This window comes from Micropterus salmoides, unplaced genomic scaffold (genome assembly GCF_014851395.1).
Source record: "Micropterus salmoides isolate LMB-PRFRI ecotype aquatic unplaced genomic scaffold, ASM1485139v1 Ms_hic_scaffold_15, whole genome shotgun sequence".
Lineage (NCBI taxonomy): Eukaryota > Metazoa > Chordata > Actinopteri > Centrarchiformes > Centrarchidae > Micropterus > Micropterus salmoides.
Window position 1 is genome coordinate 6,210,017 of NW_024040596.1, and position 71,441 is coordinate 6,281,457.

Here is a 71,441-nt window from a genome sequence, read left to right on the forward strand (position 1 = left end):
TTTGATCCATCACTCACTCCCCTTGCGTTGTCTCCACAGGGTCTATCCAATGCTGCGTTTTTTCATATAGCTTGGAATCAAAGTACTTGTGGATAACATCCAGATAAGCCCCTTTACCCTGCAACAGCAGAGGAAGCAAACTTGCTGGTGGATCAATGAACATGGCAACAGATTACACCTCTCCCTTGACAAGTATGTATTTTATTGGGAAGTCTGAATGAAAGGGGGGGAACTAACAAACTACTAAACACCAAAAAAGTAAAGGGACAAAGGTATTTTCAAGGACATAATAACAATCAAAACTGTGTTCCCAAAAAGTAAAACAAAAGCAGTGCCTTCATTAATTTCAAAACTGGTCTGCCAGGTTTTGTACTTTTTTGCGACTTGATGACAATACGCATTTTTTTTCTCCACAGCCACCTCTAACCACTGTAGAATATGTGTACTTCTTTAATGCTTCAAGTTTAATACTGAGGAAATAAATATTCCATAGCGTACTTCCAAGAACTATGGCAAACTGGTTTTCCGAGCTGTGACAATGTCTGTCCAGTAATACATTCCAAAACATGACTCTCTTGCATCACACAAGAGGCTGGTTTAATCTTTTTGTAGAGTTGATCTGCTGAGTCATCAGAGCTCAGTTGGTGCTGCACCTCAAAGCCCAGGGATGTGTGGTCATTATGCATTTGCTGGTCACAGTAAGAGAATACACATTAATTAAAATAGGTACAAAAAATTAAGAAAAAGAAACACTGCCATATGGAACATGGTATAGAACTGCACTGAGATAAGGTTGAGGCAGCCATATGAACCTTCAAAATTGTGTCTTTGTGCCCAAGCTGCATGATTTCAGTCTGGTGTGGTTCTAAGAGTCCAACACATGAATCATACACCTGATTGACATAAACATAATTATGAAAATTTATTCATGGATCTGCTTTGTGCACGGGGGTGTTGTCATGTTAAAATGGAAAAGGGCCTCCCGCAAAACGGTTTGTTTTGTCTAGAATATCATTCTATAATACAACATACATTTTCCCTTACTTGGAGAAAAAGGACCTCACAAACCACGCAACAGCCTCAACGTGTGTACAAAAGTACACTAAGTATGCATACATTACATTTCTTTGGTCGTATAGTGTAGCTTGATCTTGAATGTTTCAGCATGTGGAAAATATGGACACACCATTGCAACTCTCTGTCTGCTAAACTAAAGCAAGTTCACATTGGCATCAGTATACTGAAATGTTCCCAAAGTAACATCTTACACTTCCTTGCACAGGGGTGAAAAAGGGTATCCACACTGACAAGCATAGATTTACGCAGAGGTTCATGATTTTGTATGGAACTGTCAGAGTGACACCTTTTTATAGGCATAGAGGTTTACTTACAGGTAGGGTGCAACTGAATGCTGAATTCCCCAGCTACACATCATTCAGTTCACATGAACACTTCTTTTTTGACATATCTCACCATTCTGGCCCATCACACATGTATGCCATTTGCAACAAATTGTACGCTAGTAATGGATTTTGGTAGAATTTAGGAAAATTACATGTTTCAGCACTCCTGGTAAATAATGAATGGCCAAATGTAGGCACCACAATTATGTATATCACCAAACCATTATGTTCTAAAAGCAGTGTGTCAGTGTTGCCAGCTTCTTAGTGCTAAAACAAAAGTGAATGACATTTAATCATTTAAAGTATATGTTTGATAAGTCATCACTTTATGAATGCTCAAAATCGTTCACTAAGGTTGTATGCGTCAGCATTTGAATGTTGAAATGACCTGCCATAGACACATCACACACACAGGTGCACATAAAAAAATACCAGGATCCTAAAAATCACTTGTTTTAATCCAGTACATCTTTAGTGCTGTCTGAATCTGTTTAAGGCCAACAATGACACATAATTTATACAATCAGGGAATAACTGTTATAAACCCATCTGGGTGCTTTTGGTTAGTGACATTCTTATTCATTGTAACACACTGACATTGTTCTAATCTCCACATTAACAGCAAATAACCTGGTGTTTCGCAAGAGTGATTCGTTGTTAGTACATTATATGAGTGAGTTTCGGTGGCTGTATTACACAGAGTAAAGAAAAGAAGGTATTGATTTGTTGCAGTAATAACGAGTAGCTCGTGATCTGGAAAGTGCTACAGTGAGAACCTGCTAGGTGAATGAATGAATGAAGGTACAGTCCAGGATGAAAGTTGGGAAACACAGACAAGAGATGAAACAAAAGCTCTGTAGCACACACACACTGTCTTCTGCTAGAAGTGTGTCAATGTTCTCAGGATTTAAATGGACTCAGCCTGATGTCACATTTTACATTAAATGCAATTAAAACATACAATGCAGCAGAGATGAGGAGTAATTCATCACCATAGAAGATGACGGATGTTGCCGATGCTGCTTTTTGTGTTAAAATCACCTATCAAATCATGACATAAAGACACGAGAAACATAAAAAGCTATTATGGTGTGATGATGGTGAATAGCACCACACTAGGAGATTTTTCTCTACGGACTCCACACTTAACACATGGACAAATAATGTATACAATTAGGGATTTAACTGCAATAAGCCAGTTATCCAACCAGCAGTGTCTCATAATAATAAGAAAGAAGTAGGTCTATATGTATATAATTCACTATTATGAAGTTGTTTTCCTGGTTTTACAAGTAGTAGTAGCGTATTTAAGGACTCATTAAGAAACAATACATGTTACATTGAAAGAAATAGCAGAATCAATACAGTATGTGTAGTGCACTTCCTATTCTCCTCTCTCTTCTTTAATTGTCACGGCTCAGGAAATGCAGGATTGGACCAAAATACAGATGAAGCAGGCAGCAGGATGATTTATTAACCTGTTGGAAACAGACACCTACTTTCAGGAAAAAAAATCAGTAATAACTCCTCAACCATTAGGCCTAGATGCATAATTCTCCTTTGACAGGTCAGAAACTAAGGAATATGAATCAACTGTAAATTAACCTATTTATTTTTTTCTTTTTAAGAGTAAATGCAATTAAAATATGATATTTTCATCCTCGCCTGGTATAAAATCTATATTTTAATAGCAATATCACCATCAAAACCATCATCCTGTAGATTATATTGCAACAGAATATCGTACATTTGATGAAAAGAAACTAATATACAGTTATTACGCAATTTTTCAAAAATATACCAGGCAAATGTCCATGATTTGGCCATATTTACTGCTAGGAGTTTACTTCAAAACAGTATTTCTGTCCATACAACCACGTTCCAAATAACATAAAGCTTCCAAAACAGTGAATATTGATCTACATTCCTATGACCAAAAGCACTCCATGTTTTGCAGGGCCACAACTTGAGAACAGATCCTTCAGGACTGTAAGTGAGCTCTTGAGCAGACAAATCGTTTGATATACTGGATGTCTGTGTAGCTCCTACGGGTCGATCTGTAGACGAGGATAAAGACCGTCTGTTCCAAAGCAACTCCCTCCTTCATTTTGACGAGAGAAACGAAACAGAAAACAACCATTTTTGGACAGAAAACAGCAAAAACGGCAAAAGTAAGTCAGTAGTTGTAACTATAAATCTGTATTGGTGCGTTTGTTGTTATTATTATCTGGATAATTCTGTGATTTGAGTGACACAGTTGATCAGAGCTGGAGCTGAGCTTTCTTTAGAGTGGTCGGACTGTGGTGTAGGATGGGATGAGAGGTATCTGGATGGCAATAACTGCAGCCATGTACAGTGTTCACAGAGCGATTTATGTTGTGATATAAGCTCATTTAGATGCTTGGTGTTTGATGTGTGTTTGGTGTGGATAAAAATTGGTTTGAGTTTCTAGTTGAGCCTCCTAGCTTCACAGAGGTGTGTGACATGGATTGGGTGATGCAATAGTAGTTTCAGACATGAATTTTTCCATTTGCATTTTGCGTGAAAATCATGTGCTGCCCCTGCTACAGGGGGCGTCGGTGCTCATGCGTGCTCAACCCTGTGGTGTCGCATTTGGTAAGCATGCAGAGCTTACTGACGCCCCAACACAAGGCTTACTCTGTTATTTACCACTTTTGTAGATTTGTTCTGGACTCCCAAATCCCTTCACAATACACTGACTTCTCACCATTTTAGAACTGATGAATACAATCTTTGCTCTTTCCAACTGAGCTGAACAGGACCACAAATCACTGCCAATGTCACTAATCCCATGTGTGTCAATTATGTCCCTTTCCACTCCCTATCATGATCAGCATTCAGTTTGAAAACTCAAAACAGGAATTTAAAATCTGCTGCTTTTTTCAACATGAATGTCATTTACAATATGCAAGTGACATCATAACAATCACATTATGTAAGCAACTAATTAGCTCAAGGGACAATGAAAACTCAAACTAGAAGAATTCAGATTGTTGCAGGGTGAGTTCTCCGGTAAACAAAAGCAAACACTACTTTGGCAAAGACAGTCTGCAAAGGTTTTTTTTTACATGTGTGTTTTACACACACACACACACACGCGCGCGCGCACACAAATAATATGTAATCTTGCCTTTGCCTCAGTTTCCCAGCTACGGTGCCTGGAAGCACAGGACACCAGCACTCTATCTTTACACAACACAGAAACATAGAGTGGGCGGTCACACCAACACATACACACACTTTCTGATCTTTGTGCATTTCCAAAATTTAGCAATTTAGCATATAAGGTCTTCACTGGGCAGTGCTACTGAGTAGGCTAAGTGATATGAGAGCTTGAAACTAATTGGTTACCTCACTCAGTTACATCAGGATGGCTGGAGCAAAGGGACCCATGAACCCCATAATTGAGCAAGGATTAGTTGTCCACATCTCCTATCACAGGAGAACCAACAGACCACAACAAAAAACAAGTATATAATATTGATCAACAGAGTGCTTTGCATGGTCCAAGTGAAACACAAACATACAGTAAGCTGCTGAAGAACAAAAATAAGTTAAAGAATTGCTGAGGATCTCACACCACTCTCAAGATTGCTGTCATAGATATGACATGTTTTTACCTCTTTGCATCACATCAAAATATGTCGAGAAACTGGTATGTCTCAAAGTATGCTGACCATATGATTGAACAAACAACCACTATCAATGAAATTTGAATGATAGGTTGCTATGACAGTGATAAACAAATGTGTTAATTCCCCCTTAAAGTCAGGCAATCCATCCATGGGTGGCAGTGGGTGGTCCTCTTGATTTTCATCTGTCAAACACACAAACAACATCACTTTTGCTGGTTCAAAGATGCTCGATTCAGATGCAATGTTACATTAACCACCCATCAGTGTCGATGGTTGATGTAGAAGGTTCCATATTTGTCTCACACCACTGTCTAGCCTAGTGGACAGTAACAGTCAAAGAGCAGAGGTTGTACATTTCAAAGGACATTGTTATTTTGGAAACTTATGTCTGGGTAACATTAGCCTGCAACAATTTGAGAGACAAGATAAAACATTGCTGATTTTGGACTTTCAATTGGATTTGACAATGATTAGACAATGAGAAACATTATAAAAGAACAATGTCATCCATATTCCTTATTTTTAGTGTACATGTTACTTTAAGTTTTGTTGGCCCATCTGAATGCATCTCTAATTGCACTATTCTTTATCTACTGTATCATCATGGTAGAGTTTCTCTGGGTTAAAACTAGCCACTACTACTTTGATCGGGATTGCCGGATCTGACTTGTTGAACTTTCTTCACATCCTTCTCCAAGCGAGTCACTTGTTCCTGCAGTTGGAGTTTATCAGAACACATCTCCTTAATCATGTCATCCCTCATTTGTCCCTTCTCTTTCTCTGCCCTCCATTTTAATCTAAAGTGCCCGTAGTTCTTCTTTGTAGTCCTTCAAAGGAGGCGGGGGTGAGACTGAGAAAGAGAGTTTGGAGTGTTAATTTGACAAATGATTCTTCTCCTTTGAACATATTTTCAAGAGGCTTGCATTTGAAAAGAGCTTTTGAAGCGATCAGCAATGTCATATAATTACTACTGACAGAATATTCAGTTAGCAAATATTACGATAACATTTCCCTATTTTAATTAGATCTAATGCTACTTCACTGCACTTCAAATGTACTTTTAAATACAATAATTATATGATATTAACTGAGATATCCGACTCAAGTTTTATTTCATATTATAACGCAAACTTGAAAATGAAAATGTAACTCCAATAGCATTATAAATGTAAATGCTCCATATATGTATAGCGCCTTTCTAGTCTTTTCAACCACTCAAAGTGCTTTTACACTGCATCTGCATTCACCATTCACACACTGAGCCTAAGTGCTCAAACAGAAAGTAACATTCACAACATTCATACACTGATGGAACAGCTGCCAGGGGGTATTCAGGGTTCAGTTTCTTGCCCAAGGACACTTCGACATGCAGCCCGGAGGGATTGAAACGACAACCTTCCGATTAACAGGCAACCCGCTCGACCTCCTGAGCCACAGCCGCCCCACATGCATGTAACACATATGTATGTGTTATTTCAGTATACGTTTAAATGACAACGCAATACTCCAATTTTCATTTTCACATACTTGTGTGGGCATTCTAGGACCATATAAAAATGAAAATGAAACAGCATGTGACTTTTCATTTTCAAACACTTAACCTGCTCTAAAGTGGACATTATTCAAATGCAGTTAGCAAAACAGCTCCCACAGTCTATTGCATTTACATGTACATGTCACCATGAGAGCTGAGACAGAAGTGTGTGAGGCAGAATAAAACCCCAAAACATCTTGCCTGGAGAGTTTGCACAAAAACCGTCAGATGATTCCACAATGTTCAGGAGATCATCCACAAACTTGACAATGCTCTTCAGTATGTCTAGACCAAGAGGGAAAAGGGGAAGGTGAAACAGTGAGTTAAAGGAGAGGGAAGACAGACAGAGTTGAGCAGGTAAAGGAGAATTAAGAGAGAGAGAGCAGAGGCTGTGATATCTATTGATGAGGTATCTTAAAAAAAACAATACTTAAGGATGCTGTTCTGACTGCTTGGTTGAGAGCTTCATTTTCCACAAAAAGCAGAATGATGATATTACCACCTCACTTAGCGAAATTCAAAGCATTTTATCTACGATTACCTTAATCTCGCCCTCCTGTTTGCACCCCCAATGTCTTGTCACGTATAGCTCCCATTTAAATGTTGTTTTTTGGGCCGCCGTTTCAGTTACTAAATCAGATGTCCTTAATGCAACCCGTTCCCCTTCTTTTGTACAAAATTAAATTAAAAAGAAGAATGCTTAATCATTCTCTATTCAAATGAGCACCAGAACTTCCCTAGATCAGAAACATGTCTAACGCATTAGCTATTATTGCTGGCTGAGGATGAGAAAGTGTGTGGCTTGCTGAGATAATTTTTTTTACAATAAGGGACAAGAAATTTTTTAAGGCTACTATTCTTTCTGTATTTCCATTGAATCCTTCTGCTATTTCATATTTTTTGGCATGTGGTCAATTTGCATGTAAATATAATTTGCCACAGAGATGGACTGACTCATGTTGTCCTTATTCTATTACTGACATTAAACCCCATGGCCTTCATTCACATACTCTAAAATGTCTTACTTCACTTCTTGTGGTTTTTAACATTAACTTGTCCTTTTTTCAGCCTGTGGTTTTCAATTGACTGATGTGTAATATAAAAGAAAACACATGACATAATAGGAGTCTTTGCAGCTCTTCAGCCAATCATACGCAACATATCTGCTTTTATTGATTAACGATCTCACTGCTGACAAAGTTGGCGATGACCTAATTGGAATAACCTGTCATTACTATAGCTTCTCACTGTATGTCCATTTTCACCAAGTGTTTCATTTGCATTTCCCTCTGGCTAAACTCCCCTTTTCACACATTTTCCAGGTTGTATTACTGTCAATTGTGTCAGAAGTTGGTTACAAAATCATTTATCTTACTGGTTTGTAGCTTTTTATTCCATCTATTCATTGGCCCTGCATTCAAGGGAATAGCTGGTTTATTAAATGTCAAAATCTTTTAACTCACAGCACTTAAGATGCCACTGCTCTTTCCTGACTACACCAGGGGGACTGTTGCTCACTCTGATAACTGTGTGGCAGCTATAAAGCTGTTTGAATTCCTTTTATTTATTCATAAAACGCTCCTTCTAAACTACATGGTTTATATTTAAAATAAGTCTAGAAAAACAATAATTAATAATACAATGTAACATAATTAACATATGATTGATAATAAAAAGTTCAAAAATCCTGTAAGCAAAATGTTTATTTCTATTAACCCCAGCACGCTTTATTAAATTTTAGTGACTTCAGAATATCATGAAGGAACATAACAAACATATGAAGTTCAAACATAATGTGCAAATACAGCAAATACAGAATAAGGCAGGACAAAACCTTGCAAATCAGATGACCTGGTTAAAGAATCATGGTAGTAATACCCTGAAGTCCCTCAAGTTGGTATCTTAGACAAATGTAAAATGACCTGTTCTATTTTTGTACATACAAAGTTATTCAGATGGTTCGGTGAACCTGTTTCTTGGAACAGGCCCTTTATAAATACAGAAAAAACAATCACTGAGACAGACCAGCCTGTTTTCGTGTTCTGATAATAAAAGTCACCCTCTTTTGTTGTCCTTAAAAGCCTTTTACAAAGCACAGTGGCTGCAGGTGCCTGTGTTTGCTGCTGTTCACTCACACCCAGCCTGATGTAGATGCATTATTTTATCTCATAACATAAAGAAACACAATAAAAAGGGCTTTAGTCGTGCACATATAAGTATAGTGAAAAGTCAGTCAAGGACTGACAGAAGGATATAATAAATACACTGATAGTGACATCTTTAATGACTTTCATTTTGCTACTGTTGAGCAGTGCAGCAGAAAGACGATGATGATTGAAGAAAAAAGGTTTTGTAGCATGTCAAGCAAGCTGCATGGATAGACATGAAACAGCTTGATAAGGAGGTAAAAACAACAAAGAATAAAATGCCAACAGGTTGAAGAAATAAATGCAGAGTGATGTGTGGTTGCGTACCACACTTTACAAACTTCAGTTGTACTTTGGGTGTGATTGTGGGATGTGAAGACTTTAGTTTAGTAGATATCAAGACCTTTAGCAGATGGAGAGGCTGTGTAGATCCTTACTAGAAGCAGTAACTTCCTTGTGAATTATATTTAAGTAAAGCTCAAGTCAAACAACAACTAATTATTGCATCCCCCACACAAGGTTTACCAGCTGTTAACATGTTCTTTTTTTCTTTTTTATTTATTTTATTGCACACAATACATTTTGTAACTGTTGTAGAACTAACTTCAGAACTCATTCTTGTCGTACCTCTTGGATCGACAAGCAACAACGACATTGTAAATGGCTAAAGATTGAGGCCAGTACTCACCGCTATTTGTCATTTGGTTTAAATAAGACCCGCTGTGCAATCAATAGTACAATCAAACTGGGGCATCACTGCTTTTACTGCTCCAACAGAGCCAAGCTAGTTTTACACTGGACAAAGCCACAGGAGATATTTTCATTGACATATTCCTCTTTTTCTTGTCTTACACCGCACGCCAGGAAAACCCCCATCACTACTTTGTTCTGTGTTGAGGGAGCAAATTCAATTCATTCAGTTGTATGACGCAGGTATGTGTGCCGTGAGTCAGCTAAAGGATACTATATTTGGCCAAGTGTAATGTTACAGTGCGGAGACTGTACTTGCATGAAAAAAGCTGGTTATGAAATCTATATAAATTAATCTTACAAAACACTGTGTTGGGAGAGAGAGAGAGAGAGAGAGGATGACTATGTTTTGCTATTGTTCTATACTTACAAGAAAAGAAAAAGAAGAAATACTGATCTTTTCTTTTGGTTCTTTCACGTGTTGCAATTTGATGTAAGCTCACACAGTCACTTTGTTTGTTTCCCACTGACTTTGGTACAGGTAATTGCGGGCTCAAATCCTGGGCAGGGTATCCAGGTGGACCCTTAGGCAAGGTCCACGACAAATGGGCTACTGGAACAAGACATTAATGGACTAGAGCAGAAAATATGGATCTGATGTAGGGCTGGGCAATAAAACAATAATGATAATTATCCCAATATAATTTTCCTCATTATCAATATATGTTATATATATAATAAATATTTGGTTTAAGTAATTTGGAATCACGAACAAATTAGCACTTAATTTTTATATTAAAATATTTATTTTGTTGAGAAAAGGGGACTGAAAAAAGATTTACTAATCATATTTGTTTAAAAAAAAAATTTCATAATAGTTTTGAATGTTCTCTCTCAGATTTGTTCAGTGATCCACTGTTTGGCATCAAGTGTTTGTCACATTCTGACCATAAAAGAAAGTTGAACCACATAATTAACCAGCTGGTTTCTTCAATTTTCAGTCAGGAGCAAAAACCTTTAAACTCGAAAGAAATAATGATTTGACAATTATTGATATTGCATGATATGAAATTTTATTTTTATCATGATAACATTTTTGGCCATATTGTCCAGCCCTAATCTGATTTAGTGCTACTATACAAGCAATCCCAGTGAGAAAGGTTATATGCAGAGACTGTGGGATGCTTCGAAACCCATCATCAACACTGACAAAGAACAAATTCCTAGCTCAGTGTTATAACATCCGCAAACGGCAACTGCTATCACAACTAGAGATTGATGAAGTACAACAAATATGCTAAAAATATGATAAAAGGGGGAGCCAGGATGACAGGTCAGCGGATGTTATCATCATCATCCCCAGTAACAACAAGCCCTTACAGCACAGAATCAATCAACATAAGGGCGACTGATAACTAAGCTGCAGCCCAACTACAACCACCAAGATTGCCAAGGCTAAATGACAAAGTACCCTCACAAGCATACTATCCCTACTAAAGCCATAACCGAGACCAAGCGGGTGGTGATGGCGCATGGATAAGACGCCTGCCTTTGGTGTGAGAGCTCCAGAGGCTTTGGATAAATGCATCAGCTAAATAAATAAATTTAAATGTAATGTAATGTGTGTGTGTGTTTATAGACAACCATATCTCATCTGGTTGAAACCAATGTCCTAGATTTCCTTTGTTGCAGCCCTGTCTCTGTAAAAAGATAATGCATTCATTGCTTTTTGAGAGAGCCTGCCTGTTAGGTAAACAATGTTCCACTGAACAGAGGACAAGGTGTGTGAGAGAGGCTCATGTCAGACCCATTTAGAGTAAAAGCAGGACATCAGCAGGGTGTGTGTATGAGAACATTAGATCAACTTTATTTTTTTTCCACTGCACTAATAGCACAAAGAACGTGTAGAAAAGGGATGTGAGACCAACTTTTGATTTTTGAAGTGAAAACAGAAAGAATGTGCTGGACAATTGTACACCTGTTGATCCTGATGTCACTCGACGGTCTGTCCTGCGCTGCAGATAAGACGAAGCTTACTGTTTCCTGTCCAGAATATCAGAAGGCCCTTGGAGACTCCTGCTATGAGTTTGTGGGTCTCCAGCATACTTTTTTCAGTGCTCAGGCTTGGTGTGAGAAGCGTGGGGCACACCTTGCATTTGTCCCAGATGAAGAAACTCAACATTTCCTTCAAAGACACTTGGACAGCAAGAAGGACGTGTGGCTTGGACTAGCACCTTCTGCCGTTACAAGCCTGCAATATTCTCCAACTGTTGAAGGTAAGAAGGCCGAAATGTGGAACACAGACAGCTGCTGCGCTGCCATGCGGATTATTCTCACCTTAGACAGATGAGTTTAAATATACAGCAACAACAAAAAGCTCATGATCAAGTCTCAAGACGAACATGTAGTAAAATATCTTTGTCAATGTAATCATGTATTTAGTTGTAAAAATTAAAATTCTACCAAGGATAAGTTTTTACAGTACAGTGGTGCCACTATTACCTCCTTGCAGTTAATTATATATCTGGAAAGATAAGAAACCCAGGATCAAATATAGCACTTTAAAAAGAGACAGGGAATCAGGAGGTCTATAACCACAACCTTTTTTTGGTCTTTAACTTTAACTCTCTTACACATTTGATTCAATCCATCAAATGCTGCAACGCAGAACACCATTGAAGAGAATAGTTAAACACTGGTGATTAATAGAAAAAGTCTTTGATGCAATTGTGTGCAATGTGTTCTCACTTTGGTATATGTCTGGGAAAAAAAGTTCCTACTGAGATATCAATTTCACTTTCCTCTGTTCATTAATTACAGCCTTTTAACTGATGTAAAGCCTTTTCTCTCCCTCACTGGAGTGGGAAATCACTTCACACACTGCAGATATTTTTGAGTGAAAAACGTACATTACACAATTTAAAAATAGTCTGTACTTACCAGGTGTCTCTATTTACAACAAAGGTGTTCGCTTGGCAGATAAAATTACCCACTTCTCCAATGTTGGAACTGTAGAAGTAAAAAAGGATTTAGAAATTATTATACCCAAATTAATAGGTACATCTATTCCTTGCTTCTATCTGTTTTATGATGTAGCTCATATCTATTTGTTTATATATATTTTGTAAACAACAGAGATCGATCTATAGCAGAGGAATAAACTACTATACTTTGGTAACACAGGCAATCCTTCCATACATTATTGATGTTCTCATTATTTTATGAAATTTGTTGATAGTAAGAAAAAATATACCCCCGGTTTTGCACGTGATTGTGAAGTCCATATGTGTTACTGTTTGTTACTGCAGCCTCACAGGCACTGATGCCCAAGAAAAATTTCCCTTAGAGGAAAAAAAGTTGATCTTGATCTTTATCCTTTAAACCAATAAATGCTATTTCATTTTAATGTTAGCCTTTTTTGAGTAAATGTTGAAGAGTGAAGAATGGGTAGAGTGGCCCTTTAGGGTCGCTGAAAACTACAGAAAACTGTGAATTCAACCAAATGTACAGAAGCAAATATACATGAAACAATAAATGTAATGTTTTCTTTACACTATATTTAGGTCATTGTAGTTATAGGCACTTCAGCTCAACGTGATCATATGTTCAGCAGTGGTTTGTTCCATCCTCAGGTCCTCTCTCTTGGCTGGATGGTTCACAAATCACATATTCAAACTGGGTGAGCAGCCCACAGCCAGGAGCAGCATGTGGACTCATACTGGGAAACTCTAGCTTCCAATGGAAAGCCACAAGAGACTGCAACAAAGAACTGCATTTTATCTGCCAGTTTCGTATGTATTCTGACTCTAACCTTGAAAAAACAAAATCATACAGAATCATCCTGAATAAATGAATAACAACTTTGTGCTGCTTTTGTATGCTTTCCAGAGTCTGGGAGATCCACTGTGTGTGCAGGCCATAACACCACTCTGCAGTGTGGTTCTGGTCAAGTCTTAATGATAGATGACAGCTTCTACGGTCGTAAGAACATTTATTACTGTCGATCCACGCACTCCCAGTCCACATCAGCAACACCCACACAACATCAGTGCGGCTGGGTGGATGTTGCAGAATCATTAACAGGTAAAGCAAGGTCAAATAGTTTTTTTCTTTTGCAATAAAAACATTAATTATTTCAATATAATTCAGTTGTTGGTAATCCAGAGGTGGTAACTGATTTGATTTGCGCGATAACCACTCTCAGCTTTATAATAGTTCCTTGCATTAAATCTGTTGAACTCAATAAGAAACAAATCAGAATAGGAAAACAAATATATGCATGGATGAAAGCCATGATGAAATTCAATCCACTTTTTGAAGGAAGTGAGCCAGATTTTACAAAGCACATATTGTCTCACTACAGACTATTATCTGCAAAGAATGATAGCCTGGCAGGACACTAATGGAAGTAAAAACAAACAATATTTAATAATAGCTTAATAGCATTAAAGATACATCAGTGGCATCCATCCCTTTTAGAGTAAATATTAGCTCATGCATTTAACTAATGGCATAAGCAGACCATGCAAACATCCTTATCTCATTCTGGTTTGAGCATGCATTGGGTAAAAGGGAGGGTACTGTCGTGCAAATTGTGTATTGCTGGTGAGGGATTAAGCAAGTCATTGAGTAACAACAAACCATTGTCTTTGAAGAATTTATTAATAAAAGAGAATAAACAGAGAAGTACTGAATCACTTATACAGCTGGTCCAGAGACCTGCTGCCTGGGGCAGCTTTGGGCATCTGGCCCCAAGCAAAGGGATGCATAATCATTTACACAGTCTACATTTCTATGTTTTGAAGAACAGAGATCCTCTCCTCGAATGTTCATTCAAGGAGAGGAGAGGAACAACAAAAGAGGGAAAACATTAAACAATCTCCCAGCTCTGAACTAAACCCTAGTAAATGTGGATGGACTAACATAAGGAGCATAGAAGAAGGAAAGGTTAAGGATAAAAACACAATACATATATCTCTATAAGACATGACAATATTAGTAATAATAATAATAATAATAATAGTAAAAGATCTTGCATAAAAGATTAAATGCAAGAGGACACAATTTTTTGCCATAACAATCCTCCCTCTGGCCATATCAAGCCATCCTGGTATGAGGAAGCGGACAGTACAGGAGGAGAGGGCGAAGCAAAGGGCAAAAGTGGACAGAGAAGTTGTACAATTTTTAAAACAGACTGACAAGAAAAAAAAGAAAACAAATGGACTGAGCTGGAGGAGGCGGGACGGACGCTAGTGACAGGATCCAACCAAACACAATTTTCTGCCATAACAGTTACGCCCTGGCCACGTCAGAAGGCAATCAAAAATAATCAAATATTTGAACAATTTATAATTTTATATTCACCTGACCTTCATGTCATTAAACAGCCAGTAAACCCACACAGATGTAACAGGATTAGAATGATGATTAGAATGTTTTGCACTAAAACAGCACCCGTTTGTGTGAAAGGGGCTATTACTTGTGCTAATCATTTATGCTAATCATCAATGCTAACTGCTAAAATTCCAGCACATGCTTACATCCCAGCTTTGCATATAAACCAAAACAAATGCTTGAGGTATTTTACTACTATGCTACTAAAATACTGTTACAACCATAACAGTCGCTATACAGTACTCTTACATGTGCAAAACACATTTATGACTCTGAATAGTCAGCAACACTGTTCAATTTGGTGCTAGGTTAACTCAATATACATCAGCTCTGCTATTGCCCTTGACTTAAGGCGACCAGATTTGTGAAATGAAAGCCGGGTACATTTTTTGTTTGTTGGTCAGTATGTCATTAAAAATATAATGTTATTATATGAAATAAAAAAAGGGGACTATTTCGGTTTTATAATCTGTCAAATATAACTTCAAGAAACTGGGCGATACTGCTTTAACATGCTGCACGCGCTCCTGCGGACAGCAATCACTTTTCGGCGGACGATCACTTTTCGGCATGACACCTGTGTGCTCTGCTGTCCAGTCTTTCTGGCCACGTAAAATCTATGATTAATACACAGTTAAAAACTGGGACATTTCTAGGGACAGCTCCAGACGAGGACAGGCTACCAAAACCGGGGACTGTCCCCGGAAAACGGGGACGTCTGGTCACCCTACCATGACTGTATACTGTCTGTAAGCCCAGCATAAATCTAGCTTGCGGTGGGATTGATGCGCCATGGCTTTGCTAAACTTAGAACACCCTCTGCTGACCTTTAGCAGACACACATAAATTAGCACAAAGAATACATTAAAGTTAAAAATATTTTTTAATTTTGAAAGGGGAGGGGTTTCTCGTATGCATTTAGAGTTCAAAACCAGTCTTTACACTGTACCGTCATGTTCATCACATATGCACTGTGCAATTGGTTTATGTTCCCCTTATGGGCCACAGGGATAACATTATTGAGAAATCCACCAGCTGGTCTGCTGTGTTCAAAGCCAGGTCCATCCTGCTGAGTCACCATGCTGCCGTCAGTTGATGTTTAATTCAGAAAGTTCACATCAGGTGATGCTGATGGCATACACATGATACCTAGGCTATAGCACAAATTCCTTACACCATTTAGAGAAAAAGCATTTAGAAACACGGAGCCAGGTTTTAGAACGTGATGGCTGCAGCTCAGGTGGTCAAGCAGGTCGTCCAGTAGTTACTGGGTATGCAGTTCCCTTTGGATCCTCCTGTCTGCATATCTAGCATCCTCGAGCAAGAAACTGAACATGAGCTGTCCAGGGACTGTGTGAGCGTGTATGTGGGTGAATGTGAAGTGCTTTGTTCTGTGCTCATATTAGAAGTATCACAGAAGTGCAGTCTATTTATGATGATGATGAATGTTTTCTAGGGTCGTTAGTTGAGTAAAATGTTGATGTTAGCACAAACATTTCTCACTGGGACACTAGAACGGCTAAGTATGAAGTAGTAATGGGTAGAACTTCCCGTCATAATGTCATTAGCATTGCTGTTCGTTATCAGTGGCTGATATTTTTCTCCATGTGTTTCCCAGCCCACTGTCATGGCCGTCAGGTCTGCCAGATTTCTGAAGTTATGGACTCTTTTGGTGAACCCTGTCCCCAGCTGGGGAGCTACCTGTCTTTGGACTACCACTGCAAAGATGGTAGGTCACAGTAGTTAAATTTTAAACCTTTCAAATGGGAATCACACTTTACTTGCAGTAGAAGACACGCAGATCTGATTCTGATTCTGTTTCACATCCTACCTTTTATTATATCATCCATGTGCAAACTGCCATGTTCAAAAGCTGAAACCAATAAATGAACAAATAAAGAGGTAGTCTATGATATCTACAGACAGTAGATGCTGGCTCCAAAAAACACAGAGATTATTTACTTTATCATTACTGTTATTTACGTATTTATTTTTGTTTAAATGTCTGTTTATTTTCATTTTTTTTGTGCCTCTTGAAAATAAGATGCCTAATGTTATTCTGAAGCTCTGCGGTTTACAAGTGAGTTGTCTGAACTCTACTGTAGACTGGAGTCTATTAAACTAGGATAAACCGGTTGTGGGTCACAGCTCTCCCTCTTCCAGTGGTTTCGTTATTGTGTGTTTTAATGCTGTATGACTGTTTTCTTTAACGATTTACATTCATGATTAGGCTGCTGTCAGTGCATCTTGACCAATCCTGCCGTGGTGGGAGATTTAAAGAATTAATGAAGTTATGTTGCTGTGCCTCACGCATAAATGTGCACAGTGTCTCTCTTAATGGGGAGCATCTTATTATCGGAATGATGCACTCTTTAAATAGCAGGAAAATATTGAGCCACTGACTAAACACCACTACCAATGACACTTTGCACCGTTCTGCACGAGGTGTAAGATAGACCAGTCAGTTATGTCAGTTATTTTTTTACCACAAGACATTATGGTCTTAATAGCTAATAATTTCCAGTATGTATCTTGACTCAAAAGATATTAAGGCTTAATCAGAATATGTTTCGGATCTTGGTTTATTAGATTGACAGGAGTCAATCACTGATAGCCATGAGGGGCAGCTACCTTGTTTTCTCTTAGCTTTACTCAGGCTGCCGCCCGTGGGCCTTTTACACAGAAGACATTTTGACATGTCACAGCTGGAAAAGCACAGGTGTAAATAATACATTTAATGCTTCAGATTCAGGGTCCTAATATTATGCATTCTTGACACTGAATAGAACGGAGCCATTGTTAATGTTATTAGTAACACCTGTGCTTTTCCCACTATGACAAGTCCAAATGTCTGCTGTGAAAATGGCCTATTTTTGCTATTGTTTTTTTTTTTTCTGGACCCAGCAACTGTCAAGTTAGTTTCAAGCTGTAAACCAAAACCTTTAAAATGTCCTTTCAGAAATCCATGTGTGTTATGGTTCACAGACTCAGGTTCAGGCTGTGACCTCAATGTGTGTATCAAACCCATTAAACCCTAAAAGGCAAAATCCATCAACTACTCAAAAAAAAAATCAAACATTTAAATCTGACAAAGGGGATGTTGGTTAAAATGTATTTATTCAATCTGTCAATTTCATCATATCTCATGATTTCAATATCAGCAGAGCAGTTACTTGTAGAGAGCAAATGACAAACGCAAGAAGGAACTCTTCAAGCAGCAAAAGATACTGAGACAGAGCAAAACAGATGCATCACATTGATGGTCTCTTATTGGTGCCGTATTAAATATCCCTGTAGTATTTGTGCCTGTCTGCCAAGATGATGAGGATCTGTGTTTGTCTGTTTTTATGGAAGCCTTGTTGGTTACAGGCACTGGTCATTTTCTCCCGCCAGGGCTCACATTGTCAGCGATTGCTGTGGCTGCTGTTTTTGATGACATCACCATCACTGTAAAGTGGCTCTTAGATTTGCCCCGGGGAAATCTTAGCTGCAAGCTGAGTACAGGAGATGGCCATGTTATTTATCTGCACAGTCCAGAGGGGTGAGTAGCAACTGTTACAGAGTGACTGAGACTGACTATGTGGGTATAAAATAAGAATCGAAAAATGTATCCTGCACACACAGATTCTCCTCATGAAGGTCCGCTTACACTCAGTTGTATAATGTTTTTTGTGGATCTGGACTGAACTTTGTCAAGTTTGAGAAAATAAATGTGACGATGCAATGATTTGATTGAACATGTTACAATGTTTAGGGGTAGATGCTGAAAGACATTTAACAGTGAAGCAAGGCCTCACAAAAGACATTACTAAGAGGATTTATAGGAAATGTACTAGCCAGCATTTTGGAGGAAATTACTGTGATCACTAACTGTTTCTATTTGTGCTTTTTCTCAGGTTGGAGAGCATTGTGGTGTACAAATATATATATCCAAGTACATTTGTTGTGGCAGTTGAATGCACCAGCAGTGAGATGCACATTGTCGCTCAGAAAATAATTACCATTCAGGAGCCCATCACACAGTTTGGCATCATCAGATGCTGTGCTGGGAAACTGTGTTTTCATGCAACCAACTGCAAAGCCCTTTACGGAGAGCCATTTCAAACTCAAATGGAAGTAAAAGCAGGTAAGTGCCAAGATGTCCATAATATACCCTAATTCATACTGTGCAATTTGATATTGCTGCTTAAAAGCATGAGGTTCTATTCATTCAGTTTATTTTTTTGTGTATTGGTTGACTTTTTTTCTCTTTTCTTTCTGCAGGTACAAATGTGACCTACAGAATCCAGAGTGCTGAAATATTGTTGTCCGGTTTATCTGTTGTGAGGGGAAATGTTCCCCAGAACATCACAGTGACTCCAGAAATGGTGAAACAGCTTGGGCCCGGCTGCCACAAGCTGACCCTTTATGCATCTAACATGGTCACATTCCCTGATGTGTCTGCAGACCTGCAGGTAAATCAACATTAATCATGTGAAAATGATAATGAATCATCCCTTCGTGTTTTTGTTATGATTGTTATAGTAGGTGTATGAAATAGAAGATTTAACATTTTGATCATTTGATTAAGCAGCTGATTGAAGAGTTTAATCAAAAATTAAATGTAACCTTTGGTATTAGCATCCCATCACCTAATTAGTGGCGTATCTGTAAACACCAGAATACAGTGGATGCATACGGTCTGAAATTGTATAATCTGAAGTTAAATCAAAGATGGATTTGATGGTGAGCAATTCTGGTGAAATCAAATCCCATGAGAGTGAACAACAACATATCAAGTACTGTAACAAACGTTAGCTGAGTTGTGGGTCAGCTAACTGTTGCTACAGTTGCTACTGCTCCGCTAACATGCAGAGATGAGAAACAAAAACATGTTTCTGTGCATTTATGTTATTTGATCATAGAATAGAAATAGTTTTACAACCAAAACAGGATCTTCTTGGCACACTACCAGCTCCTGCCGATCATAGAATAGTGTGGGGCCATTGGCAAGAATGTTTATTGCGTCACTCGTGCACTTGGTCATGTGCGTCTGCATCCTTAAGCACATGCCTAGAACCAAGAAAACAGGGATCCACTCGTAAAAATGTTGCTCTATAGCACTACTAGTGGTCAAAAACTCCACAGCGTCCCTTTAACAAATTAATTATTAAGAAGCACCAATAGCACAATAAAAATGTATTCATATTTTACCATTTACTAAAAACAGGTTATTATGCATAGGTACAAATATATTTGGGGTTGCCAGGTTGTGAGCCTTTATCCTTTGCTACACTCCAGTGAAAAACCGTGCTTCCACTAAAAGTACCTGGGACTTTTAATCCCAGGATCTACTTTTCAATTAACTAATAGGTTCCTTCAGCCCATTGTTGTGTGTGTTTACTCCGTGGTCTGAAGACCTGCGAAGATTAGGCAAATTAACAAGCTGATGTATGTTATTACTATGAAGTAAACCATACAATGTGACGGACAGGCATCATTATTTAGTAACGTCACTGTCCATGAGCAAAAGTTATTATAAAAACCAGATTTACTTGACCACTAAAAATAGCTAATTTGTGTGTAAGCATAATAAACACACGCACGAGTCAAATTCATAACATATTCAATAACAAACTGCATAAAGCCTTCAAGTTCTTAAAAGACCTTCAGCACATAAAAACATTTTGACAGGTGTTGATATTGAATGGGGCACCTCAAACGCCGACTGACATTAAAGCATTTGAAGCCGACAAAAGGTTGGCTTGCTGACACCCACCGTCCGCTGAAGAGACACAATTGTCATGGAGAGGAGACAACCTCGGTGGTAATTCAGCTCCCGGGATAAACACCTGAAGGATCAACACTGAAGGACAAAACACCAGGAAACAAACTGAGCACCTAAACTGAGCTAACGTTAGCAGCAGCAGTTTGGCTTGCAGCACTCACTTCCTGTTTCTGCCTGAGAGTCGGAGGAACATGATTTTTAACGTGGTTTATTACATGTTATAATCAGCCTGTCCATTTGTTTTGGAGAGGAGGAGACCTATTTCGCCTCCTTGTAGAAACCCCCTGAACAATAAAAGCCTAAAACAATAACTCTGGACCCTGTATTAGCTTAACTCCATTAGCTGTTAGCTGTAAACACACCGCAGGCCTAGCTGCACACTGGCTGCTATTTCTGAGCTATAATTATAATACCAACGTACGATCTCAGGCCGACATCAGCAAGACTTGTATGTTCTATCTGGGTATTGATTGTGATTCATTGGTTTGAAAATGTCATTGGGCCAACAGTGGAAAAGAGATGAGCAGTAGTAGCAAAGTATATTTGAAACACCTGAAATGCTCAACTTAAAGCAAGTAGCAAATGTTCAGCACTGCAAGCCCCACCCTCCAAAATTCTGGTACTTAGGAAAGTACTACCCCACAAGCAAGGACTTTTTTTGGGGGGTTAAATAGCATGAGCAGCACATTAGTGAACAGTAGCTTCAGTGCTCCATGATGCATTCAAGCACTGTATTGAATTAAGGATCACCCACATTTTGGCAGCAGTCAGAACCCAATACACAATCACGAAAATAGACTTGAAGTGTAAAAAATACGCTTTGGGACACGTTTAAGAGCGTATAGTGCCAGTAAAATACAAACTATTAAACCGTCTGTGTGGACACGCTATTATACTTACCAAATCAGTATCTGTTGTGTTGTGTTTCTGTGATATGAAAGAGAAATTGGTTTTTCCGTTTTGTAATTCTTCATATATTGCAGATGTGTGTGTTGGAGAAAGTAGCCGGGCTTCAGGCCTCTGTGTTGACAGAGAGGGATGATTGTCTAGACTCTGCAGATATTACAGTTGGTGTTTCCCTTGAACGGGGAGCGCCTGTGCTACTCCTCTTTTCTCTGGCTGGAGACAACAGCTCATTCTCTGAGACCAGAGAAATGAATTCAAAGAAGGAAATTTTTCATATTGGCCACCCGATTCAAGGTATGGGAGGCATGAAAAATGGGGGCCACTTATGAGGCAAAATACCTCTGTAATGTAATTATTTGTAAAGCACTTTATCAACAACCATCTACAAAAATCTACATTTCTCATGTTTCAGCTGTGTATGTCCAGATTTTATTTACCAGGCTTGAATATTCATTATTTTCATAACTGAATATTTTGCTACAGAATGTGTACAAGTGAAACTCAGAGCATGGAACGACTTCTCTTCTTTGGAAGTGGATGTGGATATGTTTTCTTCCTGTGGCAAGGATACACTTGTTCAACTAAATGGTCATAATGACCATTTGTTAAGATTTAACAAGAGACAGGTAAAATGTTTTCCTTTTACATTCAACAGTATAGTCATATTTTATATTTAGGGGAACAATACTTACCCCCTCCAGCTCTTTTACTTTTGTTCACAATATTTAATGGTTTGTCTTTTCCCCTCATCTTAAAGTGTATCCTGCATTATTCAAGATTCCTTTTGTTCACTTTCATTTTCAGAGAAAGAAACATATTAGAGTGATCAGATCTGCAGTTAAAATAATTGCAACACCTTCAGCTTCAGTATCTTCCAAAGCTATAAGCATCACACTTTCAATAGATGACCCATCCAAACTACCTAACGGGAACATGCAATACCAGTGGTCTTGCAGTAAGAATCATGCTTTTTCTACTCTTTTTCAAATAAACATGAACACTTTTGTAAGCTTACAATTGCAAGTTTAATACTTATGTATAACAAGTTTTACCAGGTAACATATTTTGATCTATTGTTTATCTTTTGATTGTGTGAACAGCATACTAGGCTGTAACATTACATGTAAAGGAGTTTGCTAAGCTTAGTTAGTGTTGGTATGCTATCTTGAGTAACTTTAGCCAAACTCATCAAGGTCAACAACTTTTTTTAACGTAACTTGTAATCCCACAGATTAATATTAATAAAGTTGCTTTATGTTGCCTATACATTATCTGCTCCCCTGGTCATGAAAGTAATACTCTTACTACTAGGTAGTAAGGTATTTAGACAGATATGCTAAAGATTGTGGCCTACGTTCAAGCAGATAAACACATGTCTTTTGTGTTTTGGAAAGGTAATTAAAAAAACATACACAATCATCATTGGAAGAGTCTAGCAAATCTCCTGTGATTCCTTTGCTTAAAGTCCAAGATCTGCTGTTTTCAGATCATTAGTAAAAAATTAGATCTGTCAGTTACTGAGTAATTCCTCCAAAATATGCCAAAAAAAGCTGATATTTTTCATAGCCTGAAGAGACAAACTCATCCAGGCCAAAGACTGACAGAAATGAAGATCCCTTTTTTACAATATGGTTAAAGAAGCTGTGGTTGTTGACTATGTATCTGAACACGTTAACATGAGGGGTATGCCAGACCTTTCAAGTTTACCAAATAAGGAGTGATGTCTGTCTATCCCTCTCCAATGATCCAGTGCGGTACATATTTAGATACACAGTCCAAATCCGATACAAGATACATAGGGCTGCACGATTTGGAGAAAAAGTCATATTGCGATCATTGTAGACAATATTGCGATATGTGTATTATAATGGAACAAATGGTACAATGAGTCTACTTGCTTAATTACGGAAAATGCACAAAATGCTGACATTTTGAAATGTGTATTTCTCAACTTGAACAAAGTTAAACAATAAACAATATTTACAACACTAACTAGTAAAGCAGATGAAAAACAGATCAAGGGGAGCATATTGCTCTATGGAGGAGGCGGCTCAATGTACGTCTGTCTACTGCAGAGTCTCTATCCACAACTTGGAGGAGGAACTGTACATGAGTGTATTAAATAAAGAGTATAATGTTTAGTTAATAGCATACTGCTAGTATAACAATAATATTTAATAGCCTGCTACATTCATGAATTTCATATAATATTATACTTTTTACCACTAGTTGAATATTATATTCAGTTACAGGATTAACTGTTATAGTTATAGTTATAGTTTAATTTCTATAGGTCGTTTTTATTCATTATATCCTTGTGCAGGAATAAGGCTCTACATTGGTCTCTAATTTGTTAATGCTATGTACTAACTTGTCAATAATTATATTGTTCAACAAGTTTGCTGTAGCGCGTCAAACTTTTTTTAATGTCCCGCCCCACCCAGGCAGTGATTGGTCGGTGGACGAAAAGTGAAACTGACAAGCTCTTTGAAAAGTTGAACATGTTGAACAACAAAAGGCACAGATACAGCTAACGTTAATTGCCAAACCCAAAGCTTGGTTATCTTCTCCCAGTTTTCTCCTGTCTTACCACTTCAGCTGCTGCCGAAGTCTCTCTGCCTCTCTCACAGAGCGATCGGAGTATTGGTGGCGGTCCCACCATGTTTATCTTGTTGTCAATGTTGTCTTAAAGTTACTCGAACACTGCTCATAAATCATTTTTCTCATTGCTCGTAAGCTTATTTGTTTTTACGGGCACGTGTGAGAGCCCCGTGTGGGCGGAGATAATGAGCAGACTGCAGCGCACTCAGAGAAGAGAGCGTCACACACACTTTTTCTGTTTTATTAAATCGCACCCATTTTGCTCATATGTAATTGCACGACACCATCGCAATTGTGATTACATTAATCGTGCAGCCCTAAAGATACATAACACCCGTGATGTGTATACATAACTATAAACTGAACATGAACTGAACATAAACAACATTAAATGTTTTGCATCAGCATTTCAGTTGTTACTGCAGTAGAATAATGACTTTCCATGTTGATTCACAGGAAATCCATGTGTTTGTGAAGGGGGTTCCTCAGGACTGACTCACACCATTACACCAAACTGCCTACCAAATCCGTTTCAGTTTAATAATTACCATTTTAATGTGATAAACAATGGTAATAATGTGGGTGGTGGTGAATCCATATGCATCACCTTTACCCCATCTCAGAACATGCCAAATTGGTTAAGGTACTTAATGTTTTTGAACTGATCCGCTCTGATCACTAAGCGCACTGAACCTGAAAATATTTCCTGTTTAACTGTGTTTTTCGTACAGTGGAAATCTGCCACTTAACATTTATGACACTATTGAAGTTATTAAAAGAAATGAAACTGCTTCACAGAGGAAGCAGAACGAAAATTGTTTTTTAAAGACATTTTGACCTATCATAAATTTCCAAACAAATTAAATTGTTCATCAGTCATGGAGAAAAGTGTAAATAGGTTGTGTTTTTACATTTTACCCTCATATGGTTTTATTGGACAGCATTTTTGAAATGTAAATGTTCCAGTTGAGTGTTAACCAAATTATCTTTGTTGTACCATAGTTTTAATTGTACTGAAGGCTGTTACCCAGTAACAGAAAACAAGGATGCAAAAATTGAAATGAAATGTAAAACCCAGTGTCCACATGTTGTGTGGAACATTGAGGACCCAGGAAACAGCAACGGTTGGCCAGTAAGTCTGATAAATTAATCTCCAACATTGTTAAATGTTGTAAAAAAAAAAAATAAATTCCATTGACTTAATGACTTTACATGTTAATTTATTTACAGGCTGAGACAAAGGACTGCTACAATAAAGCAAATCAAAGACCACTTATAAATATACAGAATGGTGGGAATGAATACACTGTGAAGTATTCCTTTCTAGCACAGGCAAAGTCTAAAAATCGGGATGTCACTGTAGTGATGACTTCTGGTATGTGCACATTTCTAAAATTATGTTAAAGCTGCTCTGTGAATTATCTTGCCATTGTCTATTAATCAATTTAAGGTTCCAGACCAATTATTAATTTGTCCAATGTTGCAAAAATTTATAAGTAGTAAGTAAGCATTAATAATGAGAGTAGTTTTGTCTGGTACATCCTTGGTTAACTGAAGGCTAAAGTTTGATATATGCTAGGGAATTAACTACACACGGTTTATTTAAAGGATTGATTTTAATGTTGTAGGTCTTTCACTGTTTATTATTTAGTCAAGTTTAACAAATCAGTTTTTCCCAAAATGTCACCTTTATTGTTTTGGAAATAATACACATTACACATTGTTCTTTTTCTTTTATACAAAACAGATGTCGTAGCTCTTTGCAATAAATTCACCATAGAGACATCATCATCATCATCATCATCACCTACAACGAAACCAGCTTCTACCACGACATTGCATGGCACTATTAGTGCCACCACTATCTCCTCTACCACTGCTGGTTCTGCCACGACATCGCATGGCACTATTAGTGCCACCACTATCTCCTCTACCGCTGCTGGTTCTGCCACGACATCGCATGGCACTATTAGTGCCACCACTACCGCTGCTGGTTCTGCCACGACATCGCATGGCACTATTAGTGCCACCACTATCTCCTCTACCGCTGCTGGTTCTGCCACGACATTGCATAGCACTATTAGTGCCACCACTACCGCTGCTGGTTCTGCCACGACATTGCATGGCACTATTAGTGCCACCACTACCGCTGCTGGTTCTGCCACGACATTGCATGGCACTATTAGTGCCACCACTACCGCTGCTGGTTCTGCCACGACATCGCATGGCACTATTAGTGCCACCACTATTGCTACTGTTACTACCTCCCCTGCTCTCAGTGCTAGCACTGGTGTTACATCATCAGCAACCACCACCAAGAATGGTGCTTTTTCCACAATGGCCTCCAGCTCTTCAGTAGATGATCTTACGGCTTCAGTGGAGAATGCTGTGGCTCAGCTAAAGAAACAAGGTCTACTGTCAGGAGCAAATCTGGGACAAATCATCTATTCTGTGTCCACTACACTAAACGGTCAATCTGATAAGTCAACAAAAGCAGATAGGCAAAAGGTAAAAATACTCTGATTATAGATATAAATTACTAAAATTTATGCAAACATCAATTGGACTGTGAAAATGTCAGTGCATCTGAGCAAGTAGTGCCTCAGTGGTTTAGATCCATCCAAGAATCTTCACAACTTCACTCGCAAACATCCCTTAACCAGATTGTAAAATGTTTGGAGGAAATCCATTTGCACTTTTCACACTTACAAGTTAATTTCTAGAGAGTTCTGTAAAAAAAAATTGACCGAATTCCCCCCGCCATTATACTAAACAACAGTTGGGTGTCGTCACAAGTACACCAAACCACACCTAACCACTATGATCCTGCGTGGGGTCAGAGGTTCCACAGGCCAGTACTGCAAAGCAAAGGATTTTGTGTAGAGTTACTCCTGATACTAGCCCTAACACCACATAAGTACACTGGGGAAGAATAGTAAACAGTGTTGGGCAGTGAAAAATTGCCACAGAAATATTACTGTAGTGTAAGTACTAAAGCGGCGTATTGAATTTGAAATCCAGAAACCAAATTGCACTTACTGATTACAGTAATTTGATTTTAATGCTTCAAGAGTTAAGCTAGCTTTTGATTGTCAGTAAATACGTACTTAAATCATAATGTCTTGTTATGTACTTATTCACATGCCATTTAGAAGATGTGACTTGTTGACATGGAGAACTGTACCTTGGATAGAGCTGAGTTGAGTAATGCAAATACCATAACAAAAAATATATCTACATTTGCAATTGAGTAACTAATAAAGTAATGCAATGCCTTTTTATGGAGTAATAGGTAAAGGGTGGTGGATTACATTATCACTTAACCTGCCCAACACTGATTGTAAAGGCATGTATGATAAGCTTCTGTGTTCCTCCCCTTGATGTTTGATGTCTTTGTAACCTTCCGTCACTGCGGCCGACACAAATGTTCAAGACTCAGTTAAGTCGGTCCATGCCCTAAGTACAACCTACAGAGAGACAGTGTGTCGTGACATCAGAAACAGAAATCATCTGTGTGCAAAATATATTGTACTACTAAATACTAAACTAAATAACAAAATCATGAATACTTAATGCTTTTGTCTGTTGAAGCTTCGTGAGCAGATGCTGGGGATTATGACTGACACAATTAGCAAAATCCCCCCAAACACTCCAGCGGATGTTCAGGCGATTACCAAAGGAGTTTCTGCTCTCGTCCAGAAAGGCACTGAACTCAGCTCCTCTGCTCAGGTACGACCAGTGAGTAAAAAGTGACTTTATAGGAGGGAGGAATAAATCAGTCATGTTAATGAATAGCCATTGGGAGGACAAGGCTGTCTTAGTTCAGGCTTGTAATTTTTGTATATTTGATGTGTTTGAATGTCCATGAATATCCTAAAAATGTCCGTGATTGTCAGAATCTATTCCCACCTTCAGGTAGAGGCTTCATTATTGTTTGCAAACCTCAGCTCATCTCTCCTCCACATGAATTTGAACAAAAGTGAAGAAAGCAAGAATGAAATATTCTCTGCAACCAGCACCATTGTGGAAGGAGCAAGCAATATCCTGGACTATTCTTCCAATGTGAGTCGTTTAACGTTTAAAGCCCATGCTGACGTGATTTACCTCACTATGTAAGGTTGGATGATTTAAATATTACAAATGCTGATCAGTGACTGTAACCCATCAAGAGCACATATAGTATATTTGCAACTTTGCTCCTACCAGGAACATTAGTTCTGAAACACCCTATTTAAGCGCTCTACTATAGCACATGGTCTGATGTGCATGGCCTAGGTACATTTAGGGCATGTCCAGCTCCACTTTGCTAGTTAAATGTTCAAGACCAAGACTTTTAGGGGCTGAGACTAAGTCGAGACCAAGACCGAGGGAGGGCGAGACCGAGTCAAGGACAAGACCGGTTCCCCACATTACATGACACACAATTACTACTTCTCAAAGTGATCTGAAAGATCCACATTCCCATTAAAGCACCCACATACAGTCTGAACACTAAGAGCTGAAATCAACGTAAGCATCTTTATTCAACACTACTTTTATGTGCTTACTATTGCGGGTAGCTGTGACAGTCGTTAACGGGAACAACACATTTTTAAGTAGGGTTATTGTTTGTATTTGAAGCAAAATGTTTTACATCAAATCAAAGTTAGGATGTTAACAAATAAATGAGATAAAAGCAATTTTTTTGATATTCCCAAAGTTATGGTCTTGACTTGCCGAGACAAGACCGAGATCAAATGCGGTCGAGTCCGAAACGAGACCAAGACCATCAGAAAGTGGTCTTAGGACCGATCTCGGGACCAAGACTGGTCTCGAGTACTACAACACTACTGTGTGCCTTTTTGCCTGTGTTTTTTAGCAGGCCCACTGGTCCTCCCTTTAATGTCCAAATCATCAGTCAGCAGAGTTTGCAGCTGAAACCGGTGCTTCTCAGTTTGAGGACGGCAAACAAACTATATTCCTGAGGAATATGTTTGTCTATTATCAACCACTTAGGCAAAAATGTTGTCAGGAACAATAAGTTTAGTGACCAGGAGCATGGCCAGTGATTTATAACCCATCTTCCCTGAAATATCCATCTTGAATGTCTAAATTTGCAGGTGACTGACATTTTATTCCAAACCTCTTCATTGTTTTAAATGCCTTGTGTTATCCTTTGCAGGAAAACGTATCTGGTGCCCTTCTTCTTGCAATGACCAACACACAGAATGCATTGTTAATGTTTAAAGATGCTAATGAGGCGCCAACTATTATCCAACAAGCTCATATTGGTGTGTTTGTTAAAAGGTAAGTTCCTCTTCAGCCAGAAGTTGTGACTCAATTAGACTTAAAGAAATAATCCAAAATTTGGGAAATACGCTTAATTTTTGGTGGAGAGAGAGAGAGAGAGAGAGAGAAATGAGACAATTGATACCACTGTAGTCTGTATGGTATATATCAGGCTACAGCCAGCAGCTGGTTAGCATATCTTAGCATACAGACTGGAAATGGGAAAGAGTGTGGTGTTGATTTTCTCATCAAACTCTAGGCAAGAATGTCAATTATAACATTTCCATGTACTGGGAGATGAAAAACATTTAGAATTATGGGGTGCTCCTGCTTTGCATGTACTTTATTTCTGCTTTTACCAAAAATAAATATAGTGCCATCCATGAGTGTCTGTATTTTTATATGGCTAATGTTATTAACCTAACATTTATTGTGTGTAGTTAATTTAAACCTGTTAAAATATTGTTCATTTTGTTTTAAATATCTTATAAGTAACTGAAAGAATATCAAAAATTCCAAATCAGTGGCACACACTCATACTGAAGATTAATACTCCTCTCCTGCAAAACCACTTCTGAAATCATTTGGGTCTGTGCTCAAAACATTTAGGGGCAAGATGCCCAGACTGAGTTGAACACACCAGCAAACCTAGTGAAGAACACTAACAAACTAAAATTCAAAACGCATAACTGACTAATAACCAGTTAACTAATATGAGTAACTTAAAATCTTTTCCCTCAGAGTGACACCAGGAAGTTTGCACACAGAGTCTATAAATATTCCCAACAGTTCCAGCCCCACATTTTCTCTCCCAGTGCTACCTTCTCATACATTTCCATCAGATGAACCAGTGGATATACGAGTAAGTCAGTAGGAGTGCCGGCATGTTTATGTGTGTGCATGTTTTGTGTGCTACGGCTGTCCCCAAATCAGGATTTTCAGGAGTCTGCACACCAAACCGATGAATCAGCTCTAATGCTACTATATTAATTTGTCTGTTTTTATAAACACGCAGCTAAATGATGTTGCTAAAAAGAAAGTGCAGCGATTCGAATGACAGAATGCAAGGCAACTCTGGGTCTACTATACTGACTCCTCGAATCAACCAGTTTTAGGGGGCAGTGTGCAGGTTCCAGTGTTTTACACTAGGATGGTGTGCATGTTACTTCTCATGTTGTTCTCAATTTTCCAGTGTCTCACTTGCTAATGAGGATTAAAACCTACTTTTCTCCTGAAATGCATTTAAAGATGCTGAGTTTAGGTAAAAACCCATTTTCCTGGAAAGAGAGAGGGAACATCAGTGGCCTAATAGGTGCTCTATCCCTCACAACAAAAGATGGCTCCGCTATCCCTGTGGCAAACTTAAGTCAGGATATTGAGGTTTGTGCAGCGTAATGCAGAATTGCACTCTGTGAAATGTATAGTATACATAATATTATGTGAATATTTCATTTACAGTATATTAAATTAAGCACTTCACTTTTCATGTAAAATGTTTAGTAAATAAAACTAATTTGGTTAAGCATTTGCAGTGGGTACTGTATGTGCTCAATCTGCCATCTCTAATGGCAGTGGGGATAATATTTTAAGTGTGATTGAACCCAGAACTCTCATGGCTATAACTGTCAACAAATGATTGTCCATAACACTCAGTGCACTTTGTATTCAGCGTAACCCAGGTGTGCTGAGCATAATAATACTTAAATTTTGTGTCTTCCAGGAGAATAGCACGGCAGGTGTTTACTGTTTAGAGCCCATGAGTCACTGAGTTCACAAAAACTAGACTGACAGAGAACCTACAGTTTGTTTATGTTAGCATGGTGGAAATGTTGTTTATTAGTACTTTAACTTTCACAATTATTAACACACAATAGACTAGAACCACAATTAAATGGTTAATGGTAATGGTTAATAAGATTACAGAATGCTGAAGGAGAAATGTTTTACATCTGTATGCTGAATATGATCTGGATTATTATGTGGCATCTTGCCTGGTCCACAGATTTTGTTGCCAAGGCCTGTTGAAGAGCAGGTGAACACCTCTGTTTTGGACCTGGGGAACTACAGCACAACGAGCATAAACATTCTTTCAGCTAACACTACGCTGGTGTTAAAGGTCTGAGAAGTGTAGTGGGCACTTTAAATCACTTTTGGTCTACTTTACTAACTGTATTTATACCAAGATACTATTATTATGGACACTACGACTGCTAACATCATAAAATCTTCAACTGTTACCTATAATGTTTTTGCTAAATGTGCCATTTTTCTTTAATCTTAATCTCATGAGGCTAAAAAAATTTTTTTTTAAATAATGATTGATGTCTTTGCTTTTCTGGATGCACCAATTTTTGCACTGAGAATTGAGAATGCAACTTTGTCAATACATTTCAAAGATGGTGCCTTCAGTGGATCCTTTACCCTTCAAACTGTTCCTCGGTTATATGAACTACCCCACTGAAACAAATTATGCAGCGATGACAGACATGCCTCAACAAGGAACAACACAAGGTAATGAACATCATTGCTTACTGGTGAAGATATGTTTTAACTCTGATGCCTTTTAAATTTGATTTTTGATACATTACTTGAGTACATGTGCGTGTCTTTTACAGAGGAGCGATACACTTGGCTGCTAGACCCTGCAGCTTTAAAGGGAAACACTGGAAAGTACTATCTTGTAGTAAGGCCCATTGTAGGTCCAGGTATAAAATCCATCAATGCCACTTTATCAATTACCTCCATTGCTACATCATGTACATTTTGGAATAAATCAGCATTGGATTGGAGCAATTTTGGATGCAGGGTAAGTACAGTATTTTAATCGAGCTATCATTTGACAACAAATGAAAACATTTGTCCAAACTTTAATGACAATAATGTTGTCTTCTAAGGTTGGTGTTCAGACCACACCATTAGTCACCCAGTGCCTCTGCAACCACCTCACCTTCTTCGGGAGCTCTTTCTTTGTCACTCCCAACACTGTCGACCCATCACGCACTGCTGAGCTGTTTGGCACTTTTGCTCAGAATCCTGTGGTTGTCTGCTTCGTGGGGGCTCTCTTTGTGGTCTATCTCTTGGTGGTTGTGTGGGCACGGAGAAAAGACATTCAAGACATGGCCAAGGTACGGTATGTCTCCTGCACCAGAGTATAATTCAGAAGTAAAGTAACAATACCCAAAATACAGACAGTTTCAGTTACTTAAAAGAAAGACGCTTTATGTTGTTGCCTGGCTTGCAGGTGAAGGTGACTGTGCTGGCGGACAACAATCCAATGGACGAGTATTGCTACCTGTTGAGTGTCAGCACTGGGCATCGGAGAGGAGCCTGCACTTCCTCTCAGGTAAATATATTATCAGTTCAGTTAGAGATTTTCACTGCAAATAGTGAAACTGTTAAAATTGGTGAAAAGGCTATTCTCTTTGAGGGAGCAAATCATCTTATCAAGCATAGCGTTAGTTCAAGCAGGCAACAAAGTCTCACAGCTCACAATCCCAGCACATCAGCTGATAGCAGCCATTTCAGCTGATTCATCAATTCTGTACAAGGCGCCTTATTTAAGCTGCTATAGCCTGCCTGCCTTTGCTGCTTCCTCTGCATGCAGCTGATAAGCACCCAACATAAGAACAACCGGACTGTACACGCTTCAGCTTACCCCGCTGCTTGTTAGTCCTGTCCAAAAAGACGAAAATCCATGCCAGATCGACTGCATGGTGCTATTGCTCACAGCATCAGCAATATGAAGAAGAGAAGCTATCTGGCTAGCAAAATCCAAAGACTCTGTATTTGTGAAAGTCAGTGCCCAGGCTCCTGAAAGACTAATTTCAAAACTAATACTGCTGCTCCAGTCGAGACCTCTCACAAAGATCCTTTTAGATTTGAGGTTTTCCTCAAACCTAAAAGGCTGCAGTTCCTTCAACTGCTCTGTCACAAGGAAAGCCGCCAAGCAAAGGTAAAAACTACTCCTGCAATCCAGTCCAGCTGCCAACTCTGCTATGGGAAACCATCTCAACAGCATTGCCAGCATCCAGTCATCGCTCACTAGCATGAACTCTACATCCTACCACGGGAGTCCTGTTTGGACCCTCCTCAAGTTTTTCCTGGTACAGCTGGCTGTTTTCCGGCACAGGCCTCTGGCTTTCCATGTGTGCACATAGGGGTGCTCTCCCTGCCTCACGGCTTTACAACAACAGCGTTCTTTTTGTCTAGGACGAGGGGAACCTATGACTGGAGCTTGGTTTGCCTTTTGCCTTGCCTACGTATTTATAAATGTTATATTAACTGACATTTTTTATACCTACTAGCTATGGTAACTGAAACAAGTTAATATGTAGAAATTCAAGTGGCCTCACTCCATGTCATTTAGACTAACTGGCTTTACTAATGGCTTTCCACATAGGCGTATGAAAGAGTAGGGAGATCCCAGAACAGATCCATACCGCCAAACATAGCTACAGCGGTGCAAATATCAGTTTCTTTGATGAAAGCTGTCCTGAGTGAAAACAAGCATAGTTTAGTTCAGGCAGGCAACGAAGTCAAGCTCAGTTCAATCCCAGCACATGAGTGGGAATTGTTGGGCTTCTGTAAATAACATCATAGAGTATGGTCTAGACCTGCTCTTTTATGAAAAGCGCTGTGAGATAACTGTTGTTGTGATTTGGCGCTATATAAATAAAATTGAATTGAATTGAATATTTATGCCTGCTCTGTTCTGTGCCAGGGTGGTCTTTACTGCTGCTCTCTGCCTCGGGCTTTCCATGCATGCACATGGATGGGCAGAGAGGTGTGCTCTCCCTATGAACTACCTAGGAACTATACCCCAGAACTAGGAACCTTTGGAGGAACTCACTGTTTTTCCACCGGAGGGACTGGGGTCTAAATGTAATTCTGGGGTCTTCCTTTTACCCCCTAAAAAGTCCCTGCTCGGGATGTAGTACTTTCTGAAAGTACCGGGTACTTTGGGGGGGTGAGGCTTGCCTTGCAGTGAAATTCTGAATGGGCGAGTAGAGGCTACTTGCTTTAACTGGGGAATGTTGGATGTTTTAATACGACTGCTCGTCTCTTTTGCCACCTTTGTTTGAAAACCAATAAATCGCACTCAACAGTCAAGCCACACAAGTCTCGCCGATGTCTGCCTGAGGTCGTGTGTTGGCATTAAATTTAGTGGAAATAGCAGCCAGTGTGCAGCGGTGTGTTTACGCTAAATACTGGGTCCTAAGTTGTTGTTTTAAGTTTTCATCAGTCAGGAGGTTTTTACACAGAGCCGAAGTCGGTCTCCTCCTTTCCAAAACAAGCGGAACAGCTGATTACAGCAGATAATTAAGCTCATTAAACATCACGTTCCTCCGACACTCGGGGGACACAGACGTGAGTCCAGCAGCTCTTTTCGCTTCAAATGTTTTAATAACCTTCCAAACTGTCCAATTTTATTTTTGTGTTGCTTTCTCTGTGCTGGAGTTATTTTAAGAACTTTATGGCTTTATCCAGTTTGTTTGGCTAATATTAAATGTGTAACGAACTTTATCGTGTGTCTCTTCATTATACTCCCACACAAAGGCTGCTTTAATGGTCAAGCAAAGCCTATATTTTTTCATTATATTCCAGTCAAATCTGATGTTCATTTATAAATGTTGCTCATGGATAGTGGTTACAAATAATGATGCCTGTGCATCGCTTTGTATGGCTACACAACAGTGGGCTGAAGGAACCTTTTAGATCCTTAAGGTACCGGGGACTACAAATGTCATACAAGGTACTACAGTCCAATCTTGGGCAGACGAAGGGCACCAGATCCCAGACTCAGGAGGTGAAGTGGTCATGTAATTGGAAGGTTCCTGATTCGATCTCCAGCCCCTCAATTCTCTAACCGCTTCTTTATTGCATATTAACGCAGTTATTATTATTATTATTATTATTATTATTATTTTCAAAGTCTGTTTCTCACTGGCTGTGAATACACATACAATCAAACCATGGGTCACAGTAGGGGTGGAATGTTAGTCAAGTTGCAAATCACCCACTCAAACAAGCCTCCCTCCGCTGCTTGTTTGAGTGGGTGATTTGCTCAGAAGATGCCTGTTATGATGTTATGATCGTGGCTCTGGACTCTTGCTTGCTTTAACAAGCTAGATAAAAGGTAATTCCCTGTCAGTTGCAAATAGCTTTGGTTTTATATTTGATTTGATTACATTAATGTTTAAGTTGAGATTTACAAGAAATATTTTATTGCTACTGTGTAAAGAGAATACTGCTGGTAAAAAGCCCCTTATTTGTTTAAAATATTTGCAAACCACATGTAATTGTATTTTGTGTATATAGTAGTATAGCAGTATTAAAAGCGCACAATACCCTACTTTAGAATTCATTTTGCGCATAACTATGCGATTAAAAATGTATATATATATATATATATATATATATATATATATATAATATTATATTATTTAAGAATATTTAAGACTTCTTGTTCTTTAGTAATCAAATTGGATGTCTTACTGATTGTTAAACTGTTCACCCATAGCCCCCATTCCTCAATTACCCTGTATAAATGTTAGTAAAGTGGTTTAATTATTGTGTCATGGAGTATTAAACTGTTTTAGGTGATAATAACTCTGCTGGGTGCAGAGGGAAATGGGGAACCACATCACCTGACAGATCCAAAGAAATGTTTGTTTGAGAGAGCTGCAGTGGATATGTTCTTGATAACTGCACCCTTCTCTCTGGGAGACCTGCAGGCCATCAGACTGTGGCACAACAACTCGGGGAGCCATCCTGCTTGGTAGGTAAACATAAATGTCAGAGATACTGAAAATTAAAAACTAAAACTAAACAAAAAAACTGTAGTATTTTCTACCTCAGTAGAAGCATTTCTTTTAATATAGTTTTTTGGCATGTAGAAACGGTAACAAACAGTAACAGATTACAGTTTCATGCACTACATAGAAATTGAGTAACTCACTCTCAGGGTTGTTGTTTTTTTTTTGGCTGTATGCCTTTTGTGGCACACAGCTTTCATTATTATTTTCAGCCCTCAGCGTGATGAGAGTGAGCATTTCATTTTCAGTCCCTGTGAGAAATGACAAAGTAAAATTGATGCCAAATGTAGCCTACAGCCCCAATTGCAACTGTCATCACAGACCTATACTTTTGGAATGACATTTGCAGATTACATAATGGGCAGCTGACTACTTTAAGAGGATGTTGTTATTGATATACCCTAATAATTGGATGTTAGCAGCTGTTGCAGACATAAAATACATATAATTGTGACATAATGAGTGGTGTAATGTGCGGATCGGCTCTGACATAAATAATTTACTCCAAGACCTACACCCTGCAGGCTGTCACAGCAAATATCGTGAGACACTTAAGAGAAGCTGTTTCACTCCAAACACTTTCACTGTATGAACCTGGACTGTGTGACAGTAATTAACATTTGATCCTGACCCTGCCTATTGGGAGATTTAAATTAATAAAAAGACGATGCTGTCAAGCGGCCTCTTTTATACATCACGGTGCTGACACATCACTTGTGTATCTTCGCTCACGACGTCTCAGACAAATCCCTTCACTCCTCTCGGCCAAAGAAATTTATCGAGACATCCTTGATGGCGCAGAGAGATCAATTTCTGGGTCATTGGCAGGAGGATGGAGGAAAGAAACTACGAGGTGGCACAAAAATAGAGAAATGAGAAGACCCCACTATGTCTTCGCTCACAATAATCCTGCCTTTAAGATGATTATTTGCTCTTCTTTTCAAATGAACACAGTAATCAAATATGATTCAGTTGTACAGTGTAACAAAATATTTTTCCCTCTTTAGGGTCTGTTAAGCAAATAATTAAGTAATTTTAGTGTCAATTGTCAAGACTATTTGACCTTTTAGCATGTCAACTGTGTTAGAACAATGAATAAAGAAAATTACAGTTTTTGCAATTTCACTTTTTTCCCAGGTACATTGGGAGTTGCATGGTGCAGGATTTACAGACGGAGCAGAAATGGCATTTTCTATGCAACTCCTGGCTGGCCATAGACATGGGTGATTGTTCCCTCGATAAAGTTTTTCCTGTTTCGACTGACGTTGATTTGAAGAGGTTCAGGTAAGGTTAAGGCATTGAGGAGCAGCAAAATCATACACACAAGGCTGAATGTGAAACTGAGACTGGGAATTTCCATTTGAATTTGAATGATAAGAGCGCAGATAAATTGCAAATCAAATGCAATAGCCTGTTTGGATTTTTGCTTTTGAAATATGACAAAGTCACATAAGAAAACCAGCAGGCATGTAGCTGTCACTTGAGCTCCCACTTTCATGCTCTTAAGGCTTGCAACATTTGAAAAATCTACCAGCACTCAGAGGTATTATTTGCAGCAACAGTTCCAACACGCAACTGCAACCCTGGCTGTCCTGACATGCCAGTACAGTTTAGTTATTAGTTGCATTAATTGCCTAGAACAAAAAAACTGTAAATGTGAGTTAACCTAGAAGGCTATTTTGTGTTACCCCTGCTCAGATTTTTAAAAAAGCATCCCAAAATTGAATTGTAAATGTTACAGGAAAATGCAAATTTAACAATTAAAAGCACTGAGTATACCTGATCAAATCACTGAAAAGCTACACTCACTGAGCTAAGCAGGCTACAGTACAGTATGTTATATATATTTCACATCTCCTTACAGACATATTTATAATTAATTTGAATTAAACTCAATTGAAGTGAAATAAATTGGAATAAAAATGTTACTTACCCCTAATCACTGCTGAGCATAAACAACCAGATGGTGATTGACTAAGGATTTATAAGTCTTTCTTTAGAGCCATGCTGAAGTTAAGCATGTTTAGAACTGAAAAAGGATTGAAAATGTGATGCTAATCCCTTATTAATTGGTAGTTCAAAAAGGATTTAACTGTTTTCATTTCACAATTTTACCCCTTGTTGCTTTTATTTTCCAGCAATTTGTTCTTCATGAAGACAACAAAGGCTTTCACTGACGGACACCTCTGGTACTCTGTGGTCAATCGACCACCGAGCAGCACCTTCACTTGTGTTCAGAGAGTTTCCTGCTGTTTTTCCCTGCTTCTCTGTACCATGTTGACCAGCATAATGTTTTATGGCATCCCGAAAGATCCCTCTGAGCAGACCATGGAGCTGGGTACAACACATTTTCATTGCATTATAAATCTGCAGTGCAGAACTTAGTCTCCCCCTTTTGACAGTGAGAGTACTTAGACAAAACTGTGGACACAATGCTTAGGACGTGTAGGCTTTGCCATACTGAGTTGCTGCCCCGCTACAATTGCTTGCCCCCTCAGCTGAAAAACTCATCACTACAGGTTAGCCAGCGAATATGGAAAGGTTGACCTTACAGTGATAGACTTAATCAGCATTGTGTGAACTTGTTTGGCAAGGGCTCGAATGTCACAGACTTTCATTTATATGAAAAAGGTTCTGCACTCTAACTTAGAGCTAAAGTTCTCTCTCTTATATGTACTTTTTTTTGTATAAGGCTTTTCTGTGCTTTTAATATCGGAACTATGTAGACTGCCTTATGGCCTTGTAAAGCTGCCGGTTCATTACTATATACATGCGTAAACATAAACATAAACCAGCCCTTGTGTGATTACCGGTAACTATAAGAAGTCAAAGACCAGCATTTTAAGAACATTCATTTATCAATTTGTGGACAACAAAAACATAAAACCATCTCTTTTACCTTTCTCTCTGTTTCCAGGTCACTTTAAGTTTACCTGGCAACACTTCAGGATTGGAATTCAAAGTTCCCTCATCATGTTTCCTCTGAATATCCTAATTGTTAGTATTTTCAGAAAAACTCCCAGGAAGGTGTCTATTAACAAGCACAAAACAAAAAAAACAGACACCCTTCAACACAATGTCAATATCACTTTAGACGTTGTCATCGAGGTATGTGCTTCATGTTTTTAAGGTAGATATTACATAGTGGCTGCTTAATTATCAGCATCCAAATGACATAATAATCAATTTTTATGGACTATGTACATTGCACTTAATTCTATATGTATATGTACATATTCAAAATAGTTATGAATATGTAAATAATAAACATATTGTATATTTTTGCATTTGAACATTTTCTTTCAGGATATCACAAGAATTGCTCGTTTACTGTCTAAGACTGTGAAAAGCAATAAACAATGCTTAGAATCCGAGTTAAGGCCTGGACAACAAGTTGATATCCACGCTGTCCTTTCTGTGGTGGAGGACTTCATCAAACAGAATAACAAAACCTGTGACACTGTCCAGTCCAAATCTTCGAGCTTTCAAATCCTCGCTCAGCCTCAGCTACCAGGTGTGTACCTAGTACTTTATATCATTCTGTCTTGTTAAGGTACAGTGCTCTAATAGGGTAGAATGGATGTTAAAGAGAGTTGGAGATCTGTCCCCTTTCCAAGCAAATGTTAGTACTGGGCTAAGCATGAAAGTGCAATAGTCCTTTAAAGGAGCTTAATGCTGAGGCTTTCAGAGTCCAATTCTAAGCTATAGATGCACTTGCTGGTCAATTGACTTGAATTCACTGAAAAAACGTATTATTTTGCCTGTAACAAACCAAAAACAACAACAGTGCAACATACTTCTCAGTTCAATTTGCAAACAACAAAGGCACAATCTTATATTCTGTCTCAAATATAATCATATTGTCACTGTATAAATGAAGAGGTGCAAAGAGTATTTCCCAGAACATGTATATTTTTTGCTTGGAATGTACACAGAAAATCTCATTGCGTTTTAGCTTTTCAACACAAGAGGTGAAAGAAAGTGTCTAAAATTCATCGTCCATTGTAGTGAAGCACTGCTCGACTTTGTTCCATAAACGTCACATACAGTTTGGTACAATTCCCTGTGTGTTTTCTGACAGACCACCAAGTGATTTTTAAAGTAATTGCATATGAAGTCAATGAAACAATGCAACTAGATGTGAATTCCCATGTTGATGTAAATTTAAGCAAATAACTGTCAGCATGAGTTAAAAAAAAGTTTTTTAAACTTGTGTGAAATCCTGTAGTTTTATGAATCAGCTTCATAAATATACAGAGAAAAAATGAAAAAGGAAGCAAGAGAAAGAACCAAAGTTTCTGGTTCTGTGATCAGTCAGAAGCTGAACACAAACACACAGGCACCTTCCCATAGTCCGTGCATCTGTTGCTAACTAGCATACAGCTAACATACGGTTGGTTCAAAGGCTGGTTGGCGAAGAATAAACATGGACTGCACAGATGGTCCAGCACTTTGCTTTTTGTCTGAACACACCTTTATAAATGCATGCCTCAACTCTTAAGGACTGCGACCAGTAACAAAGCAGAGGCAGTTTACCATTTCAGAAATGCTGTACATTTTCAGAAGGCAGCGCTCATGGGCATCCAGGGGCAACACTGGAGGGGATTCAAAAGAAGAGCTACTATCTATACCGGCAGCTGTGTCACATTGAAAAAAAGCTGAGTCAACTGGGACCCTCTGGCTTCCCCAACCCACACAGCTACAGCCAGGCTCTGCAGCAAGTCCGGGGCATGAAGGGCCTTCTTGAAGATCAGCTCAACCTAGACGACCTCACTCAGAAGAGGTACAGCAGTCACGTTTATTTAAACAACCACATTGATGGATTTGCATGTGTTAGCTTGTTTTCTACAAATTATGTGTGTTCATATTTACTTTCCGAATAGCCTATACCAGAGCCTTGAAAGTTGATAGATAGTGAAGAATCAATCGCATTTATGGGTTTTTTTGTCTTTTTAGTTGTTTGTCTTTATTATTATTTAGGATAATGCAGTTGGTAATGATGACCACTTTGAAGACAGTTTTTTTGTTGTGCTTTCATGGAAACCCCTGCTTTCAAGATAATTAAGAAAGTAGCTGCTGATAGGTATTGTGTTTAAGGGTTGTGAATAAAATGCTGAGTAAGTTTCAAAAATGGCCGGCAGTAATTTTTAAAACATTTTGGAAAATACTTGATGAGTATGAGATGATTAAAAGTTAGACAATAAGATTGATACCACTCTGACGTCTTTATGGTAAATAAGAAGCTAGAGCCAAGTGCTAGTTAGCTTAGCTTAGCTCTGTCCAAAGCTTAAAAACATTGCCTACCAACATCTAGGGGTCTTATATTTTTGTTTAATCGGCAAACAGAAATGCAACAACGATGCTGGAACTTTTTCTTAGCAACATCATGGTGACAAGTCATAGCACCCAGCAGCTATTCACCTAGAAATTGTTACAGCATGAAACCCTCCATAAAACCACAACTTGCGATTTTATATTTGATTAAACAAATGTTAAAATGTGTAAATTGTGAAATTTCGAGGTGATAGTCAGAGGATATTGTCATATTTTGCACAGATCCATGCTAGTTGTTTCCAGACTTTATGCCAAGCCAAGCTAATCAGCTGCTGACTGTAGCTTCATATTGAGCATACAAACATAAGCGTGGTATTCATTTTCTCATCTAATTGTAGGCAAGAAAGGTGGTTGATCCTGTTTCCCAAAACGTTGAACTATTGATTAAGAAATACACATTATCTGTGGATGCCAAAACATTCAAGAAGTTCATATCACACATGTACATCATAACTGGTAATGTGACATACATATTTTAAAGCATAATGTAGGAGATTTCCATTTAAAATATCATTTAAAATAAAAAGCCTCAAGTTAAATGTAGTTCAAAAGAGAGCTGTATTTGAGTAAACTGTATTTTTCACTGCTTTCACTTGCAGGTTGATCCCTGCTGACAGCGCTGGAGATAATGGTGTGATGAAAAGGTTGTGCTGTCATGGAGAGCTACCCTGGTGGTTTATTTTTGTCGGCTGGCTGCTAGTGATTGGAACCAGTGTTGTAGCGGGATATTTCACAATGCTTTATGGGTTGAAATATGGGAAGGAACGCTCTGTAAGCTGGTTGGTATCCATGGTAGTCTCCTTTTTCCACAGTCTCCTTGTCATTCAGCCATTGAAGGTGAGAATAAGGTGCCTTCCCCTCTTTATGAAGAACCACAAACCTCACTAGTCATCACTAGCTCATTATTTACAATACAATAAATTTATTGAATTTTAAAAGCTTAATTTCACAGTTTTCTGAAATTTTCCTACAGGGGTCATTCTTTATGAGCACATACTAAATATTACATTTGGAAAGAACATCTGTATTCACTTATGTGCATGTCTTTTACCACAGGTAATAGGTCTCGCAATCTTCTTTTCACTTATAATAAAGGAAGTTGAGGTGGAAGATTTTCGAAATGTGCCATTTGTAGAAAATGACGGAAATAAAGGTAAAACATAAAAACTCCCAAAATATACTTTCATGGTCTCAACTTGCAATTTCTTTATCATCACACATGTTCAGGTTTTCGCCTAACCTCAAAAATTACGCTTAACCTACAGGTGATACGGACCAACAAAAAATCAGACGGGACAGCAGTCTTTATGAACCTCCTTCTCCTGCAGACGTTGAGAAAATGAAAAGGAACAAGATTATGAATCAGAAAGCCATTGCCCTCCTCAGGGAGATTTTGAGTAAGTAGAAATACTATTTTACTAGGGTATTTCAGAAGGGAAGATTGGTATATGGTACCAGATCCTGAAACAGCATGCTACGACTTTGACCTTTGGGCCCTGGTTTATCATCATAAAAATGATGATTCAAATGATATACAATATGCGCTGATCTGTGAACGTAAACATCACATCTGTCACTTTAAATCAAAATGGCTTTAACCAAACCACCTGGTAAACTGAAGTCAAGCTTTTCAATATACACCCAGCTTTTCTGAACCTGCCATATTTCTAGCCTGCTTTCCTATTTAAATTGTGCATTTATGGTAAATACAAACTAAATACAACCCCGAATTAATTATTAATTATTCACTGAGGTGAAATCAAAGATTTTTTATCATAAATTGAGTCCATCTGCTTCAATTTAAACTGACTCCCCAGTTATCACAATGTGAATTTAGAGAACTATGATGTGCTCATTTCTTGCAGCCTACATTGGGTTTCTGTGGATGTTGTTGCTGGTGGCGTACGGCCGGAGAGATCCCAATGCTTTTTTCCTGAACCAACACATCCAGGATAGCTTCAGCAGAGAGATCTCAGACAGCATGAATCTCGGAGATGTGTTCACTTGGGCCAACACATCTCTATTAAATAACCTTTTTGGAGTTTATCCAGGTAAAAATGTATCCTTCATGAAGAAGAAAAAGAAGTGATTGATCAGTGATCATCTTAGTAAGAATGTGTCAGAGTTGCATTGTGTTTCTGTTTTTCTATTCTCAATTCTTAAACAAGCAGTTATTTTCCAAGCTTCATTTATTCATCGATTCAACATAGCAAGGAAATTGTTGTTGTTGTTTTGCCAAAGTGTTCAACTCCACAGCTGGAGAGCAGGATGCGTTCTCATTTCTTATTGTATGTATTTATTATAGTGTCACACACAGTTAGGATTTGTTCATCAGTAGGCTAATCCCAGAAGGAGCAATTAACAGGGGCCAGGTGATTCCAGTGACCCCACCTTCTCAGTGGATAACTGTATGTCTTTAAAGACACTACAGCATGACTGTATTTTTACCCAGACATAATGAATTCACGCACAAAAAAAGACTGGGTCAAAATGAACACTATGGTGGGTTAACTTTACCCATAGTCGATAGGTAGAAAACCACGCAAGACAAGAAGTTTTTTGTGTGTTTGTGTTTAATTTTTCATAGTAGTGTTTATATTAGGGTTATGGTATATACTCTAGCTCTTTACATATGAAGATTTGCTAATGACTTAATAACGTGTATCCATTGCAGTTTTGAATGCTAAAAACAATTTATATTAAAATGTACAAAGTAAAACTGCCTTTCACTCTTTATGTCAAAACTGTGTAGGATGCATCGTCTTGTTAGAATAAACTTTACTGGAAATGTCAATGGACAAAACCAGCTAGGGTTTCAATGCTTATGTTAAGTGTGAACACGCATCTTGGCAATGACCACATTTTATTTTGGCTAAATAACACAACAGTTATGTAAACTATAACACCAACACTGCACCAAAATATTGCCAACCCACTGTTACCAGGTAAAGTTAGGCCACTATGACGCTCCTTCAGTATTGACCCAAACTGGGTAAAATTTTTCGCGTTGTGAAAACATAATTTTAGTACAGAATGGCAATCATCCACATTATTAATTTTAGTAAGCACAAGTGACAATTAAAAATAGTGAATATGTTACAAATGCAAACTGGCCCTAGTTCAGAAGCATTTTCTGGATGAAACACCCCTGAAATTATCTTTGGCTCAGACCAAACCAAGTGGCCAAAGTGTCTAAATGTGTAACATGCAGTAGTGTTGTAGTCAAGACCACCCAAACCGAGACCAAGTCAAGACCAAGACTAGAGTTTATTGAGACCGAGACAAGACCAAGACTTTTAGGGGTTGAGAGCAGTCGAGACCAAGACCGAGGGAGGGCGAGACCAAGTCAAGACCAAGACCAGTTCCCTGCATTGCATGGCATGAAATAAAATGTGGAATGAGATCATAGGTAGTTCACAAATTGATCTGAAAGATCCACATTCCCATTAAAACACCCACATACAAACTCCAAGAGTTGAAATCAACGTAAGCATCGCAGGGAGGGGGGACAGTCGTTAATTAGGGTTATTGGTTGCATTTGAAGTTGCATTTGGAAGTTTTACTTCCAATCAAAGTTAGGATGTTAACAAATCAGACAATGTAAAAGCAATTTATTGATATTCCCAAAGTTATGGTCTTGACTGGTCTCGAAATAAAATCCAGAGTCCTCAATGAACGAGACAAGACCGAGTACAAATGCGGTCGAGACCGAGACAAGACAAGGACCATTAATATGTGGTCTTAAGACCCAATTACCACAACACTAACATGCAGAGACCACATCCCTGAAATGTCTTTGATTCAGCAGTGAATGAATAAAACACAAACAAATAAACTGTAAAATGCTGTGTTCCAGGATTTATCACAGATGGAAACTCCAAGCTGGTGGGTGATGCCCGCCTCCGTCAATTGAGAGTGCAGAAAAACTCCTGTCAGATTGCAGGCTCCATGCTCCAGTTTGTACCAGACTGTCATGCTCCATATTCATGGGAGGTGGAGGACATGGGCTCCTATGAGCCTGGCTGGAACCACTCCGTGAGGGATAATATCTCTACGAGCACCTCCAGCCCATGGAAGTACCAGACACAGGCTCAGCTCAGGGCCTACCCTGTCTGGGGTGAAATGGTGCTCTACAGGGGGGGAGGCTTTGTATCGGAGCTCGGCCCGGATTTACAAAATGCCAGCAAGTATGTGCATTAGCAAAACTGAATTGCATTAATACAATAGATTTTTACCGGACTGCGAGTTTACATTGTCCTCTGTATGCTATGTAGTATTGTTTGTTTGTTTGTTACAAGTCTGATGTAAAATACAATTTAAAGTCTAACACTTGAATAGAGAAAACAGGCCTATTTTAACCCTCCAGTTAAACTATTCTTGTGTACCACAGCACCCTTGAGTATCTGTTCAGGAACAAATGGCTGGATACGTACACAAGGGCGATCTTTATAGAGTTCACCGTTTACAATGCTAATGTGAACCTCTTCTGCATCGTCACACTCTTGTTGGAGACCACAGCTGTAGGTAAGGTTGAGTGTTTCCTGAGGGATGCAATTACAATGCAATTACAGGTTTGTCAAAGGTGCAGATGTGAATGCTGCGGATATATAACATTATTGTTAGACAAAGCTGTTCATCATAGGTCATACTGTCATTTTTTATTGCTTATTGCAATTTTACTGTAATTTCAGTCTGTGATTTTATTCTCTTGTTATACTTTGACATCGATGTATGGTACATTATATGAATGAGATGCTAGCCTGCATGTGTTTACATAAAATTGTCCCTTTTTTTTTTTACAGGAGCATTTCAGTTCCACAGTGAGCTGCACAGTGTTCGTCTTTACACATCAACTGGCGATCTTTACTCCTTTGTCGTGGCTGCTGAGGTCATATACTTGCTTTTCATCCTGTATTACATGTTCTTGCAGGTAAATACCAACAGGACTACAACAGAATGTGCTTCCGGACCCTTTAATTGATTGGTTTTTTGTTATCCATGCATCTCTTTGAATTCAGATAGTGAATGAGACTTGCGGGGGTTTCTGTATTTACTAAGGGCTTCACAAACTCCTACTAGCCTCATAATATACAGGCTGGGCAGGATCAGGCATGACATCAAAAGGGCCTTCAGCACCTGCCCTTTTTCTTCCTCAAGAGAATGTGCCCATTTTTCTGGGGTGCTTTTTTAAAAATAAATATATTCCTGTTTGTGCACAGCTCTTCTGTCAAACAAACATATTTATTGAATAAAAAGTCTAAATATCAGGTTGGGAGACGAGACTTTGTCGAGTGACCTCTATTCCTCCGCCTCTCCCCGCAGCAGAGCAGCACGCACAGACAGGCATGGTCTCTGTGTGAACTGATTATTTTGTAGAAATAAGTATAAAACAACTGCATGAGTGTGAGGGAATTTAAATAGATTGGTAAGGAAGTTGTGTTAATATAACACAGAGTTGTGTTAATATATTTAATGTTTTGTGAAAAATAATAATTATAAGAAGTGCAGTTTTTTTCACTTGAGCCTCTCTGCACGTCCCTGGGCAGGATGCTTTTTGGTTTATGACCAAATTTCCAAGAACACACCACTGTTGTTTGGCACTGCGACTGGCGAGAATCAATCGAACAAGAGGATCAACATTCGAGAGATTAACTTGAGGTTGAATTGCTGACGAGATAGAGCTGGGCAATAATGATAATTATCGCAATATAATTTTCCTCAATGACAATATAATAAATCTTAAATATATCGTCAATAAATATTTGCCTTAATTCATTTGAATCACAGACAAATTAGCACTTAATCTTTCTTAAAAAACAACAACAAAAATTATTTTGTTGAAGAAAAGGGACTGAAAAGATATTTACTAATCATATTTTTTGAAAAAAGATTTTATCGTAATAGTTTTGAATGTTCTATCTCAGATTTGTTGAGTGATCCGCTCTTTGGCATCAAGTGTTTGTCACATTCTGACCATAAAGAAAAGTTTAACAATATAATTAACCATCTGGGTCCTTCGATTTTCATTCAGAAACAAAAATCAGCCTTTAAATTTAAAAGAAATATTGATTTGAGTTATATATTGTGATAATTATAGAAATCAAATTGTATGAAATTATTTTATCGTGATTGGCCATATCGCCCAGCCTTATGATGAGGTAACTTTTTTTAAAATGTGCAGGTGGTTAACTCATCAAACTTCTAGTAACTGATTTGTTTGTAAAACCAAAAAGCAGTTTACAGCTGACTCAGAGCATTGACTTACACTCCACAGTTGATGTTTTCTGTAATCCTTCACTAACAAATTAAACAGGACAGTAGATTGCCCGCTTTGATTGTATCCTTATGTAACTTATTACAGGAAATAAATATCTAAAGACATTAGCAGTAATGTTTTTCTGATGTTTAGGTGGTCAAAAGGATGTAATAGCATTAATCTGTGATTCGTGATTTTCTTTCATATAGCAGCTCTTATTCGCATCATAATCACGGCTCGTTTTTCTTTGACACCACAGTTTCTTTTAGTACAGCACTGAGTCATATCTCAATTACACTTTTCCACTTTCTTCAGGGCCATTTTGGTTTATGTTCAATGGTGTTCAGCATTAACTGTATTTTCTGAGACAGTAAGGTCCCACAGTGTGTCCATCTTTGATACAGAGATACACAAAAACACTTGTCTTGTGAGTAGTTTGGTTTCAGTAAGATATGCACAGAAATGACTTTTTGCTGCACTTGACAAAATGTAACTGATTATTTGAAATGTATGACACCTTTGAAGTTCCCCTAGAAGTTTGGATATCAAATAGCATTGAGATCAAATACTCAGAAGGAGTCACTCAGAAAAGTTGCATAATTAATCAGATTGTGTAAATGCACATTGCAGTAAATGTCCAGCAAGTGTGAACTGACTAACAAGATAAAAGCGAGGGGGAAATGTACTGAACAGTATTACAGTAACTTTAGTAAAACAGAACAAGGGGAACGTGTTGCTCTCAGGAGGAGGCTAGAAGGAGAACATACTGGCACCCTCTACAGTGGAAATCTGCATCTTTCCACTGCAGAAGCTCTTTCTACAAACTGGAGGAGAAACTAGTTTAAATGGGTAATATTATGACATCAAATAAAAAATTCTGTTTTAATCTAATAGTATACAGTTAGTATGTTAATATATATATTTTTTTTTATTTCACTATGTAGGCTATTGTCATTTTAGGTAATAGTATACTATACAGCCCACTACTTGTATAAAATTAATGAAGTGAATTGAAGTGACAGTGGCGAGCACATTTATTTTATGAAAAGTTGAACATGTTTCAACAAAAACCACCTGATATGGCTGAATATCCAGCTAGCTATACCCACAACCTCCTTATCATCTCCCTACTGTCTTCTGTCTCACCGCTCCAGCTGCTCACATCTCTGTCTTTGTTTTTGTAACAAGCTGCTCAAGCGGCCACCGAGCGACCCGTCCACTGGGATTTCTGTCGGTGCTCCTGTGGCTAGCTGGCTTTTCACCTACCAGAGTTTCAACAACTCTCGTTTGACTGACAGCAGCTTTGCGTTGTGTCCTGCCCGCTACTCAAGGGGGGGGGGAGTTTTGAACGATTAGCGACACGGCGGTCATAGTTACGGTAGTTACTCACACATTGTGCTCCTAAATCATTTTTCTGGTTTGCATGCATCGCAGAAAGTGAGTTTTAGTGGAAGCTGTCAAACATCTCATCATTATATTATAAATTACTATCTGGGAAATAGACACAAATCACTATTTGTGGAAATTTTCAAACATGGTTTTCAAAATATCTCTTACTTATGTTCCTGTCTTTTTTCCCTTCATGGGACGATGGAACAAACTGGTTCCTGTTACATATGACAATCCTCTCTCCTTTTCCTGGAAGGGCAAATTAATGAAGCAGCAGCGGTGGGCTTACTTTAGGAGCAAGTGGAACCTTCTCGAGCTGACTGTCATCTTACTGAGCTGGAGCGCCGTGGCTGTCTTCATCAAGAGGACCTTGCTTGGGAACCGCGATATCACCTACTACCAAAACCACAAAGACAAGTGAGACAAACAAATCCTGCACTAAAACTAATGTGATGTGATGTAATGTGCGATCTTTAGTTCATAGAGCTCGAAAAAACTAGCCGACACCTTAACAAGTTAGAAAATTTGCAGTGGGTTTAAATTAGGTGTTTGCTTTCTAAGGCTTTTTTATTATTGTGAGCATGTTAGCATGCTAATGTTAGCATTTAGCTCAAAGCATCACTGTACAGTAGGCTAAAGTCTGACAGAGCCGCTAGCATGGCTTACATTGTTGTACAGCGCTCTTTTTTTTCCATTGGCAACAGCTGACATCTTCACTGTGTATGTAGATTTGCCAGTTTTTATGAGACAGCCACAGCAGACTCAACACTCGAGTATCTGATCGCCTTCCTGGTCCTGCTCGCGACCATCAAACTGTGGCATCTGCTCAGACTGAACCCCAAGATGAACTTGGTTTCCGCTGCACTGCAACGGGCCTGGAATGAAACTTCCAGTATTATTGTTGTCATTGCGATCATGCTTGTGGCGTATTCCATTGCTGTGAGTATCTTGCCCTTGTCTCTCTAATTCTTATTCATTACATGGGCAAGAATATTAAGTCACTGCTATTATCTGAGTCACTGGGGCTTACAGAAAACAATGTTGTGGGATTATTTGTCACAAAATGGAACTTTAATTTTATTATTTAAAATGAATCAAGAGAAAGTATCCTCAGGGATATAGACATTTAAATATATAATTGTCAGAGAAACTCACATGGCCACACAACTTACCAGACCCTTCCTTAGTGTGTCTGGGTATGCAGGTGGTAATGTGGGAGGTTGTCTTTAATGTATATATGTATGAGGTGTATGAAATACTTATTACCTAACTTTCCAGTCCATTATCTCCAAAATGATTTTACTGGTTCCCCTGCTGATGTAATGGTTCTTTCTAGTGCAACTTGATTTATGGCTGGAGGATGTCATCTTATAGAACCGTAGCGGACGCTCTCATGACCATCATCCTTTTGCAGATAGGCATCTTTAACTATGACGAGGTACGTGCGATCTTCCCCTACTCACAAATTTTCTGTCTAAAATACTTGAATATGACATTTTCTGGCATAATAAAACGGGCATGAATAAGGAGTTTTCCTTTCTTTCCTGATGTGGCCAATGTAAGTGCAAACTGATGTTGATATCTCACTGATGTTTGCCAGGTCTTGGATAGCACTCCCTTGCTTGGTGGATTACTTTTTGGTTCCTGTATTGTGTTCATGACATTTGTGGTGCTTAATCTCCTCATCTCAATGGTCCTCATGGCATTCACCCAGGAGCAAATATATCACAAGGTAATTTTAGTCATTATTCTAAAGAAATAATCAAAGTTTTCAGATAAAAAATCCAAGTACTCTTTTCTTTGTATTGTTTTGATGCAAAATATCCATTCACAGATGCATGTATCAAATAAACAACTCTGCTTTCATCAACCTAATTTCTAGCCACAGCAGGCAAGAGAGAAGGAGTTAGCGTAATCACATCAGAGCTAAAAGGAGACAGAATACATCAGGTGGTCAGTTTTCAAAAGAAAACTAATATTGCTCCATGACTGTTGGGTGTGTAACTATAGGCAACTCATTGCTCTAGCATCTTTAATATGATAAAGTCAGCACAGAGAAATGCAGAGGTGTATTTGACACTGTTAAAAGATGTTTTTCAGGGAAAAACATGCATGAGGAGTCTTTTGCTGTGTCTCAGTTCGCGATAGGCTGGGGGTGTGTGATTCGCTGAGGAGTGAGAGGATGTGATCAGTGATGGCTCCAGTGTCCACTGAAAGGAGACATTATGAAATTAAAGTGTCATTGAGAAAATGCCATCATGAGAAAAAATTAGACTGTTGTAAATTGCGATTTGAAATCTTTTTAATAATATGTTGGGTTTTTTTTTCCTTTTTTTGATGATTGGCTGCTTTATAGACTTTTTTCTGTAGTCATGAAAAAAAATCTGTTTTATTAAAGCCATGGTACACCTGCAAAACGTCTCTGTGTAGCAAAGGAAACACAATAGTTTAATTGTTATTCTCTGTGGGGTTGTTCTCTGAATTGCTTTCCCATTTTGAGGTGTCTGTATTTCACACCGCTTCATGGAAAGCAATTAGATACTAACTGAGATCACAAGCGCTCATTGATGTGTCCTTAGCAATTTGTCAAGAGCATCTCTCCAATATTTCTTGCCACTCTAAAACTGAATTTGCCATGTCTCCTGTCTTACCCAGGCCTCAGACGAGGAGGAGATTGTTGACCTGATGCTGAAGAAAATCTGCGGTCTTTTTGGGATCAGATATAACAATACAAATGACACCCGGGGGTCTGATGTGAATGAGGGCAGTGGCTTGACCCTTAATAACAGCAGAAATATCATTAATTCCTCCGCTGATGTAAAACAACATCTGACAACTCACAGAAACCCATAGGAACATAGCTTTATATTTGTTGCGTTTCACATTTGAGAGTTTTGAATATTTTGTTTGCACACGCTCATTTATAAATGTTCATTATTCTTTGCTTGTTTCCCACTGGGAGTTCAGAGCATGCTGTGCTGATTTGAGAATATGGTGTGATAGATATCCCATCAATAATTATAGTGCACATTGTTGGTGTGAATGAGATGTTTACTTAAGAGAACATTTTATTCACAGCAATGTCTTGCTCATACCTACAGTGTATATGTGGCAGTTGGTTAGATGTAACATACTTATTTCATAAACTCCATTATAAAAACTTACAAATCAATATAAATATAAAGCATGCTTCACCTTGTCTAATAAAATAATACTGTATCACATTATCCTGATTTACACCACTAAAATATTTAATAACATAAAAGGAAATAAACCTCTAGGTTTGTTTTAATGCATGATGTAATATATAATTATTATTTGTTTTGTTGTGTATTTGATTATTTTGTATTATATATCAAATGTACGTGAGCACTGCATAATTGTGTTTTGTCAATTAAAGAGTGGTGTGGCAATATGGCTAACGCTCTATTTCCATTTCTGTTAATCTTACAGTGATTATGGTGATTTTTTTTTAAATTTGTAATCCATAGGATTTCAATTTCCTATGATCGATATCGATGTGGCAAAACCCTGGGCAAGAGTGGTTTAATACTACAACTACTTTGAGCAGAAGAGTTACTGACCTGTTAATAGAGAGTCAAACTAATTCACAGTCACAAATAATTACAACCTGATTTCTATGGAGTGAATTTTCTGCCAAAACTCAACAAACAAACATAACATGTTTTACAAATTCCCTACGATTCCCTAACAAACAGTTTGGTTGGCAAAACCAGTTAGTATGATTTTACATCTCTGATGAAGCGCATCACACTTGTCTCATCCAGTACAGTCCCAAACAGGGTTCTGTGTCTATCAGATGGTCTGAAGTGGATACTAATACCATATTATTTCATCCTGCGCGCATCGTCAATACAGCAGGAGTAATGTTGGACACTCAGAAGCTGGAAGTTGCATGAACTCTGCAGGTCACACAACTGTGCGCTTGTGTGACCCTTTATTTCTCTCTATTTTTGTCTTTTTCATAAGTTCAAGAAAAGAAGGAATGAGGCCATAAGCGGAGGTAGCGTGGAAGTTTTGGCTCTATTGATTGTAGACACGGCCGAATGAATACGCTGCTTGCAGCTCCCCTTCAATATCAAATGAAACAGTCCCTTCTCTCCTGGTTTCAATGGTAAACCACCACAAGAGTGGCAATTGCAAACAAAAAACACTATATTCTAAGGAGACACGTTTTAATAAACAGAAAGTAACATTTCTATTTCAAACAATGGCGAACTTATTAGCAAATTTTAACAAAACTCCCGTCACCGTCACGCATCACTGAAATTCTGAGGGACGGACTTGGGCCACTATGTATCACACCGGACTCACACAGGCTCCGTGTGCGCAGCGGTTTAGTTCTGGTCCACTGGAAGCCTCTCAGAAGCCTTTCAGCAGTCTTTAGCCTGCCCCTCGTTAATGACTTGATATGTCCTTTTTGTGCTTCTACTATCTTCTTCACGTTCCTCATCTTGACGGGTGCATCTAGCAACTACCACAGGGAGCAATTCAGAATAAGATAGGATTTTGCTGATATGTTTAGATTTTGTTGATTTGGTGATTATTGCTTGCTTTTTGTGCTTGTACTATAATTAAGAAGGCTACTTAGTTATATTGTTTCTTTTTTTGTCTCATTTAACTGTGCTTACTGTTGATATATGAGACTGGCGCCCCCAGAACATTTTCCAAGGGGTGGCCAAATGGGGCCACTATAAATCCTGGGGTGGCACACTAAACAAAAAGCCATAACTGAATTTCAGGAGTTCTATTATGCAGTATATAGACAAGTCGAATACTACGGAAAAATATGAGTTAAGGAATCACAGACTTAATTACTTTGGTTTCTTATTTTACAGTTAATATTGTTTAATGTCCATAGGCTAAAACCAGTTGACATTCCATAAAAATCCTGTTTAATGTGTTATCTGTATGTGTTAGGCAATGAATTGTTAATTAAATAGGCTAGTTGACCTTTCCCTTAAAAAGACAAATACAGCTCAGTGCATTGACGGGGAGGAACAAAACATTTACTGGGAACAAGCCTACTCAAGATTACAGACATCATGGAGCATAAATATTTTTCTAGGGCTGCAGCTAACGATGATTTTAGTACTCAAAGCTTCTATAGATTATTTCAACGATTTATCAATGCGTCACTTAATTACTTTCTCTCTCTTCTTCCACTTTGCAAACAGCTCCATCATAATCACGTTATGTTCACAGCGTAAGCGCGACATGCGAAAGTAACACATGTCCGTGCGAAACAGTGTGCTATATAGTTATAAGGATTAAACGAAGCCTCAATGAAAAGAATTTGCGTTGATGCATTTTAGGTGGAGACTGGCACAGTGAGCTGGGTGAGTTTGGTGCTGAGGATGTCCGGGATGATGGTGTTGAACACCGAGCTGAAGTCCACGAACAGGATCCTTGCATATGTCCCTGGAGAGTCGAGGTGTTGCAGGATATAATGTAGTCCCTAGTTGACTGCATCATCCACAGACCTGTTAGCCCTGTAGGCAAACTGCAGGGGTCCAGCAAAGGGCTTGTAATGACCTTCAGGTGGGCCAACACCAGTCTTTCAAAGGACTTGTCAGGGCGACAGACCTGTAGTCATTTAATCCAGAGATGGAGGGTTTTTTGGGACCGGGATGATTGTGGAGCATTTGAAGCCTGAGTGAACTTTACATAGTAAAGTCAGTAAATCCAGTGATCTGTTGAAGATCTGTGTGAAGATGGGGGCCAGCTGGTCTGCACAGATTTTCCGGCAGGATGGTGACACACGTTGGGACCAGGAGCCTTCTTGATCATTTTCCTCAGGAAGAGCTGGCTCACATCCTCTTCACAAAACATGAGTGCAGGTGAGGGGTCGGAGAGGAGGGTGTCAGCATGACAGTGGGGGAAGGTGACTCTTTGAAGATGGTGTTGGAGCTGAGGAGAGGTGTCACTGTGGGCTTCTCAAACCTAAAATAGAAACCATTCAGCTGGTCAGCCAGTCGTTGAGTACCAGCAGTGTACCACCGACATACGAGTCTGTACAGTATTTTATTTAGAAAATTGACCAGATTCTCTGTTGTTTCTGTGTCTGACTTCCTGCCCGGTTCATCTGCTCTGTGCTGCTTGACGCTGGGACACACTGCAGCGCTTCTGATGTGAGCACTTACTAGAATGGCTGTGATTAACTCCGGGAGCCAAGATGCAGATGGACCCAGTGAACTTTTGGAGTGCGTCCGGGGTCATGTAAACTTGGTTTAAATGATGGCAACAGTTGGGTCCCATGATCAAGCCCCGCCCCCACTGTGCTGATAGTCTAGCTCCGCCCCCGGCTGAGGCAGTCAAAGCCACTGGTTAATTGAGTCTGCAGTTTGCATAGTTAAAAAAATATTTTCCTCTTGAGATAAGTGAGCTTAAGAATTAACTGAAATAAAAGGTCATATTTGTCCGTCACCCAGACTGGAGATGGTGCATCTTTGTGGCTCAAATTGCCATTATTTCTGTCTGGCTGTTTAGATTACTCATACACCTCATGAATAATCCTATATGTATATAAAAAAAATTCCAATGTAATTTCTGCCTGGATTATGTTGCCTGGTAAAACAATTGACATTATGTGACATTCATATGTTGATTATGATGTCATATGTCCCACATGTTGTTGATCATTGATATATGTTACAGTTAAAGTCCATGTGACTACGAGTCAGCATTACCATTTTCAGAATTACGTCTTTGCTTTAATACTTCTTTTCTTCTTTTAGTACAGTTTAGTAGAGAACAGTTGTTTAAGCTTCTTGTGTCTTTTCCTTTGGCATGGGACAGTGCAGGGGTACTGTTTGCTTTGGCTTTGAAAGCCTAAGATAAAAAAAAACCTGCTTTGAGTCATGCTGTAAGGAATGATGAAGATTACAACAACATAATTAAAGATAATAGAGCGCTAAGCTTCCACAGGAGAAAATTAATGAAAGACGTTCACAGTTAACCTGCTTAATGATTTCCAGTACCACAAATTCAGTTCCATTCACCTCCATTGTACTCGGAGAGGCAGATGTCTCTGAGTCCTGAAATGAGAAACAAGACAAAATGATGCATGTTGCACTTACGCAATGTTGTATGTAATGTATGCTTATGTTGTGTGCTTAATGAAAAGAGAATGACATAGCTCACAGCTTCAGGGGTGAAAAGAAAATTAGGGATAAAATGCATTAAGTGTTTTAAATGGAAACTGAACGACAGAATTACTACAGTCAGTGACTCATAGATCTACTCACTCAGAGAGGAGACTGGCACACAGAGGGGCATTCAGCCATGCTTCTGTGTAGGTGCACGTAGCACTGTGATCTGTATGTGTGTGTTTGTTCGCTGTACTCTTACCATACTTTAACTTGTAGTCACTTAAGATGTTACAGCCTTGGGGCCTGTGGAAATAAAAAATTATGAATGATTACATTCCTGGGAAGGTGTTATTATAGGAAGTCGAGGGTTGTCTCTCTCTGTCACTCAGACAATGTGTGATGAAGAGATACTCCTGCGGAAATTCACTTTAGCTCTGCTGGTGGGCATGAATGACAATGAGGTTTTTGTTGCAACCAAAAAGCCTCTCTGCCGGTTTCCAAACCACTTCCTGCTTCTCAAATCGCTCTCTGACTTCTGCCAAAAGAAAATCCACATGCTGGTCTCCTCTGTTGTTAATGCACACACCAGCCTCCAGACACAGCCTGCCTATTGCCTCCCTAGTGGACATATTCACTTTGTACAACACGAGTTAAAGAGATTTTGAGTTCAGTCATTTCAGTTATCATGTATCCAAACTTGGAGCCACAATCATGGGCATTGTTGATTAACCTCCCATTAATCATGAACATTATTCCTGCCATCCATACTGTTTTTGATTGCACATGAGAATGTTTTAAATAATCCATAAAACTACAACACAATATTAAATTGAACAATCATCTGTGTTATGTCTGTGGACCAGACATTAAAATGAGGAACAGGTTCAACTAACTACTGTGATGAAGACAGCTTTAGCTTTGTGCTTTAACGATAGCTTTGGTGTGTGGACAGAGGAAGCCACTCCGTGAATGTTATTCAATTTGTGGGAAGGATCAGCATACTCATTGGACCTTAATTCATCCTCTTACCTTCCAAAATGTTAATGTTGTATATAATCACATTAGGCAGTGGGGGGAAGCACAGGAACACCATTCTGGGAGCAAGTAAGTCCGGAGGTTCCTGCACAGATTTCAAAAATCTATTTAATGTTTTCATAGGGGGAATTAGCTCATAGCATGTTCATGAAACAAATAAAATTTATTGTACCTGAACGCACCACAAATCCAGCTCTTGTTCAGACAACCAATGGGAAGGTGTCATTGCAGGGTCCCTGTAAATGTAAATGCTCTGTACTTGTATAGTGCCTTTCTAGTCTTTTCAACCACTCAAAGCACTTTTACACTACATTCACCATTCACACACTGAGCCTAAGTGCTCAAACAGAAACTAACATTCACACACTGGCGGAACAGCCAGGGGCAATTTGGGGTTCAGTATCTTGCCCAAGGACACTTCAACATGCACTCTGGGGAGCAGGAATTGAAGCAATTTGGAGCAAAATAAATTGTCAGCAGAGGCTGTACTGGAGAAGTGAACCAGGTGAAGTAAAGATAACTCCAGGGTTACTAGAGTACGCCGGGAATCCACTGATTTCGGCTACGGCACGTTACAGCTGCGCCACAGTTTTGATGCATCCCTAGCCCAGAGTCCACTGACCACTGGAAATGTCTCAGAAGCGTTTCAGCAGCAGAGTGTGCAGCCTGCTCCACGTTATTGACTTGTTATTAATTTGCCCATTTTGTTCTTCTACGACCTTCTTCACAGCTCTATGTTACCCCGTTTCTTTCTGTCAACTTCACGCTGCTCCCACAAGGAGCATTTCAGAATCAGAGCATTTTGTCTGCCTGATTTTGCTGACATGTTTAGATTTTGTTGATTTGGTAATCAGAGTTTGCCTTTTGTGCTTCCACTATGATTAAGTAGGCTACGTGGTTAAATGATTTCTTTTTGTGTCCGTTTTAACTGTGTTTATTGTTGTTTTACGATTGGGAGTCTCCAAAGGGTGCCTTTCTGTGTCTGATTTCCTGCCTGGTTCGATCTGCTCTGTGCTGCTTGAATCGGCTTGCGGCAAAAATAGACCTGCTACGTATTTTCTGCGGAGCGGAGAGCTGCCTCTAGGATGTGCTGCGGCCACAGCTGCCGTACGTTAACTTTAATGGCCGCGATTAGCTCATCAGTCATTGGATTTAGGGGTAAGTGCAATAAAACCTTTGAGAGCTAACAGTACTTCATCAATGCACCTGTTCAACAAGCATAAACTGTACAAAGCCTATATAGAGAGTATATAGTGACTTTGTTGTTGTTAACATTACTATCAAGGCTCACACTGGGGTAATGGACTCAAGGTGGTTCACAAAAGACAGTTTATTGAACAAGGTTCAAAAAACTTGCAGGCAGAGGTACAAAATTGCAGGGTAGAAATTGTAGTCAAAAACTGATGCATGGGTCAAAACACACTAAGGCATACATGAGGAAATTGCTGGAACGCTGACACAAGGGATCAAGACGAACTAGCACAGGCATAAAGGAAACAAGGTGTTTAAATGCACTGGGGCAGGGGAGACAACAAGACACAGGTGGCGCACATTAGGGCGGGTACTGGTAATCACACAGGAGGGAAGGCGACGAAGACCTGAAACGAGACACAAGATGAGTCACTGAAGTACAACAGGAAGTGGTAGCAGACAAAACTGAACACATAACCTAACTGCAGGGACAATTACTGTTGCTGCTCTGGAAAAATATTAACTTATATTTAAAACATTAAATTCTAATCCTGTTCTGAATTTATTCAGTATCGATAAATCCTAACCATACCATTCCCACTGGCGACAATGTCCAGGGGGTACCCTGCCTTTCGCCCAAATGTCAGCTGGGATTGGCTCCAGCCCCCCCGCGACCCTGTACGCAGGATAAGCGGTTGACGATGGATGGATGGATGGATGGATACCACTCCCCAAACACCACTGTGTGTTAATTTTAATGGGGACACACTACTGCACATTCAAAACCTATCAACATCACTTTGATGAAATTGATGGTAGCGGTTCCCTTTCCTCAAACATTAGTGCCGTTTTGACATTCTGTCTCTAGTTAAGTTATTGTAACGTTAATCTTGATTATTTGACGATTCATGCGTTTATTGTTATTGTTGGAGAGGAGAGCAAAGCAGGAGATGAGAGGAGACAGCATGAGAGCAGCAGAGCAGAGAGTAGGAGGAGAATATATTTGGAAGCTGAATGAGCAGCGTCATTAAGTCTTTCATCGAGAAAACGATCAGTAGATCTCTGCAATCTTTGAAATTTTAAGTAACTTTAGTAAGAATTTTTTTAGTTTTTATGTAGCTCTCAAGAGGGTAAAATGAACCTTGTCCCGTACTCCTGCCTAAGTATGGTTCCCCAAAAAAATATGGCCATTTCCACCATTGACCAGGTACTGTAAACCAGCAAAAGTAGTTTCTATGCTGACTGTGTATGGCTGGTCATTGCACAGAGGAACAACTATTTTGGCACAGTACTCGTCCATATCACATACAGTATTACAGTATATTGCCTCCAGTGCAGAACCCATTGAACCAATAAGGTGACTTAGGTGACAAAATGTTTAAGAAACTCATAAAACAAAAAGAACGTCCCTTTTCAGGACACTTTATTTTAAACTTAATTCTGTAAAAATACAAATGACTTTGCAGAAAGTGTGTAAACACTGTTTGTTCAATGAACCATACACAATCAATGAACTGCTACTGTAGGCCTAGCAGAGACAGTGAGGAGTGTGGTAGTGGTAGGAAGAAAACAGTGACACACAAATGTTCGGTTAATAATTATCTCTACAGAGCACACAGACTCTACAACATACTAAGCTGGACAGCCATTGTTTTTAATTTATGTGTAAATTTGTTATAAATGTCTGCTTTTAAAAAACTATTAAGCATTGTGTGCCAGTCACATAAGTGTTACAAATCTGCCACATACGGTATGCCTACTGCTCATTTTATAGTGTATTGTAGTGAATGTGTGGTCGGTGTGAGCTCCACCTATTATAACCGATCTGCAGGAACAGATGCAGATTGTTCATAAGGTGAAGAAACATAAATAAAAGTTTTTTTCCTGCACAAAATATGTGTCACTTTACTTAAAGCAAACAAATACTGCATGTGTTATAAGTTCTTACAATGACTTATATGGTAGTATGTCCACTTGTAATATATTACACAGGGATGGATATTTTAATACTTTACTTAAAACAACAAAGACATGCAATAAATGGAAGCATTATATTGTTTTATAAATGTATGCATAAGTCATTAAAGCGATGACCTTCAAAGAAAGTGTTAACGAAAATTCTAAATCCCACTGAAATGTTTGTGCTAGCTTCACAAGAATAAGGACTGTTGTTTTTTGTAAAGCGATCAACTATCATTGTTCATTCAGAATTTACATTTTTATGTATACTGAGACTGGGGGAGTTCTAGACTGTGCAGACAAGTCTGGTACACCAAGTCTGGACAGAGAGGAGTGTAGACGTTTTCAGACACCAAAGATACCTTCAAAATCGAGCTTTTTTTTACAGACATGGATGAAAACAATGTGCTATTCATGTAAATAGTTTGTGGGTGATTTTCTTTGTTTGTTTGTAGTTTCTATGTGCTGAATGCAGATTTATTCCCCAAACATGGCATAATGACTTTAGATCTCTATATGTTGGACTGTCCATGTTGGTGGAACATACATAAAACCCACCTGCTCCTAAGTGGTTCAGTTAAAGCTCACTGTAGCCAAAAAAGCCATTTTGAGGCCCCACATTGTTGGCTGGTTCACTGCTGAACTCTCACTATTGTCCTGTTCCCCTGATTTTCTCTACTTGTTTGTCATTTATTCAAGCTATAATTATCTCTTGCCTGCATGTTACTATTTCAAAACAGCAGGTTTCTATCGCTCTGTCTCTTTAGCTCTCTAATTTTGCCTCCTCTATCCTAGTGAGCAGGATGTTTTTCCCGTCTCTGTACTTGTTTTTCAATTTAGCACCTCCCAGAACTGATCTACATATTGTTTATTTCCCCATTTGTTATCGTGAGGCTCCAGACATCGACCAGATCTTGTCTGGAGGTACATTAAAACTTTTTATTAGGGATGCACCGAATGTTCAGCCACCGAAATTAATCAGCCGAAAATAGCGAAAAAAGCACTTTTGGTGTTCGGCCTAATAAGTCAAAAGACAGAAATTTTACAGAACAGTTACGATGACATGTCGGCAGTGTCAAAGCATTTTAAAGTGTCTGCTGAATTGTTCCCTAGTACATCCACTCCATTTGTGGCTTTGTGTTACTGTCACTCCTTTCTGAGAAGGTGATTAAGCTAGCCGCACCTAAATTTAGAATGCCATGTATTCAAGCCTTTATGGTAAATCCACTGAAACAGACCAGAGCGATCTGACCGGAGCTGACAAGCAGGTTAGCAACTTATCCTGTCAGTTTCTCTCTTTACAAAGACAAGTGTTGCAGTATGAGAGTCCTACCTGAAGAGAGGCTGTGAAGTCATCATGTTACGTGATATGAGAACCACATACAACATTATTTATCAAATTTGGTTGGACTTGATGAATTTAGCGCGAGGATACACATGTGACAACGTCCGGTTTTCAGAAAAGGTGTCTATACAGTACGGAAATAAGATTAATTGGATTATATTCACAGAAAGTAAAAAACATATCCATTAAAAGTCACAAAAAGACACATTTACTTTACCGGACCCTCGGAGCACCCACCATAGTCTCTCCAAATCCTGTGGGAAACACTGAGTAAACAGCACATTTGACTATTTCATTTATGAAAATAAAAAAAAAAAAAAGGTAAAATAAATAGAAAAAATGTGGATGTACTAGGTTTTTTTTTTATTTATTTATTTGATTGGGACAGTGCATGTTAACATGTCGGATTGTAGCTACAAGCTAATTTCCATCCGTAGTCCCACAGTTCTGTGTTTGTTATTCTGCAAATGTTTTCATATATCGGTTTAGGCTTCGGCCAAGAATTTTCATTTCGATGCATCCCTACTTTTTATGTAATTATCCTGATGCCTGAAGTCACAATTAGTGATGTAAGCAACAAGAATGATGTAACATTTTAATAAAAAATGCTCAAATCTGTCTATGTAATGTGTTCCAGTGGTTTCACAAAAAGAATGACTTAGTACTTAGACCTGTTTCCATCCACCTGTTTGGATTCCATGTGAGAAACAAACACTGAAAATGTGAAAAAATAAGACATATTGCAAATAAGTTTTCACACTTGACTGAAATGGAAAAGTTAGATAACTGCAAATGCAACTATGTTCAATGGAATCCACTGAAGCTTCTGGTGTCCGCCTTCCAAGAACTGGTGGTCAGCTTGTCAAGAAAAATTTCCTGTGATTGCTGTGCCACATGAACAAACACCATCAATCACACCAGGTAGGACCCCAGATGCAGACTGTGCAAGGAAGCTCCTGAGACAGTACACTACAGCAGGGTGTACGATGCAGGCAGGAACAGCGAATGTGTACAGGAATATCTGCCATGAGTACGGGCTGGAAGTTCCAAGGTCAAAATGGACAGCCTGTTCTTATCTCAGGCATCATATACCCACGCTTGACAAAGCAGTATTTCACCTAAAAGGTACGCTTCAGTTTTGTGTAGGAGATGATACGTCAGTATATGACGCCCTGGAGTGACCAGAAACGCTAGTAGCGCTTCTTGACGATTAAAGGGGAGGACGTGGAGAGGGTCTCCTGCTTAAAGGTCTTGGGGACCTACATTTCAGAGGACCTCAAATGGTCAATCAACACCAGGGCACTGGTAGAAAAATAGACTCAACAGCGGCTCTGCTTTCTGAGGATTAAGAAAAACAGCCTGTCTGCAGAGCTGCTCAAGGCCTTTTACCGCAGCTCCCCCGAGAGTGTCCTAATGTAGGAGAGAGGTCCAAACTCCAGAGGGTTACATAAACAGCCCAGAAATTAATCAGACTCCCCCTGCCCACACTGGAAGACATCTCCAGAACACTCTGCCTCCGCAATCCTGAAAGATGAAACACACACACACTACAGAGCCCTGAGAACGTGCAACTCCAGGCTAAAAAACAGCTTCTTTCCAAGAGTCATCACTGAGTTAAATTCTTACTTCATCATCATCCATCCTCCATCATTATCATTATCATCATCATTGTAATTTATCATCAACCTTCAGAACTGGACCATTACATGTTGATCAATCATAGCGGTCACAATTGAGCAAAAACCTATAGACATGATGTGCAATACTTTATACAGCACAGTAGCACTTTAAATGTATTCAGTTATTTATACTCACTGATATCTTGTGCAATAACATTTAGAACATGATGTGCAGTGTACAGTAGCATTGTAAGGAATTATATTACAGTAGCTTTTTTAAAAATCATGACCGAGTTCGGGTCCAAGTTTCTTTTGTTTTAGGAGTTGCACAGCAAATCTCAGTGTATTGTAGGTGCAATGACAATAAAGCTTTCTGCCACAACCTCTCCATAACAGCAAGTATGGCTCAACCCTCTTTTCCACACAAAAACGCACACAACCTGCCCATATAACAGAGTTGAGACACCGGATTGCATTTTGACCTTCCATGCTGCATTCGCTACAGCAGGCTGTCACTTGACATGCTGTGGTGCACTGCTATTACCTTTTTACCCACCTCTCGTGTGAGAAACTTTCCAGCATGTTTCTCCATTCTCCTCTGCTTTTCTACCAACACCAGAAGGATTTGCACTTGGTGTGCAAGGGGTTGTCATCAGAGCAATGGAGGAGACCAGCTCATAATGCTGCTTACATATTATCTAGGGAACCCTGGTTATTAAGAATTGCCTCCCTTTATTAATTTTGCAAAGTTTTGCATTTCCAGGCAGAGAGCTTCCCCAGACCCTTCACCCCTAACTTTGCCTGTACACTCAGTTTCCTTAGTGCTGGTCACATTCACTTCTGGGCATGATTAATGCACTCTAATTTTATAATTTAATGGCCAGGGTACGGGTTCAGTGCAACCACCTCCCTAAATGCTGCAGTACCCCCATGACAGCATCTCTGTGTACCGCACCTGGTGGCGATTCACAGACCTTGCCCACAACGTTTTGCTGACTGAAACTCCATTGCCTTACTAGGTTCTGCAAAGGTTTTCACACCGTCATAGTGAGTGTCTCTCCATCTGTCAAACTTTAGATCTGTTGTTTATTTTCTCACTCTTGGCATTTTCCTTCAGGGCACAGTATAAGAATATGAGTATATTACCTCATGGTCTATCACCAGTCCACTAAGGTGGTCAATGCACACACTGATTTAATAGTGGGAAGTGAAGCTTCTTTTCTGCCAAGTGCCATAAAAAGGCACGCACATCCGGGTTAAATTACCAGCTTTAATCTGTATAAGCCTGCCTGATCTGCTCCCTGGTCCTGTGCACTGACTCCAAGGCTCTGTCAATTTCTGCCACTAAAATGAAATGTATTGTGTATTACTACCTGTTCATCTAGTTTCAGTGATAAAAAACATTTAATTTACTTTTGTGGTAGAAACATAAGTATGTGTTTTGGAAAGGACAGGGGAGCATGCCACAAATGAATACTCTGGCAGAGATGACGAGATGTCGAAGTAATGACTCTACCACGATTAATTATATTGTTGCGGTCCCTAATGGTAGACTATGACTCCAGAATACTTTTAGAACATAAATAGAACTGAACATACTTATTGTCCCTGAGTTGCTTTGATGTGTGTGTGTAAGACAAACTATTTTATCGAGTAGCCTGTAGCCTTACAGAATGAATCCCATTACAGAAAAAAATTTAAAACTTTTGTCTTGATAATAAACCTACTCATTAGTCTATTTTGTACACTATTTTAATACTGTCTACATTTATCAACTCTGCCACTGAAAGGAAGAGTGTATACTGTAAAAAAAAAAGAAAGAAAAAAAACTGAGCGCAAAACATAATACTGACTGACATGGCACTTCATTATTCTGTGGGTCATTATTTCATCCCTGTTATACAGCTGAAATAGATGGAAGCTACAGTAGAGCCTGCAGTAACATAAAGCCTAATAACCTAAACTGTGGGGGACAAAGTAACAATAATGCCACCCTTTGTTAGTTTCTGATGTTATGCATAATGCTACAAAATGTTACAGCCTAGGAGCAATAGAGAAAGAGAGAGATGTGTTTCTTGTTTTCCCTCAGCTTCAAGTTTTCTCTGTCTCAACTCTGTTTCCATTTCTGTCACTCTCCTGTCAGGTCTCTGCGCAGGAATCAATACTTTGCTGATTTTTTTAATAGCTGCTTGCCCCATCCCTAACTCGTGTGCTAAGAGCACCATTCGCACATTTACATCCAATGCAACATCATTCCGTTCAATCTTGAAGACACTTAGATGTATATACACTTCTGCGGTAGCCGTCTCTTACGCACAGAGTGCACTCAAGAAGCAAACTGCTACAGAATCCATGATTTTGTGGATCGATGTTAATTTTAAGCCCTGTCCCTGCTGCGCAGAGCATTGGTCACTCCCACCAACCAAACACTCACAGAGTGGATCACTCACAGCAAAGTGGAAACGTATTTATTTGTTTTTCCTTGCATTTTTTGCATCAGCTAATGGGGATCCTAATAAATCAAATCAAACAACTCTTCTGCAAGTGACAACTGTTGTCTTTTCTTGGAAGGTCTGAGACTCATTTCTTTTGGCATTTTTTGGAAAGATCCTGGGGAAAGCTAAATCAGGAAGTGTCACTCTAAACTTTTATCCTAAACCTTTCCTCTCCTTATGTTAGTCTGTCCATGCCATAGCAATGTGGATAGCTACACACTGCATGCTCATTAGTAAAACACAAACAGCGAGGATCAATCTCTCTTCCAATGATTTGTGCGGCGGGCGGGCGTGTGCGTGAGGCAAGCACTTCCTCACTCTAACAGGGACACTTGCTACTGAACATAGAGTGTTTCTGCTGCTCCCTGATAAAAGAATTTTTTCTGCTGATACCTGTTCAGAAAAAAACAAGAAATCAGATTTAAATATGTTAACCCGTTGCTCAGAGAGTGCCTGTTATGATGTTATGATCATGGCTCTGGACTCTAACTTGTTTTACAAGCTAGATAAAAGGTAATTCCCTGGCAGTGGCAAATAGCTTTGGTTTTATATTTGATTTGATTACATTAATGTTTAAGTTGAGATTTACAAGAAATATTTTATTGCTACTGTGTAAAGGGAAACCACGTTATTTCACTTCTGTGTATATAGCAGTACATTTAAATTAAAAGTGCAAAATACACAACTTTAGAATTCATTATTGAATTTTGTGCATAGCTATCGCAGAAAATCATGCGATTAATCGCTATTAAAATTTTTAATCGTTGCCCAGCACTAGAAATTACCATTTTTTGATCCGATACCATTGTGCAAAAGATGATATGGTGCAGACAACAATAACGGTAGAAAATGTTGCTTTTGAATGCTAACTTTTGGTAAATTTAGGAGAAATCTACAAACACAAATAGACAAACTGTAGTGAAATAAACAACTAAATGTTTCTTTCCAGTAGTCTGAAAGAAGACGTGTTATGGAAGCAAAATAGCACAAAATCTCAAAACTGACCAGTGCATGATAAAACAATGTTTTTGCCTGTCGTGTCTTGCCTTGAACAAAAGAAAACCTAGTTCAGTCTCATAGAATACACTAAACAATCAATTTGGTATTCTGGGTAATAATTACATTACCACAATAGAGAGTGGGTTGAAAGATTTGGAGTTCTATGCAAAAGAGGTTGGAAATTTATTCACTTTTATGCAACATAAAAAGAAGTCACCATGTATATGCAACACACACACAAGATAAATCTAACTAAAGGAATGCTAAACTAGAGGACAAAGAAATGTGTGTGTGATAAGGACAGAGGTGTGTGTGTGTCTTTGTGTCTTTGTTCTATACACAATGTGGAAACGTGAGTTTCCATCGCATGTGTGGGTGTGTTTCAGGCCAAAGTAGAGGTTTAAGTTTATGATGTGATGTCTGTAACGGTGCCAAGTTAAAATGAGTTAGTTAGAATGTAAAGACTGTGTGTCAGTGTGAAGCATAACATTTGTAACAACTGTTTAGCGGTGACTGAGAACTATGGTTACATAATAATCTCACATTAACTATGAAAGGATCACAACAATGAAACCTCAATGAAAAAATGTACATCGATCAGAAGCTACAAAGTCCTGTTCTTGTAGCCATGTAAGGTTACAGTTAAGCTACGTGAAGCTCTGTAAGGCCTAGTTACGTTATGCTGTCGTGGATTCAGCCAGGAGAGGAAGAACTGTTTAGTAGCAGTGACAGTTGCTGTCAGGCCGCTCTGTCTGTTCTCCTCAGAGTTAACTGCTTTGCTAACTAAGCTGGTCGCAAGGATCTTAATAAGCGGTACCTCGTGTGTGGGCTGAATTCACACCTCCAGTGTGACTTTTTGGAGGATTCCTGGGAAACTGGGTTAAATGACTCACATGATAAAAGTTGAGTAATTATGATCACAAATAACTTCATCAGTGAGGTCCCTGTGGTCTTAACATTGTTAATTGATAAATAATCTATTAACATTTTAACATTAACATTTTTTGAAAGCATTCATACTACATAGTTCTGGGTTATTGGTGTTTATGTTTTTTGTTTCCTGTTTATTTTGAAATTGTTCTGTCCCTGGTGTCATTGTTCGGTTTTGCTTCCTGTCCTTGTGTTTTGGGGGTTGATTGTGCACACCAAATGTGTTTCATCTTTCCTCATAGTGTAAGTACCACCATTTGTTTAAATAAATCTCACTTATGCTGACCTGTGGCCTGTACTATGAAGGGAGTTCAACCTACTCAGAGTTAACACGGGGTTATCAAGCAAACTCAGGGTTGGCAAACTCTGACCGCCTACACTGGAGTTAAACAGTACTACGACGGTGTATAAGATGTTGATTAGTTGAGTCGGTGTTAACCCGGTGTTAACTTAATTGAAGTTGGTGAGCGTTCGCATAAAAGCGGCGTGTTCCGCCGTGCAGACAGAGTTTTTTCACAACGGCGCATGCTCCGTATCTCCTTTCCCCAGAAGAATGCACATTTATAGTGTCAGGATATGAGGACTTTAAAGACACATTAACGGCCAAACACCACAGCGGTTGACAAAGCCAGGGAGGCTTGTTGGCATCGCATGGAGTAAATTTGTAATTATCTTCACAGTGTTGTTATTATAGGCTAATTCTCTATTATGTATTTTATGGACTCTTTTATGTGTAGTCCAATTAAGATGTAAAGGTAGCCTACGACTGCATAGTATGTCCATCCTTAAAAAAATGGAGCCAGAGAAGAGGGAAAAAGAATTGATGAATGTGGTAGATGTGGTGTCTGAACAATAATGCTGCGATGATGTGTTGAGAGGAAACCTGCTTGACACTGTTCAGAGCATCAATTACAAGCTCTGCAGTAACTTGGAGAGTGACCCAGCCCAATGGCCACTCTGTCTCTCTGTACATCAAACATAGCTTGTTTAGTTATCTGTTAGGTACCATAGAGGGGTTTGAGTCTGCAAAATAAAAGGTCAAACCCATAGAAGGGTACAGTACTATTTTGAAGTAACAAAACAAGGGGTTAGAGGTCAGATTCTATAGAAGGGTTCAGTCCCTACATAACCACCAATCACTGCTCTCCCCATAGAAGGTCACTGACCCTCTGTCTTGCTGCTACAGTGCTATTTTGAACTGTTATGAGTCAAATACATAAATATTGGATACTACATAGATTTACGTTAATAATAACAAATCTACAAGTTAAAAACCTAAACTCTGAGAAATAGAAATCACACACACACCTCTGCCGTGTATTATGCATGCCGTTGAAAATTATATGAGAGTGGCAGTGAGGAAATACTCATCAAATACTACTGTGTTTAGTCCACAATCTCCATATCATCATCAACCTTGGAGACTTTGCTGTGAATTGGGCGTATTAAGAATAAATCAGCAGAGTGATTTGGATTTTTTGTGACTTTAATTTCAGGGAATTTCTGATTGTTACTATTATTGTAAATTTATCCATATTTTTTGGAAATGTTAAATAGTCAAATATGGGAAAACACTTGGGAGATTTCAATTGTAGTCAACATATGGGCTACGTATAAGAAACGGACCCGTTATTTAATTAAGATGTCCTCTCTAAAATCAACGAGGCTGCAGGGCTCGATGCATGAACGTAATGCTTTTGTGTTAAGAATAACATAATTTCAGCTGCACCCAAGGTAAAAATATTTTATCAAGTGGTGTTTATTAATATCTCATCATTAACACTGAGTACAGATGTGGTGTCTAGTCCACGTATACAGGGTAACCTTGAGTTAACCACGTCCAGGACATAACCTGCTAGGAGCAGTTTAGAGATGCAGCGTAAATTGCCATGGCAACAGATCCCGGGTAACACCTATCCACCTTTGGTAGTACGGGTTAATCAGGAAGTTACACCCGAAGTCACAAAGTTACTCCTGAAGTTACCTGGATAAGCCAGTTACCTCGCTTCGTAGTACAGGCCACTGTTCTTCCTCTGTTTTTTTTTTTAACTAAATGTAAAACTTTAGAGCATTTTCCCACGCCTGCCTAAAACTTTTGTTGTGAAAACACAATGGGTTAAACTTTGAATAAGGGTGTTAAATTTGCTAATAATTTGCTTTTAATTATACTCTATGGACAACATTAGTGAGTGCTGCTCAAGCAGAGGATGTGGATAAAGCACTGACCGGCTCTATTCAGTGTAGCCTACTCACTGAATGAAAAAAGAATTTCATTAAGGATGAATTAAGAACCACATTAAACAATGAATGAAAAGCTTTTAATCTAGCATTATTCACTCTTAAAACCACTGTACAGTAGCATAAGAAGCATACGAGGATGTAAGTGGGACTGGGTCATGTAATTCCACCAAAAAATATTATATAATAATTGAATTAATAAAAAAAACTACAGTCACTCTTCTCACAACTAATAATTATTGGATCCTTTTATTTACAGTACATTAATTAATACATTTTTATCAAAGCTGCAGAAGGCAATGTTCTAGAAATGAAAGTATTCGCCAAATAAAGCTCAGGTGTGAGGGCCCGTACCACAAAGCGAGTTCAACATACCTAGGATATGTTTTCGTTATCTAGCTTCACTAACTCAACCTAGGGTTTCCCAATTCAGCCGTGAGCGCGATCACATAAGAGCAGCGATGACCAATCACAGACATGAACAGGTCCACTGGCATCAGAGTGTCATGTTTTACAAACAAAGAGCAAACTGTAATTATACACTTGCGAAAGGTGTGGTGGAACAAGACCAGTCTCTGTGATAGCCTATAAGATAGCTACTAGCCTAAAATAAAGCCTACATACACATTAAAATTTATTTCATTATCCCCACCAAATATTCAGCGTCACATAAGAAAAATGAAACCCATTTATTTTAACGGCTGTGACAGACAGCTGTGTGAAACTGGACTGCGAAGCAAATAAAAAATAGAAAACACATTTCAAAGCAGTAAGTAGGCTTACTGTAAAAACCAGCTTTGACCTAAACCATAGTAAATGTGGACAGACTAACATAAGGAGTATAGAAGCAGGAAAGGTTAAGGATAACCTATCTACCCCGGTAAGAAGTGAACCACAGTCGTGGTACTGAAAACCCAGGGTTAACCCCAAAGTTACCTCGATAAGCTCAAATCCTGCTTTGTGGTTTCCACTGCTTTGTTCTCATATAAGCACAGAATTAGAACATCAAACAAGCTTGACATGTTCTGCTGCCTAATGGGTCACCACTGCACAGAGCTTCTTTTTGTGCAAATGCCTAACATGGATCTTGTTTATACAACTGTGTGTTGTTGTGTGTGTGGGTGCTCTGCTTTTCTATTCCATGGCTGGGCTGCAATTAAGCTGGACTATATGACAAACCGTAAGGGAAGGGGGAGTATGTCTTGAAATGGACAATAAAGCAGCAGTCAACAAACACAGCATGCAGATCTGTTGGACTGCACACAACTCTGAACACACAATTAGTGTCAGTATGTGTGGGTCTGGGGACAAATTGATGCAGCCGAGTTCATGTGCTTCAAGTGTACAGAAAAACCCAT

At 38.9% G+C, this 71,441-nt stretch overlaps 1 protein-coding gene across 1 annotated transcript; it reads left to right on the forward strand.

Moving 5' to 3' along the window:
• The first annotated feature begins 11,420 nt into the window (after positions 1–11,420).
• On the forward strand, positions 11,421–52,577 carry LOC119903655 (polycystic kidney disease protein 1-like 2). The gene is made up of 35 exons (XM_038719888.1): positions 11,421–11,706; positions 13,063–13,221; positions 13,319–13,513; positions 16,443–16,553; positions 18,218–18,365; positions 18,721–18,950; positions 19,088–19,278; positions 21,575–21,791; positions 25,846–26,606; positions 27,690–27,827; positions 28,014–28,160; positions 30,615–30,746; positions 31,369–31,482; positions 31,763–31,877; positions 31,982–32,172; positions 32,261–32,491; positions 32,608–32,709; positions 35,966–36,144; positions 37,319–37,465; positions 38,320–38,519; positions 39,099–39,289; positions 39,488–39,695; positions 40,745–40,964; positions 42,115–42,352; positions 42,572–42,668; positions 42,781–42,912; positions 43,381–43,566; positions 45,372–45,702; positions 45,906–46,039; positions 46,318–46,445; positions 49,417–49,577; positions 49,889–50,099; positions 50,497–50,598; positions 50,761–50,892; positions 51,816–52,577. Exons 1-35 carry the CDS (start codon positions 11,421–11,423, stop codon positions 52,011–52,013), a joined length of 6,663 nt encoding a protein of 2,220 aa, XP_038575816.1. The 3' UTR covers positions 52,014–52,577.
• The last annotated feature ends 18,864 nt before the right edge of the window (positions 52,578–71,441 follow it).

What these genes read in the sequence shown, in the direction of transcription:
- LOC119903655 (XM_038719888.1), top strand. Translation starts at nt 11,421, where the DNA reads ATGTCACTCGACGGTCTGTCCTGCGCTGCAGATAAGACGAAGCTTACT. An exon ending in TCAACAAGGAACAACACAAG is followed by an intron (nt 31,878 to 31,981) that starts GTAATGAACATC and finishes TGTCTTTTACAG; the next exon opens with AGGAGCGATACACTTGGCTG. An exon ending in TGAGCAGACCATGGAGCTGG is followed by an intron (nt 38,520 to 39,098) that starts GTACAACACATT and finishes CTCTGTTTCCAG; the next exon opens with GTCACTTTAAGTTTACCTGG.